The sequence below is a fragment of the Salmo trutta genome, chromosome 8, assembly GCF_901001165.1.
Source record: "Salmo trutta chromosome 8, fSalTru1.1, whole genome shotgun sequence".
NCBI lineage: Eukaryota > Metazoa > Chordata > Actinopteri > Salmoniformes > Salmonidae > Salmo > Salmo trutta.
The window spans coordinates 18,576,696-18,640,860 of NC_042964.1; the positions used below are offsets into that span (position 1 = coordinate 18,576,696).

The 64,165-nt window shown below is 43.0% G+C and overlaps 3 protein-coding genes and 1 long non-coding RNA gene across 6 annotated transcripts; 3 read left to right on the forward strand and 1 right to left on the reverse strand.

The window, feature by feature from the left end:
* The first annotated feature begins 2,073 nt into the window (after window positions 1–2,073).
* Window positions 2,074–16,408, forward strand: epoa (erythropoietin a). Of its 2 annotated transcripts, none has more exons than XM_029760267.1 (5): window positions 2,074–2,194; window positions 12,494–12,624; window positions 12,805–12,891; window positions 13,090–13,254; window positions 14,498–16,408. In XM_029760267.1, exons 1-5 carry the CDS (start codon window positions 2,179–2,181, stop codon window positions 14,651–14,653), a joined length of 555 nt encoding a protein of 184 aa, XP_029616127.1. In that variant the 5' UTR covers window positions 2,074–2,178; the 3' UTR covers window positions 14,654–16,408. The 2 variants fall into 2 exon arrangements, with proteins under 2 accessions (XP_029616127.1, XP_029616125.1); XM_029760265.1 differs by lacking the exon at window positions 2,074–2,194 and adding an exon at window positions 2,244–2,595.
* Window positions 16,409–16,953: 545 nt separating this feature from the next.
* On the reverse strand, window positions 16,954–19,040 carry LOC115198367 (ribonuclease P protein subunit p20). Of its 2 annotated transcripts, none has more exons than XM_029760269.1 (2): window positions 18,646–19,040; window positions 16,954–18,362 (listed from the first exon to the last, which is right to left on the reverse strand). In XM_029760269.1, exon 2 carries the CDS (start codon window positions 18,317–18,319, stop codon window positions 17,852–17,854), a length of 468 nt encoding a protein of 155 aa, XP_029616129.1. In that variant the 5' UTR covers window positions 18,320–18,362; window positions 18,646–19,040; the 3' UTR covers window positions 16,954–17,851. The 2 variants fall into 2 exon arrangements, with proteins under 2 accessions (XP_029616129.1, XP_029616128.1); XM_029760268.1 differs by having other exon boundaries at window positions 18,708–19,020.
* A 334-nt stretch (window positions 19,041–19,374) lies between these two features.
* LOC115198368 (GRB10-interacting GYF protein 1) lies at window positions 19,375–54,348 on the forward strand. The gene is made up of 25 exons (XM_029760270.1): window positions 19,375–19,593; window positions 26,850–27,396; window positions 28,909–28,972; window positions 30,437–30,566; window positions 37,061–37,156; window positions 37,249–37,366; window positions 37,822–37,933; window positions 38,220–38,428; window positions 38,516–38,730; window positions 38,867–38,951; window positions 39,114–39,353; window positions 39,529–39,704; window positions 39,928–40,087; window positions 40,550–40,716; window positions 41,546–41,655; window positions 42,390–42,490; window positions 42,624–42,697; window positions 46,658–46,795; window positions 47,062–47,259; window positions 47,589–47,782; window positions 48,103–48,269; window positions 49,657–49,820; window positions 51,502–51,549; window positions 51,748–51,892; window positions 52,184–54,348. Exons 3-25 carry the CDS (start codon window positions 28,938–28,940, stop codon window positions 52,249–52,251), a joined length of 3,150 nt encoding a protein of 1,049 aa, XP_029616130.1. The 5' UTR covers window positions 19,375–19,593; window positions 26,850–27,396; window positions 28,909–28,937; the 3' UTR covers window positions 52,252–54,348.
* A 140-nt stretch (window positions 54,349–54,488) lies between these two features.
* LOC115198369 (uncharacterized) lies at window positions 54,489–59,830 on the forward strand. Its single transcript, XR_003879218.1, has 2 exons — window positions 54,489–56,167; window positions 58,834–59,830. It is a non-coding gene; the product is annotated as an uncharacterized LOC115198369 (long non-coding RNA).
* Window positions 59,831–64,165: the final 4,335 nt, after the last annotated feature.

Consider the following 64,165-nt stretch of genomic DNA (forward strand, 5'->3'; position numbering starts at 1 on the left):
CTTTACTAAAACAAATACAGGGAAACCCCATACTCTAGACACATACATGTTCACGTGCATATTATACATACTGTACAAACTTACTGTAAGTGCACACACCCCCATACATGCACGCACGACCACAGTGACAATAATGCTCGGGCCCCACAGGCCAGCTAATAGCGAGGGGATCTCCAGAATAAGCTCAGTGTTCTGAGAAACATCCTCTGGGCAAATTCCACAAACTAGTCATTGAAATTAGTAATATTACTAAACAGAGCTACTAGCGCATATTACGTGTTTGATTGTAACACAAGGGAACTATATCAGCAGGAAACATTTCTAAGAATGCTGTCTGCAAACTAGCGGAGTGGACTCTCGGCCTCCCATTGAAACTTGATCAGATTCCTTGAAAGTGTCTCTGCGTCTTCCTGAGACATGGATTCTATTTCGGTGTTGGCATGGCATTCTATTTCGGTGTTGGCATTGTAGTTACACCGCTTGTAACTACAAGTAGGTACGGGCTACTGTTGCCTTTCAAGAGGCTTACTTGCCTGTATGTTATGTAACGTTATTATCATTGTATCACGTCTCACATTTTTAACCAGAATTAACTTTGTTCCCAAATGGTTCATACAGATGCTGAGTACCTGAACCTAGTTCATTTGGATGTGAGCCAAGTACTATACGTCAAAGTATGTCAACAATTATAGGTTTCCTTCTGAGCAACAACCTAAATGTCATTACAGAGTCTTAATAAAACTCCTTAAACGACAATAGCCTTATTAATCAGGGTTTTAGGAACAATTATGTATTGAATAACTGAAGTTCAAACTAGGAATAAACTATTTGGACCTCCTTATGTGACTGTCTGGGTATCAAATCAGGGTCATAGCCTATATGCAACTGAAAACAATGTTAGCCCACTGAGTTGAAGCCTTTAAGACAAGTCCACATGTCTTACGCAAGTTTATTTATCACGTGAATGTTGGTGAAATTATTAAATGGTGCGCGCAAATATTTTACAGTGCACACAATCCACTGGGCACAGACATCTGTTCAACCTATAGTTTTGATTTACATTTGGCTGATAGTCAATTAATGTGAATTTAACATGAAATCAACACAAAAAAATCCACAATTTAGGTGAAAGGTTGTGTAAAAAAAAAAGAAATTCCCTTATTAAATTGATGACTTTTTGCAAATCCAATCAGTATTCCACGTTAATTCAACGTCGTATTTGTGTTATTGAAATGACGTGAAAACAACGTGGATTTAAAAAAAAAATGTATGTAGTTGACGTTGACCATGTCCATGTTGATTGACTGAAGAGGGGTTCATCTATATCTGAGCGCAAAGACATGTGTTCCCTATTGTCACCTGATGCTGCTTCTGCTGTGAACGTGCAGGAAATACAGTGACCGACATCTTTGGACAGGAACCTCGGAGGGCTCCAGGAAAGCCTCCCCACCCCCGCCACGCGTGGCTGTGTCTCCCAGACATCAGGCTACAACCCGGGGAGACGACCGCTGCGTCAACAAAACTGGGTGGGGGCTGTCGGCGTCTAAACAAAGTTTAAAGATGTTGACACGAAAGGCCTCTGAGAAATTCCATCAACAGGCAAATAACGGAATTACTGACATAAAACTCTAGGACAAGACTATTACTTTTGTGACGCACTGGTCTGTGAGCGCACCATGGCACACCGGCACTTCTGGTACACTTGCATACCAGGATTACAAAGGATGTCACTGTGTCCAGTGAATCAAACGTTAGGAATATTTGATCCATTGTTTACAATGTGATTTCTGTAGAAATTGCAGTCAGCCAAGTGGAAAGCGTGTACAGGGGATTATTCATAGATAATGAGTGAATGGGAAGTCCCTCCTTACTTTTTTGAGACATGATTTAGGCTACATTTGGGGACTATTGTTTGAAAACATGGATATTATTTGGATGACAATCAAATAAAAAAATGGACCCATAACAGCGGAGGTCGTTCAGATAGTCATCACAGGACAATGCAACTTTATTTTCATTGTCATCAATAACAAAAATCTAACGGGTCAGTTGTAGAAACAACTACCGGATAAGTGCAAACAAATCCTGCGACAAATCCATAAAAGAGCTTCGGTTGCAATTAATGGTGTATATAGACGAAACAGCGAGGATCCTGTGAGGGACTATGCGGATTCCGATATGGAGTTACCACCCAGTGAGTAACTAGTAGTCCTAATGCTTTAGTTTTTTTCTCCTGGGGTTAAATATTTTCATGGTTTGGCAAAGGACGCCCTGAGTTGATGGTTTATTGCTCTTGTCTGTGTTGGTGCGTAAAGAGTGTGTGCGCATCCCTATCGGCTGTATCGTCTTATCACATTGCGGAGGGGAGGTAAATAAACGTTTTAGCAGGTTACCAAAATCAGCGATGCAAACTAAACTCTCCACATTCAGCGTCTGGAGAATGCGGACAAGTGCTCTCTGGGCATGGTTGGGATTAAATGGACGGATGTCATTTGCAATACCTGTTGTGGAGTGTGTAAACATATTTTATCATTTCGCGCGATGTGTTTAAACGATGCCGCACTGCTTTGCAAATGTTCCACAATTCAAGTAGAGGTAAGACCGTTATTTAATTACTTGGTATATTATAACCGAAATAAGATATTATATCCACATTTTCGGAATAATAATTAGCTATATAGCCCAAGTAATGTGGAAGTGTTTTGTGAGCGTTTCAATGTCCACATGATGTGAGCAGTGAGCTAGTGGAAGTTAATTACAGTAAAAGTAGTTTATTTTCACATAGAGGTTTTGACACAGCGAAGAGCTCAACTGAGCTAGCCTACATGCGTAAAGTCTCCGAATTATTATCCTAATGAGGCGAAGCATGGAGGAGATTTATCCCCGCGGTTCCAGCTCAGTGGAGAGAATTACGCACGGGTCTCCCTGAGCCACATACGTTTCAGTATTGGATTTGAAGCTGCATGCTGGTACAATTACCATGTTTCACTTGATTGGGGATCACTAAGAAAATAATTTGGAAAAAATGTCTAATTCCAATACATATTTAAATAACGAAGCATTTGATTATTACATTGTCTTAACCTTAGAGTATTATATGACTTCCAGCATTTAAGTAATAGCTTCTTCAATATACTGTAGAGTACCAGTCAAATATTGGGACACACCTACTCATTCCAGGGTTTTCATTTATTTTTACTATTTTCTACATTGTAGAATAATAGTGAAACACATCGAAACTATTAAATAACACAGAATCATGTAGTAACCAAAAAAGTGTTAAACAAATCCAATTATATTTTATATTTCAGATTCTTCAAAGTAGCCACCCTTTGCCTTGATGACAGTTTTGCACACTCTTGGCATTCTCTCAACCAGCTTCACCTGGAATACTTTTCCAACAGTCTTGAAGGAGTTCCCACATATTCTGAGCACTTGTTGGCTGCTTTTCCTTCACTCTGCGGTCCAACTCATCCCAAACCCTCTCAATTCGGTTGAGGTCGGGTGATTGTGGAGGCCAGGTCATCTGATGCAGCACTCCATCACTCTCCTTCTTGGTCAAATAGCCCTTACACAGTGTAGAAAATAGTTAAAATAAAAACTATTAAATGTGCCCAAACTTTTGACTGGTAATGTAAGTGACAAAAATAATATTGTCCAACCCATTGGGTATCTCACCGAACCTCATAGGCTATGCCATGTCTTGAAATATGCAGCTAGACAGATAAAAAGTACATTTTGTTGTAAATCTTGTAAAACTTCTGACAGCCAGCATTCTAACTCTGTCCATGACTTTTGGACTTTATAGCACTCTAAGGCATTCATTATTGAGCCATTGTCAGTTTTACACTTAAGACATGACTCTGCTAGTGTGCTGTAGAATTTGTGAAATATGTCAATTGTATGATACATTAGTTTCTACTGGATAAAATTTTTTGCTAACTGTAATTTTGCTCCAATAGTTTAGAAATAGATTTGAAGAGATTGTCAGTTGGATAGGTTCTCTGCAAGCTTTTGTAAATCTTACCAATCATATGAGTATCTGTTTCTGACTTCTGTCGTGGGAAATCATTGTGTTTCCTATTACCATATACTTTATGGTTTCTGTGCTTTTAGTTTTCCAGGCCAATTTATCTGTGAATTATGAAAAGCTATCCAAGGATTGTTCCATAGGGGTGTGCTTTTTAGGGAGTGATATTGGTTCTTGTAGAATCCATTTAACTTCTTTCCATGTTGTTATAGTGTTCTTAACAATGAGGTTGTTAATGTTCTTAGCTCCATCCTTTGAAAACAGACACGTGAACGTATTTTGGGGATGAGCATGGCATCTTCAATATGTACCCATTGTTCCTCTTTAGTGCATTTAACTATATGTTGCAAGTAAAAGCCTTGGGTAGCGAGTTGATACAATTCCAAGACTAGAAAGTTAAAACCACCCTCAGATTTCGGGGCATGTAAAACTTTCCTATTTATTCCATGAGTTTTATTTTCCCATATGAAGTATGTTATGGCCTAGTATACTTTTTTAAAGAATGTCTTCGGTGGAGTAATTGGTATTTCCGAAAATAAATATAAAATCTTTGGGAGCCACGCCATTACAAAGAGGTTTATTCTACCTGTAAGGTTTATGCTGCGATTCTTCCATTTAGATCTGCTTTCATGTTGTTGAGTAACAGGATTAGGCTATCTTTATAGATTTGTTGTTTGTTGTCACTTATCAAGCATCCTATTTCATATTTTTTGTGGTCCACTTAAGGGATTGCTGTAGCTCATGAGTTATTATTTTTCTTTTCCTATATCCTGAGATGTTTTAATATTTTTAACAAGGGGGCATTACGTTTTCAATATTAGTCACGTGTATCAGGAGATCGTCATGAATATAAACTAAAATAAGTATATAGTATAGTTTGTATTCATGTTTACCAATACTGATACCTGTTACGTTTGGGTCCTATCTAATTATTTTTCTGCATGCGGTTCAATTGCCAGTGCGAACAGGAGGGGGAGAGGGGACATCCCTGTCTCATGGCCCTTTCTAAAGCAATTTTATTAGATAATGTATTATTTCAGATGGAAAGTTGAATGCTTCCAAAGTTTTGAATAGAAAAGAGCCACTCAAGATGATCAAATTCATATGTGAGTACTTTTTTACCCTTCACCATACCATGAGTACCAACCAACTCAGTAGCCTTGTGGTTACAGTGTCCTCTCTGAGATTGGAAGGTTGAGCTGATGGATTGGGGGTAAGGCCCTGCCCTGCGATATACTGACGTCCTGTCCAGTGGGTGTGCTTGTACATCAAGATGCCTCACGCTAACAGGAGAGTGAGGCTCCTGTCCTATGTGCCGTTCTGGCTCTGACAAGGCTATTTACTTTAAATAAGGAAATGGATGTGTTTCCTGTTAGTTAACTGTAGCATGACTCTGCAATGTTGAGGCAGCGAGGAAGTCATGCTTCTAGTTAATGCTGATTAATGTTAGAATGCGATGACTTTACATTTCTCAAAGGATCATTTAGCAGAAAATTGATTTCCACAGAGGAAGTTCAGGATTCCACCCTTTGACTTTGCATTACATTGGGATTCCTCACAGGAAATTATGTCATATCAGTGTGACCTGCTTGCTGATTACTCAAAAATGTTCACATTCATTTAGAATTAAAAAAAAAGCATTTTAGTCATTTTGCAGATGCTCTTATCCAGAGCGACTTACAGTTAGTGCATTCATCTTAGTCTAAGAGAAAAGGCTGCCAGTGTAGTTTGTCGTTATACATCATTTCTCTGTCACTCTTCCCAATAGGATTGAAGTGCTGAGTTCACCTTGAGAATAAACCAAAGTCATGTAGAAGTCATTTGAATGATTAAACGTCAAGCGTTGATTGAATTTGGAATAAAAGTACTCTCATAAGAGGGCATCAGTGACAGCAAGGTGACCGTTGGGAGATTAATCTGCCACACTTTAAGTCTGGTGCTTGCCAAGCTGCATAATCAGTGCACAGTACAGAACTAGACCATAGAAAGGCAAAAAATAGAAGTAAAATCTTGGCATTTGGTGCTTTTGGCACTGGTCCTGTTACCTTTACATTTGTCCAACTTCCTGGACTCAGAGTCCCTGTGCTCAGCTCGTGGCTGGCAGACATGCAGCGTAGACTATTGGTCAGTATTGCAGAGTCACCCAGTGATGGAGTCTGAGAGTGAGTGAGTAAGTGAGTGCACACACTCTCCTTCACCTTCACACGTAGGCCATGGCAAAGGTCACTCTGTCAACTTGTTGTACAGAGTGATAGAAGGGTGTGGTATTTAGACATACCGCCCTAAGTTATGAGGTCAGTTATGCTGCTTTCACCCACAACCTCTCAGAATGGAATGAGGTGTAAGGTTATAGTGCAATTAATACATTACTTTGTCCTGTCATTACATTGTGTCACTACTCCCTAAGAACCTGGAAGGGGTTAAACATATGTGTATACTGCATAGGTTTATCTATGAACTTCCCACACAGAGACAACCCCGCACACACACACACACACACACACACACACACACACACACACACACACACACACACACACACACACACACACACACACACACACACACACACACACACACACACACACACACACACACTACTGCTGCTGGCTTAAATGCTTATCAGTCCAAAAACATGTTCACGTCCGCACATCAATAGAACAGGGGTCTTCAACCTTTTCTTGCCCAGGGACCCCCATCATATGTCAGCAAAAGTTTGTCATTATGTTGACCTACCCACATTTTAATTGGAAGAGGAAGTGGACTCAGAGCTGTGTAGCTATGTCACAATGGATCGCAGGACTATCGTCTCTGTGGCTTTGGACATTGGACTTAATAAAGGTTTAGTTTCTCATCTCCACAGGGCCAGTGTGAGGTTCCAGTTGGTGGTGAGGGGGTGGATGGAGTCAAATGGAGAGCCGATGCAGATAAGCCAGTGCTTATAGCTGGCACAGTGGGACAACACAGACAGACAATATAAAGAGGTTCTTTGAGAAGCCCCCAGGGTTGGTAGCCTACGAGGCGGACGTGGTCTGGTGCTGTACACCCAAACACATCCTATGTGTCAGGGTGAAGTATTCTATGTATCAGGGTGAAGTATCCTATGTGTCAGGGTGAAGTATCCTATGTGTCAGGGTGAAGTATCCTACGTGTCAGGGTGAAGTATCCTACGTGTCAGGGTGAAGTATCCAACGTGTCAGGGTGAAGTATCCTATGTGTCAGGGTGAAGTATCCTACGTGTCAGGGTGAAGTATCCTATGTGTCAGGGTGAAGTATCCTACGTATCAGGGTGAAGTATCCTATGTGTCAGGGTGAAGTATCCTACGTGTCAGGGTGAAGTATCCTACGTGTCAGGGTGAAGTATCCTACGTGTCAGGGTGAAGTATCCTACGTGTCAGTGTGAAGTATCCTACGTGTCAGGGTGAAGTATCCTACGTGTCAGGGTGAAGAATCCTACGTATCAGGGTGAAGTATCCTACGTGTCAGGGTGAAGTATCCTACGTGTCAGGGTGAAGTATCCAACGTGTCAGGGTGAAGTATCCTACGTGTCAGGGTGAAGTATCCTACGTGTCAGGGTGAAGTATCCAACGTGTCAGGGTGAAGTATCCTACGTGTCAGGGTGAAGTATCCTACGTGTCAGGGTGAAGTATCCTATGTGTCAGGGTGAAGTATCCTACGTATCAGGGTGAAGTATCCTACGTGTCAGGGTGAAGTATCCTACGTGTCAGGGTGAAGTATCCTACGTGTCAGGGTGAAGTATCCTACGTGTCAGGGTGAAGTATCCTACGTGTCAGGGTGAAGTATCCTATGTGTCAGGGTGAAGAATCCTATGTGTCAGGGTGAAGTATCCTATGTGTCAGGTTGCAAGAGGGGGTAAAAGGTTACCTCTGTGAATTCCTGTCTCTTAATTCAAAGGGGCTCCAGCCGTCCCACAGCCAAAATGGAGTAAATATGAATCAATAAAAAAACATCAATGGGCTACGCTGCACATCATCTGGTGGAGTGCAGGTCACTTATACTCATTCATTGTTCAAAACAGATATCTTGCTTGATAAGTCAACTCTCTATGTATAAACCGCCTAAACCCAAATAATTGGCTAAAATTGGGCTAAAAACCACAACAAAATCGTTCCTGGGAAACAGCTGTGGAGGCTTCCAGTGTCTGACCTGGCATGAGGCAGCCTTGGAGGGCTCTCTGTAATCTGTAGCATCTCACTGCATCACACAGTCAGGCTGCAGTGAAAGAGCTCATTCAGCGGGATGCCCAAATGACCTGCAGCAGAGTGGAACAACTCCATTGAACTGTCAGTGTAACCCATAGGGGTTACCACTATTAATATGGAACAGTTTGCACTAGGAGAAGTGCCCTGCAGACTGAATGTATGAAAAGGCCTGCTGAGCCCGTTTTTACCGGGCTGTCACTAGAAATACCACACGTCTCCCACACGCGTGACCCCATTATGCGTGAAGTTCAGTAATACATAGAACGCAGATTTCCACAAAAGCACTGTTATGTGCTGTGCACAGTAGCATGGTGCTGCCTGATTGACATGGACCCTCATGGAAGGCGAGCCACTCCGTGTGTGTCCAGGGCCACATCTCATGTTCTGGATGACGGATCCCAAACAGGAAAGACCCATTTGCGTTGCTTGCAAGTCAGGTGTACCAAGTAACTCCCAATTCAAAGCGTTATTCTTCTACAGTGTGAATGAAATAAACTGAACAGAACAGTAGTAGTTTGTCTGGAGAAGCAAGCTGTGGAGAGCATAGCCTCAGTACAGTGTTCAGTCTGTGGCGCAGCATTACGGACAGAGCAGGAAGGAACCGTTCAGATGTCAAAGGATTCCGTTGACTGAGGACTAACCTGTGTGACTGGTTCGTGTGTTCTTCATAGGTTCAGAGATTCAGAGGGGTTCGCATAGGGCTAGGGGATGGGCTGAAAATGTGGGGCAAGGAGATGGAGGAGGGGATGCCACAGACGATGGGAGACAGGGAAAATGACTTTACTTGGGATAAAGGGAAGTAGACAGAATTATGAGAGATGAATAGAGCCAGAGTGGGCTGGGTATAGAGAGGATGACACTCACATGCATAGGCTAGCATAGCTCCAAGTCAGTGGCATTTCTTTAATGATAATGTCGTTTAAACTGTAGCGGTGCATGGGTAAAATCACTGGGGAAGCCAAGACAGAAAAAAGCCATATTACAAGATACATGTTGTGATAATTACGTTGTTTGTTCTATAACCTGCTAGTTCATATGCCTTGCGACCGTGATATATAGGTCTAAAGGCCCGAGACAATACGAATACACAGTGGCAGAATAAATTCAACCACACCTTTGTTTCATCACAAAACTGGAGAGCACCCTCTGTTAGCCGAAGTCCACAGCGCATATTGCATGTAACAAACAGTTAAGATACATGACCTACAGCATGGTCAAGCAAGTTAATGTTTCCGACATTTCCGGACCACTAAACAACTATTGATTTAGAACCACGGAGAGTTACCGCAAGTCGCAAAGCAAACAGGAGCTGCTTTCACTATTCCGGCACCATTTCAACTTCAGAATTTCAACATCATCAAATCACCAATGCTTAGTCTAATACAGTGACAACTAAAATATATATATATATAAAAGATTTAGTCCAATCAACATAAGCTAAATATAATCTGGCTGTCCATGGTTCTGATGTGTGTTTGTGTGTGTGAGTGTGTGTGTGTGTGTGTGTGTGTGTGTGTGCGCGTTTGTGCAAGTAGAAAAAACATGTTGACTCACCCTACTTGCAGAGAAACGCCATCCTCCTCTCTTTAATGTTGACGAAATGGACTATTACTCTGTCATACAGTATACGCTTTTATTTTTTGTTGTCCTAGGCTACCTGGCTAAAATGCTTGCTCGCTAGCCTAACTTCCTTTCATGGGCAACATCAGCTTCTCCCATTCTTCTCTGCAGATCCTCTCAAGCTCTGTCAGGTTGGATGGGGTGCGTCGCTGCACAGCTATTTTCAGGTCTATCCAGAGATGTTCGATCGGGTTCAACTCCGGGCTCTGGCTGGTCCACTCAAGGACATTCAGAGACTTGTCCTGAAGCCACTCCTGCATTGTCTTGGCTTAGGGTCGTTGTCCTGTTGGAAGGTGAACCTTCGTCCCAGTCTGAGGTCCTGACCGCTCTGGAGCAGGTTTTCATCAAGGATCTCTCTGTACTATCTTCGTTCATCTTTCCCTCGATCCTGACTAGTCTCCCAGTCCCTGCCGCTGAAAACATCCCCACAGCATGATGCTTCCACCACATGCTTTACCCTTGGGATGGTACCTGGTTTCCTCCAGACGTGACGCTTGGCATTCAGGCCAAAGAGTTCAATCTTGGTTTCATCAGACCAGAGAATATTGTTTCTCATGGTCTAAGAGTCTTTAGGTGCCTTTTGGCAAACTCTAAGTGGGCTGTCATGTGCCTTTTACTGAAGAGTGGCTTTCGTCTGGCCACTCTACCATAAAGGCCTGATTGGTGGAGTGCTGCAGAGATGGTTGTCCTTCTGGAAGGTTCTCTCATCTCCACAGAGGAACTCTGGAGCTCTGTCAGAGTGACCATCGGGTTCTTGGTCACCTCCCTGACCAAGGCCCTTCTCCCCCGATTGCTCAGTTTGGCTGGATGGCCAGCTCTAGGAAGAGTCTTGGTGGTTTCAAACTTCTTCCATTTAAGAATGAAGGAGGCCACTTAGTTCTTGGGGACCGTCAATGATGCAGACATTTTTTGGTACCCTTCCCCCAATTTGTGCCTCGACACAATCCTATCTCAAAGCTCTATGGACAATTTCTTGAACCTCATGGCTTGGTTTTTGTTCTGACATGCACAGTCAACCAACTGTGGGACCTTATGTAGACAGGTGTGTGCCTTTCCAAATCATGTCCAATCAATTGAATTTACCACAGGTGGATTTCAATCAAGTTGTAGAAACATCTCAAGGATGATCAATGGAAACAGGATGCACCTGAGCTCAATTTCGAGTCTAATAGCAAAGTGTCTGAATATTATGGAAATAGGGTATGTCTGTTTTTTATTTTTTTAAACATTTGCAGAAATGTCTGAAACGTGTTTTCGCTTGGTCAGTATGGGGTGTTGTGTATAGATTGATGGGGGGGAAAAAATATTTAATACATTTTAGAATAAAGCTGTAATGTAACAAAATGTGGAAAAAGTCAAGAGGTCTGAATACTTTCTGATTGCACTGTACATCTAGCTACATATTGAACGTCCATCCTCTCAGTCCAGGGGCACAATGTTGAGACATTCCTCTTCATGAATTCATATTTATAATTGGATCAGAATCACCGTTATAATCATTGGCCAGTACGGAGAATTTAGAAAAACCACAAGTCCAAATCCCTGTCTCCTTCCATGGCTAATTTAGGAAATGGCCAATTTTAGCTAGCTAGCTAGCCACCGTTTTGCTCGCTTTGATGATTTCTCCGGTGAGATACGAATTGCGAATTGAAGGAAAATCATGAAAACACAGAGACAAAAGATAAATTATTTTACATGTTTTTGTATTTTTTTCTTGGTCCATTTTTTGGGGGAAGCCTGGCTTCCCTTAGCATTCATGAATACACGCCACTGAGTTTAAATGCCAAGTCACAGCCTCTCGAGTGGCACTGCGCTTGAGGCGTCAGTAGAGACCCGGATTTGATCCCAGGCTGTGTCACAGCCGGCCGTGACCGGGAGACCCATGAGGCGGCGCACAATTGGCTGAGCATCGTCCGGGTTGGGGGAGGGTTTGGCCAGCTGGGATTTCCTTGTCCCATCACGGTCTAGCGACTCCTTGTGGCAGGCCGGGCGCCTGCAAGCTGAATTCGGTCGCCAGCTAGACGGTGTTTCCTCCGACACACTGGTGCGGCTGGCTTCCGGGTTAAGCGAGCAGTGTTTCCAGAAGCAGTGTGGCTGGGCAAGGTTGTGTTTCAGAGGACGCATGGCTCTCGACCTTCGCCTCTCCAGAGTGCGTAGGGGAGTTGCAGCGACGGGACAAGACTGTAAACACCAATTGGATGTAACGAAAATGGGGAGAAAAATGGGTAAAAGTAAAAAATACAAATAAATAAAAAATGCCTAGCTACAGCTATTAATTATATACATAAAGAAAGAAAAAGTGTCATTCTTTGCACCAGCACAAGTAGTTGGAGCTTGTGTAAGGATACGACATCCCGAGTCCTGCTTGTGGCCAATACTTGTGCCAGTTCAGAATTGCATTTGACCCACCAAGTTTATACAGACCCATGCAGTCTATACCTAGTTAGTCGCCCAAGCTCAAATCCACCCTTAGCCCCTACCCCTTCGATAACGTTTGCCCTATTGTGTATGGGTGTTACGCTACATATTGTTTATAATTGGTTATGGGTGGTAATGGTACGGAGTGTTGAGAGTGTGTTTGCTGAAGCCCCTGTGTGTGTGTGTGTGTGTGTGTGTGTAGGACTCTTTACCTTTCTGCTGATGCTGTTGGAGTGGACCAAACCAGGGATATCTAGCCCCCTGCGTCCGATCTGTGACCTGCGGGTCCTAAAACACTTCATTGAAGAGGCCAGAGATGCTGAGGCAGCCATGGTGAGACACACACCACATCCACGTCTGATCTGGTCTCTTGATGGCCATGAGCTGGTGCTATTTACAGAGATAGTCAGAGTAATAGTCACATTTCATCTCACATTTCTCCATCTGTCTTCTAATCTATCCATGTTTCCTTGCCCTGTTTCTCTTCTCCATCCACCCCCCCCCCTCTCTCAGCTGGCATGTAAAGAAGGACGTGGTCTTCCAGAGCCTGTCACTGTTCCCCAAACCAAAGTAGACTTCAACGTCTGGGAGAGGAAAAATGTGAGTAACAACAGTCTCACCCTTTCGCTCTCTAAGAATCAATCTGCCTAAGAATGTGCTGTACCGTTATCAAACCAGCAATATATCCTGTCATCCCATTGTAGAGTCATTGAAAGAGAGAGTTTGGCCATTGAGGTTTCAACCTAAATCACATGGCTCCGGTCAGCTGGTGAACTATGTCTGTGTGTGATTCTGTAGGCACTGGAGCAAGCTCAGGAGGTTCAGTCTGGCCTGTGGCTGTTAAACCAGGCCATCGGCTCGCTACGAACCTCCGTCACCAACACAGCGCTGCACAGCCACATAGACAACAGCCTCAGAAACATCTTCAGCATCGGACAGGTGCTGCGCAGCCTCAACATCCAGGTGAGCTAGGTCACAGAGGTCAGGGTTCAAAGGGCAAAGGTCAACGGCAGAGTGAGGTTGTGGCATGAGGACAGAGTGATGAATATTGAGGTAAAATAACTGTCAGGCAAACAGGTGAACAGGTAATCAATCAGTGCTGTAATTCCCACCATTTCATTGTAGTTATTATTGAATGACATATGAAAGTTGCTATTGGAGACAAGAATAGGAATGTTCGCTATCTTAAGTTCACTTAGGGTCCTGTCCAGGCAGATGCATTCCTACAGACACGCAAGGTTTAACCTGAGTGACTCAGTTACTACTATTTCCTCACTGTAGAGCTTGCTAGTGGGGGGAAGGGGGGGGGGGGGGGGGACTGTATGGTTGTGTCATACAGACAGTAAAGAACTGTCATGTCTGAGAAATTCTAAGAAATCCCTCGCCAGTGGGGCTGGTTCTTAGATAGTAGCAGAAATTACAACAACCACAATCGCTTCCACCAGTGAGGTCACTGACAGGCAGGCGGAGTTCACTGGGTACACGCCGAGGCCATGCAAAGACAAACGGAGCTCCAGTCACTCCATCTGTACATACAGGCTCAAGGGCCACTGAGAGGTTTCTTAGTAGAGACATCAAACAAACATCGCCCAGGGCTTGTACCCTGGTGAAATAGACCTACTGCTGATATGCACTATCAGGGTTAGGTAGTAATGGCTTACATGTAACAGGGATTATGAAGTAACTATAAAAATGATGGTAATCAGACCCCTGCTTACTGAATCACCCAGATCTTCGTGTCAAATTACATTTTGGATTAGTCAACTCATCTCCAGCCTGTTCACTTCCCAAGTACTAGGACATGGGTATTCAACTCTTACCCTACAAGGTCCAGAGCCTGCTGTTTTTACATTTTAGTCATTTATCAGACGCTCTTATCCAGAGCGACTTACAGTAGGGAGTGCATACATTTCATAATTTTTTTCTCCATACTGGTCCCCCGTGGGAATCGAACCCACAACCGTGGCGTTGCTAACACCATACTCTATCAACTGAGCTACACGGGACTTCTACTTTTTCTGTTGTACCCGATAATGATTTACACCCACCTGGTATCCCAAGTCTGAATCAGTGCCTGATTAGAAGGGAACAATTTTAAAAAGCAGTGGAACTTGCTTCGAGGTCCAGAGTTGAGTTTGAGGGCACTAGGATAACATGAAGATTTCTCTTGGATCCTTCACATCGCTGTTTTTTTTCTTCCTGTCAGGAGTACACCCCTCCAGCAGGGGGAGTGGCTGGAGGTGAGGAGACATGGCGGGTGTCGTCTGCTTCAGAGCTCCTCCAGGTCCACGTTAACTTCCTGCGAGGCAAGGTGCAACTCTTGCTGTCCAACGCGCCCATCTGCCACCAGGGTAGCAGCTGATTGGGGCTCCCCGAGGCAGGGCTGAACTGATTGGAGCTCCCTCTGGCAGGGGGGCGGGCTCTTACGCTATTGACCCTGCTTGTTGCCAGGTAGAAGTCTAAAAGAGGAGAGTGTGTGGACCAGATCCTCACAGGAGAGAATGAAGCGATGTGGACAGAATGGTTCCTATTGGACCTTCAAAAGAACAAGAGCAGGCAGCACCTTGTGAATATTGACATGAGGGAGGAATGTGGTGAAGAAGTCACCAACGAATGTGGCCCATATAATGCACTGCTCTACGGCTCTTCAGTACTGTGTGTGTGTGTGTGTGTGTGTGTGTGTGTGTGTGTGTGTGTGTGTGTGTGTGTGTGTGTGTGTGTGTGTGTGTGTGTGTGTGTGCGTGTGTGAGCTTGCCTGTGTGTTTTAGCATGAGTGTGTGCCTGTGTGTTTTAGCATGGACTGTGAGTTCTCATTGCCAAGCACTGGACAATCCACGTGGATTGCACCCGATGACACCTTGTTGGAGTTGTTCTGCACTGTACCTGACTGACAGCATTGACAGCCTGTCAAAGTCCAGGAGGAGGAGGCCTAGCCTATACCACAAACTCTTCAAGCATCACCGTCCGCCTCATTCTTAACACACAACACTTTTCCAACTGCTGTTTGTTAGTGTCCTTACATGAATTTTATATTGCTTTTTGAATTACTTATAGTTCAACATTTAAGCTCGACTCACTGTCACGGCGAAAGTATTCTGAGGGATATACTGTAACTAGGAACTAGAGACCGCAGCTGGGCTCCAGCGGTTAATCATTATCACTATATAACGCCACTGAACCAAGTTGTAAAGATATTTGTATACGTCAATATCCAACTGTTCACTACTGTCTGTTACCCTTCATAGAATAAATGATCTGTGTGTTTGTATGTACTGTATGTATGTGCGAGAAAATATCTGTGTGAATGACAGTTTTATACAACTCTTATAAGCCTATTGAACGGACTAGAGGTGGGAGAGACAGAAGCGGAGGTTCTGTCAGGTTGAAGGAGGAAACGATTGAGAGGAAGAAAGGACTCTGACGCTATGCTCTGATTATCAGCGTGTCTGGCTTTATGCAGACCGGTGCTCAACTACGGCTTTGACGCAGATAGCAAGACTGCCAGGAAAATCTTGATTGGTTCTTATGATGAACATCCTGCATGCCTGTTTTGTCTCTCTTTCTCCTTCATTCAACCAGCAGCCAATCAACCCGAATCCTGGGAACCTTTTGGAGTCGCGGACGTTGTGGGTGCTTTCACTTTTGGGATTAGATTTGTTCTCCTGTGTTGTTTTGCTTCTCGTTTGAACGTCTTACAGTCACAGTGCAGTTGTTTGAACGGATGTTTGTACATGTTTTGTCCTGTTTGTTTCAGTTGTTTTGCCCCCTCTATCATAGTGCCATTTGGTATTTAAATAGAAAATATTATTATTTAATTTAAAAAAGGATGGATGAAAAAAAGGCAAGAGGAAGTTTGTTTGTCTGTGTGATAATTGCATCACTTTTGTTGTCCTGTCTCCTGTAGATATATCTGTGGTTTGGAAAGAAAGCCGTGGGTAACTTTATTTGGATAGTCCATCTGTAGATGCTCTACAGACTATCTACAGACTACAAATAACATTTTAACTAACTATCTCTTAACCCTAGCTCTAACCCTTAACTCTTATCCTAACCCTAAACTTAACCATTACCCATATTCTAAACCTAACCTAAGCAAGCAGTTGCTTATCAACATATAAACTGAGTGTAAAAAAAAAAGTAAAGAACACCTTCTTAATATGCAGGTAGCCTAGTGGTTAGCAGGTAGCCTTCCCTGTAGCTCAGTTGGTAGAGCATGGTATTTGCAATGCATGGTGTTTGCAATGCCAGGGTTGTGGGTTCGATTCCCACAGGGGGCCATGTATGAAATGTATGCATTCACTACTGTAAGTTGCTCTGGATAAGAGCGTCTGCGAAATGACTAAAATGTAAAGAAATGGTTAGAGCGTTGGACTAGTAACTGAAAGGTTGCCAGATCGAATCCCCGAGCTGACAAGGTAAAAATCTGTCGTCCTGCTCCTGAATAAGGCAGTTAACCCACTGTTCCTAGGCCACCATTGAAAATAAGAATTTGTTCTTAACTGACTTGCCTTGTTCATTAAAGGTAAAAAAATATATGAGTAGTAAGCAGTGCACGAAAGAAGCATTTGAATGCCACCTAGTGGCGAGTCACTGTTACTAACTGCAAAAATGATGGGATGATTGTCAGTTTCACACTTAATGTTTCATGAAAAAAAACATCTGTACTTTTCCTATTTTATTACACATGTACAATAAATACTTTATATACATTCAAATACTGAAGCTCAAAACATCAATTTGTATGACGTAAAAAAAACTAACATTTACTGACTTGACAGAGTTTGAATGTCGATGTGTGGCATTGGTAGGTAAATTGCATAATTGCACATGTAGTTGGTAAACTTAAATCTGACCAGCAAATTACAAAAAAATATTACTTAATTCCCATGGTCAACTAATATTCAGTGTTTACACTGAAAAAATCTACAATGTTTTATGTAAGCTTTAAATCCACATCCTTTTCAGAGCATGTATTCCCATGTGGAACAGGAGTATTGTAGCTTGCATGAGTTAGGCTGCGTTAACAAAAGGTAGCCCAACGCTGATATTCTTTTCCCACTAATTGGTCTTTAGACCAATCTGATCAGTTCTGAGAAGAGCTGATGTGAAAAGATCTGATGTGATTGGTCAAAAGACCCATTAGTGGAAAAAAATATCAGAATTGGGCTGCCTGTGTAAATGCAGCCTTAGTGTGGTCTGTCCCATTTCCTATGGGAGCTTTTTTCTTCTCCCCCCCAGGCAGTGAGGGATTGGAAATGATGGCATGAAACATCACATCTTGATACTAACAAATACACTGCTCTGACTGACATGCATAACAAAATGACAAAGCTGAGAAAGAGCTTCCAAAAGCTCTGAAATCAGCTCAGTTCATAGACACTTCTCATTATTCCCCACATCTGGATAACAGACCACCGCAGAGGGTTAGGATAGCCGGCGGGATTAACCAGGTGAGATACCCCCGGTATGACTAGCCTCCACCATTACTATATTACAGACACCATGACAATGGAGGTAGCTAGCCATATCCGAGCTAGGACTGATGGTGATGCGTCTCGGGTCACTGTGGGTCTGGGTAGAACACTTTGATATGAATAGCCGAATTATTCCGAGTGCGTGTCATGGGTTCCCCCGCCTCGTCCGGGTCCTCAGGCTCCAGATCGTCCACCAGCTCCACTGTAGACGTGTTGGCCGCCAGCTGTAGTGCCCCCTGGCTGCTGGCCTGGAGCTGCAGGGCGATGTTGATGGCCCTGTTGATGGCCAGGCCCAGACCATGGACGCAGATCTCCCTGTGGCCTCCTCCCTCCAGCAGCTTCTGGCAGCGGGCCAGCTGGGCCCGGAAGTCTGTCTTCATGTTGACGTACACGTCGTTGCGGCGCTTGGGCAGCTTCCTGGGGAGACGCTTGCGGAGGGTGTACTCCACAGGGTCCATCTCCACCCCTGTGCCGCTGCCGTCGGCTGGGGGCATGATGATGCCTGGGGTTGTCTGGGGGACGGAGGCAGAGATAGGGCTGTGTGGTTCTGTCATCACGATTGAGTCAGTCAGAAACAGGGAAGCGTGGAATGGAGCACTGCAGTAATAGGAGGCAAAAACAACAGGAAAGGAAATGTCAATGACAAGAACGGAAGATCAACACAATCATCTTTCAGACAGCAAATATAATGCTTAGCCAATATACTGAAGGTTCTGAAATACTCAAACACCAGGGAGGTCGACTGGTAGCTAGCTAACGTTATCTAGATTGGAACGTAATGTAATTTAACCGTCACACACTCTGTGCTAAAATGTGTCACTCCAAACAAATGTAGTTAACGTTATGACAAAATAAGAACGTGAAAGCAATCAGACTGTACCTCCAACCACGGTTTGCAACCAAATTATTCAAATTTTGTCTTTATCGTGCTGGGGAACTCACAACATGAGAGGTTTGTGAACTTCTGGAAACACAGAGGTGCCCCGGAAGTAATCAATACGAAAACGTCTTCCTCCATCAGTCAATATTATGAAAATACATATCAAATACAGTGCTGCGCCACCCTCTGATTACTGGATAAATAAAAACGTATGTTTGCAGTCTGACCAGAGCTACTTTTTTAAATATAATGGTTAAATTGAATAGCCGCGATAATAGTATATGGGGCGTATTCATTACGGAAACCGTTTACTGTGTAGAAACAAAACGGAAACAAAGCACAAACGGGACGAACTGATTTTGACCAATATAAACTGTCGTTTTGTCCGTTTGGGGTAAACGGGTTGCAACATACTCTGCATAATGATTACACCACTGTTGTTATAACGCCCACCCCCTGTAAACAACCCAAGTGAAGTGCAGTGTTGACGTATGTGGCTCGATTACGGACATACCACGACAACCCCTTGCGAGCACGCTGAAATGCATTACATTCAGCCTAACTGCAAATAATTATATTATTCTAAGTCATACATGCTGTGCAAGCGTGGGATGGTTGGTCTGAAAATAGCATAACGAGCTAACATTAGCGAACAACTCGTAACACAAGTCAATGTTACGTCACGTGGTGTGAGTAGGGCGGCCATCTTTCTCTGAAAACACAAACAACAAGAGTAAGGAGCAGACTTCTCGACTAGACATCAACACGCAGCGACCGTAGGAGAGCGGGTAAATAAATCAAACATATTGAACACGACTTAATGAGAGTATCAGTACCATTCTGTTGGAGGAGGATGTTTACAGAAAGAGAAAGGAAACCAATGCATATGAGTTAAAACCGAAGATTGTACACAACAAAACGTATAAAAAAAACGACATTAACTCAAAGGTAAGCTATGGTTCCTTGAGCATTTGGGAATGGTTGACACTGTCGTCTATAACGTTACATAGCTAGCAAATCACTTTAATCTGAGAGGGGCCCATACAAACGCGAGTCAGGTGCCTACATTCTCTAATGAAATGATTGGTGTTTCAGAAGATGGGGCTCTGAGCGAGCCGTAGAACGACGGTATTATTGGTTACCATTTGTGTTTTATTGGTTTGTTTTGCTCGGGTTGTGGAAGGCCATAGTAAGCAGCGGGGTAGAGTTGTAGGGGCGGCCGGTCGACAAGCGAAGGGAGTGGGTTGATTCACACTAGCGGACACTCCGCCCCCTTCGCCATATCTTGTGTCATTTGAACCTTGCATGTAAACCGAATGCCTTACACGGCCAGATACTCATTGTTAATGTTATGCCATCGAAATATGATTAGCTGGATAATTGTTCATTGATAAGCTACAATTTGAATACAATTCTTTAACATTTTAGCTAAAGCAATTGTCCCGTGCCTTTTTTCTGAGAGGTTTTTGATGCTCGAGTCTTGTCCGCGTTGCTTACTAACGTTACATGGCCCAATGGTGGCTGCTACTACATTCCAGACAATCAAGATGCTGTAGTAAATCAATGAATTGCCACAATAGTTTACGGAAAACTATGTATCAGTTATCTGGCATTAAAGACCGAAACAAGTACATAGTATGTATGACTTCATTTTGCTGAAAATAACACCTGAATCCTACTCTATATTATTAGCTAGCAGTAGTTCCTAAACCGAGCCATCATACACCGGTTGGCTATGGTTTTACTGTCATTGTAGCTTGCTAATATTCTATATACACACGACGAGGCGTGTGTGACGTGACCACGCCCCGAGTAGGGTACAGCCGTAGGGTACTTCCTTACTCCCATGTAATTAGCCAAACTTTGTGGCATCCTAAGCAAACTGACCTTTTTTGTTGTCGTTTCAATAAAGGTTTTCAGCAGCCTCACAAGTCGTTATCAACATACTTGCCTGTCGCAACAACAAATTATTTGCATTATATTTATTTTGCCAATCTAATTTGTTACCGGGCCTGCTTACACTGATTGTAAAGCTGACCCATCATACTTACGTCACTGTTTGTTTACCCCTAACTTTTTGCCGGTTAGCTGGCTGGCTAGCGAGAAGTTAATCTCGATCTAATTTGTTAGTATTAGATATGTTGCGTAACTACTTCCAGTCTTTGCCTGCTCTTGAATGGTCTAGGTATTTTTAAAAGTGGAGTGGACCACTGAGTGCTGAAGCACGTAGTGCATAAAGTCATCTGTCCTCTGTTGCAACACTCACTATCGAGTTCCAAACTGCGTCTGGGAGCAACGTCAGCACAACAACTGTTCCTCGTGAGCTTCATGAAATAGGTTTCCATGGCCGAGCAGTCACACAAGCAAGCCTAAGATCATCATGCGCAATGCCAAGTGTCAGCTGGAGGGGAGTGGTTAGAGTGTTGGGCCAGTAACCAAAAGGTTGCTGGATCAAATCCCGAGCTTACAAGGTAAAAATCTGTCATTCTGCCCCTGAACAAGGCAGTTAACCCACGGTTCCCTGGTAGGCCATCATTGGAAATAAGAATTTGTTCTTACCAGACTTACCTAGTTAAATAAAGGATACATTTAACAACAAAAAACAATGCTTGTAGCCATTGGACTCAGGAGCAGTGGAAACGTGTTCTCTAGAGTGATGAATCACGCTTCACCATCTGGCAGTCCAACAGACAAATCTGGCCAGGAGAACGTTACCTTGCTGAATTTATAGTACCAACTGTGAAGTTTGGCAGAGGAGGAATATGGTCTGGGGCTGTTTTTTGTGGTTTTGCCCCATTAGTTCCAGTGAAGGGAAATCTTAACCCTACAGCGTACAATGACATTCTAGACCATTCTGTTCTCCCAACTTTGTGGCAACAGTTTGGGGAAGGCCCTTTCTTGTTTCAGCATGATAATTGCCCCCATGCACAAAGCGAGGTCCATACAGAAAGGGTTTGTCAAGATTGCTGTGTAAGAACTTGACTGGCCTGCACAGAGCCCTGACCTCAACCCCATCAAACACCTTTGGGATGAATTGGAACTCTGACTGCGAGCCAGGCCTAATTGCCCAACATCTGTGCCCCAGCTCACTAATGCTCTTGTGGCTGAATGGAAGCAAGTCCTCGCAGTATTGTTCCAACTTCTAGTGGAAAGCCTTCCCAGAAGAGTGGAGACTGTTATAGTAGCAACGGGGGGCCAGAACATGCAGTGCATTTGGAAAGTATTCAGACCCCTTTTTTCACATTTTGTTTCGTTACAGCCTTATTCAAAAATTGATGAAGAAAATTGATTAAATAAACAATCTACACACATGTATAAATGTATTAAAATAAAATAAAAAGATGCCTTTTTTTACATAAGTATTCAGACCCTTTGCTATGAGACTCGAAATTGAGCTAACGTGCATTCTGTATCCATTGATCATCCTTGAGATGTTTCTTCAACTTGGAGTCCACCTATGGTCAATTCAATTGATTGGGGTTGAAAGAATTATCCGTAGAGCTCCGAGACAGGATTGTGTCGAGGCACAGATCTGGAGAAGTGTACCAAAAAATGTCTGCAACATTGAAGGTCCCCATGAACACCGTGGCCTCCATCATTCTTAAATGGAAGAAGTTTGGAGCCACCAAGACTCTTCCTAGAGCTGGTCGCCCGGCCAAACTGAGCAATCCGGGGAGTAGGGCCTTGGTCAGGGAGGTGACCAAGAACCTGATGATCACTCTGACAGAGCTCCAGAGTTCCTCTGTGGAGATGGGAGAACCTTCCAGAAGGACAACCATCTCTGCATCACTCCACCAATCAGGCCTTTATGGTAGAGTGGCCAGACGGAAGCCACTCCTCAGTGAATGGCACATGACAGCCCACTTGGAGTTTGCCAAAAGGCACCTAAAGACTCTCAGACAATGAGAAACAAGTTTCTCTGTTCTGATGAATCCAAGATTGAACTCTATGGCCTGAATGCCAAGCATCACATCTGGAGGAAACCAGGCACCATTCCTACGGTGAAGCATGGTGGTGGCAGCATCATGCTTTGGGGGTGTTTTTCAGCATCAGGGACTGGGAGGCCAGTCAGGATCGGGAGAAAGATGAACAGAGCAAAGTACAGAGAGTGCAAAGTACAGAGAGATCCTTGATGAAAACCTGCTCAGGACCTCAGACTGGGACTAAGGTTCACCTTCCAACAGGACAATGACCCTAAGCACACAGTAAGAGAACGCAGGAGTGGCTTCGGGACAAGTCTCAATGTCCTTGAGTGGCACAGCCAGATCCCGGACTTCAACCCGATCTAACATATTTTTTGTGTGTACTTTCCCCCCCAATTTCGTGATATCCAATTGGTAGTCTTGTCCCATCACTGCAACTCCCCTACGGACTCGGGAGAGGCGAAGGTCGAGAGCCATTCATCCTCTGAAACACGACCCTGCCAAGCTGCAATGCTTCTTGACACACTGTTCGCTTAACCCGGAGGCCAGGGGCACGAATGAGTCGGAGGAAACACTGTAGAACTGTTGACCTTGTCAGAGTACATGCGCCTGGCCCGCCACAGGTGTCGCTAGAGCGCGATGGGACAAGGACATCCCAGCCAGCCAAGGACATCCCGGCCAGCCAAACCCTCCCCTAACCCGGATGATGCTGGGCCAATTGTTCACCGCCTCGTGGGTCTTCCGTTCGCTGATGGCTGTGACACAACCTGACAGAGCTTGAGAGGATCTGCAGAGAAGAATGGGAGAAACTCCCCAAATACAGGTGTGCCAAGCTTGTAGCATCATACCCAAGAAGACTCGAGGCTGTAATCGCTGCCAAAAGTGCTTCAACAAAGTATTGAGTAAAAGGTCTGAATACTTATGTGATATTTAAATTTTTTATAAAAACAGTTTTTGCTTTGTCATTATGGGGTGTTGTGTGTAGATTGAGGGGAGGGGAAAAAAACTATTTGAATCCATTTTAGAATATGGCTGTAACGTAACTAAATTCAGAAAGTCAAGGAGTCTGAATACTTTCCCAATGAACTGTATGTGGTAGTAGAGTAGTGTCCTGAGGGCACACACTTAATGTGTTTTGAAAAGTGTTAAAAAATGTAGTGTCATATACAATTTCAAATATTACATAACTGACTTACTCTTCCTAGGGTCCAGCAACATTATCTGCTGCATTGGAAGAAGCTGATGGGAATCCTTGATAAATACAAACAATAAAAAATATTAAAATGAATATCTCAAAAGTACCCTTGTTGATTTAGTTAATTTTAACACATGGTTTGGCACAATATACTCTACAAGTACATCACATTTCTAGAGTGGGCTCTCTGCTAATTTTGAAGTTATGAGCAACACCAACACAGCGAGTGGGAATATGGATTCAAAGGGAACTCTGCTGATGATTGGCTTCATGTGCTTTCCTAAAGGACGGCTGTGATTGGTTAATGATGTATAATGGCGATATCTATGTATAAAATGGGTCATCTTCCCAGAGATCCCACTCAGGAAAGCTGACCTGGTTGAAGAGGTATATTGTTCCAAACAAAATATTAAAAAGGTTACTTTTGAGATGTTAATATTTTTAATGTTGAATAAATCAATGTGAACATTTTTTATTTCAGAATCTAGACATACTCTATATTTTAGAGCACACTAAAAATATTATAATGACAGCAAGCTGTTTGTATCATGGTGTCTTACTGGAGGCATGTGGGTCTAAAAAGGGCCTAAAATATTTTTGGGCTATCCTGGTGTGGAATTGCCTGTTTTCCATAATCATATTTCAACTTTAAGTAGGATTTTCTTTTTTGTCTGCTTCATTCTGCTTATTGTTAATGTTGTTTTGTATAGGTAGGGGCCTTTTTCTGTGTCAACACTTTTTATAGATGAATTATGTAGGGATGTAAGATTCACCGATATGAATCAGTTCCCGCTCAAGTGTTTTTTGTTTTATTCCGTAAATACCTTGTCTATTGTGACTGAGTTGATGCGTCCTCTCCTTCGGTTCAGTAGCCTATCCTATGGAACTTTTATGCATGTGACTGCGTATGACTCTCAGAATAACAACTGTGCGCACAGTGCGGAAGATGGGTCTACCTATCGTTGGCACGAGCAGCTCTATCTCTGTTCTAATAGGCTATTTGTACGTCTGCATGGCACCTTCAGCATTCAGATGCTTGTAAAATGGCGTTCACAATGTCAAATCATAGGTTTTATTAATTTGCTTGTCTCTCAACTAATTGTTACCAAATGTGCTGTAGAATTATTATAATATTTTTTTACCGGAGTTTTGTAGCCTACCGGAGTGGACGCAACTCGTATCCAGCTGCTGATTGGGGTTTTCAATCGTTCAGATTTAGATTGTTCAGGTTCATCATAAGAAATACTTTCGGTAGTTTTGCTTTAAACAGTCAGTATATTTGGTCATTTTAATTTTTTGGGAGAAAAAAAATTACCCCCCTTTTCTCCCCAATTTCGTGGTATCCAATTGGTAGTAGTTAGTCTTGTCTCATCGCAGCAACTCCCGTACGGACTCGGGAGAGGTGAAGGTCGAGAGCCATGCATCCTCCGAAACACAACCCAACCAAGCCGCACTGCTTCTTGACACAATGTACATCCAACCCGGAAGCCAGCCGCACCAATGTGTCGGAGGAAGCACCGTTCACCTAGCGACCTGGTCAGCGTGCACTGCGCCCGGCCCGCCACAGGAGTCGCTAGTGCGTGATGAGACAAGGATATCCCTGCCGGCCAAACCCTCCCTAACCCGGACAACGCTAGGCCAATTGTGCGCCGCCCCATGGGCCTCCCGGTCGCGGCCGGCTGCGACTGAGCCTGGGCTCGAACTCAGAATCTCTGGTGGCACAGCTAACACTGCGATGCAGTGGCTTAGACCACTGCGCCACCCGGGAGGCCGTATTTGGTCACTTTTACATGAACCGGGTCATTTCATAAAGGACTGCAATCTTTTTTTTTTGAGCCAGAGAAACTCAGTAAAAATACAAACGATTTTAACCATTTTCTTTTGAGACGGCCGTAAAATCCAAAGCTGCGTTATATTAATTGGCTAAATGCCATGCTCATTTCTAAAGATAAATATTGTCATAGTACTAGCTCACAACATTTTTATCTGCGAAAATGACAAGTTAATCAGTGGTTGATGGTGATTTCAGATAAAAAGTGGGGGGACAAAAAGCGTAAACTGCCCCCACACCTAATCTGATAGTGGGGTGGTAGCTGCTCTGTCTGCCCTATGGCTCAGGTCCCTACATACATGCACACTAACAACTTCTCTAAACTGAGTGGCAATTTATCTCAGACAGATCCAGCTTAAAGAGGCCCAGCTCCTGAGCTCTCATCAGCAGCAGACACTATTTTAAAATGGAAAATGTTAGTGCATCGAGCCGAATTGCATTAATTTATGCCTCCAATCAAACCGACTCTTACTGAATCGTTTCAAACTGAAACATATCGTTCCTGTGTCGTATCGGAGCCACTGTTTCTAAATGCATATCGACTCGTTCATGAAAGGAGACATGCACATCCCTGGAATGATTGAATTAGCTGCTAGTCCACCCATTCTTAGCTGTGCATCTCTAGAAGAGGAGAAGCCATAGAATTACAATCACCTGACCAGATTTCTATTGTCTGAGGGGCTTTTCAAATTCTATGGGAGCAGCAATGCAAGCTCATAGGTGTCTGTCTGTTTTTACTGCAAAGCCTGGGGATGTCATTCTGTTGCTTGGATATTGTTGTTGCCATGACGTTTGCAGGTGCCGTCTCCAACCAGGTGCATTGTTTTTGCAAAAGGGTGTCATCACTACTGTAGTAGTCACTGGGGGCTCACATTCTGTAAACGTGGGAAGTTGTTGACAAAGTTTTTATTTTATTTCTTTATTTATTAAATTATTGATGGTTATTATTGATGGCAAAGCTCTTGCGATGTAATTTGCATCAAATGGACATGAATAAACACAAACGTTCTCTGTGGAAGGCTACAGTAGCCATCTTATTCTACGGAAAAGAAATGTGAAAAAATGTTAAATGCTTAAACAAGTTGACTCTCTCTAAGCAGTCCAAACTGCATAAAAAAGTTGTCGTTCCAACACAAAAATTCAACTACATAGATTTGCCTGTCTGCCAAGCTGTGACTGGGTGTGTTTTGTTTCTCTGTCTGTTTCTCTCCACTTGCTATCGTTCACTCTCTTTCTCTTTTCTTGTTGTTTACAGCAGTTTGGAGGAGGACAAGGAAATAAAGGTGTCGTCACCTAGAGGGTCAGTCAAGCCACGTTTCAGTCGGAGAGAGAACGACAGGAGAGGAAAGAGGGAGGGAGGGAGTCGCGTCTGCTCCTGGCAGCTGTTCCAGCAGCCTGTTCTCTGTTTTCCCCTGCGTTTTGATTTAAATCCAGAATAATCTTCATTTTTTTCATGTCAAATGTGATATTACTGCTGTTGTCGTAATCATTATTGTTACTATCGAGTATTTTATTTTGTTTGTTTGATCAACTCGTTTTCGGATTATTCCAGTTTCTTGTTTTTATTTTTACGACTTTTTTCCGGCTGTGAGCAGAGGCTTCTTCCAAACTGTCCTCATATCCATACCAGTACTCTATCCCCTATACACACCTGAAACAGGCAGCTATTCTCTATCTCTGTGTGTATTGGGGAGCTCTGTTACCACAGCTGTGTAAGCACCACTCAGCCTTCTCACTCAGCCTTCTAAGCCAGTTCTAGCCTGGTCCAGCGAAGTCCAGCCTGGTCCACTCTTCTGGACAGGGTAAGAGAGAGGTGTGTGTGTGTGTGTGTGTGTGTGCGCGCGCGCATGGCATTTGTTAGTTGGTGTGTGTCAGGGTTTCCGTCAGGAAAATGTGGCACTGGACATTTTGACCGGCAGCATTTTAATTTACCAGACATTTGAGAACTTTACCGGACCCATATGCATTGGGTGCGTAACCTGATTAGGGCGTCCACCCACAGTGCTCAGAATGACAGTTAAGGGTAATTCAACAGAACATGCAAGTCGAGGATGCAATGATGTAGGGCTGTCCCCGACAACAAATAATCTTGGTCAACCGAAAGACCTCTGTTCGAATGTGTATTTTTCAATATATACACACCCTATGTGTGTTTTTAATCAAATCAGCTATACATGTGTTGAGCTTGTCTGACGCTTGAAGCTCACTGTTTGATGAAATGACACACAAATGACTTAAGAGGGAGCCAGAGATCAAGATAACCGGAAGAAAAAACGTAACCTGTCCCGACCATCCTCCTCCCGCTCCTACTGGCTTTCCCATATTCTGACGTTACTCTCCTGAAGTTCCCGGTAACAGGCTACACGAGGAGTCGGTAAACTTTCTCATGTGGAATGCCAATTTATCTTCCCATATATACGGTTCAGTTATGGTTTTCATTTTCGTGGAACAGTTCAATTTCATGTTATAATAAGATCTTTGTATCTCGATCATTGTCATGTGAAAATATCCATTTGAAATTTAGAAAGAGGGGAGATCTAGTATGCAACAACTAGCATGGGTTGCTTGTTTAGCAACAAAACCAAAGCGCAATCACAACAACATGCTGACTTCTGCCTCATGGAAGCGCGCACATCGTTTTAGTGATATTGTCAGCTAACCCATCTATGTGACTAGGATTGTGCATTTGGCTACTGGACAACGAAAGAAAGTTGTATAATAAAATAATTTCCTCCACAGATATGGTCTGATTTTGGCTAGGCTACTTTGAAGCAAGGTAAGACATGCTTCGTAAAATGTTCCGGTTTCAAACAATTAAGTATACCTTTTCAAAATGCATACTGCCTCCAGCTCATTGCAAAGTGGTGGGTGATGCACTGAAGCCGGCCTTCCGTTGGCTATGCATTCGCTGTTTGAGATGCTGTAGCAGCAGCTCTCGCGCTGCCTGACAGATTTTCAGTTCAAACGCTCTGAATCTGTATGCTGTACGCGTGTGATGAATAAATAAAATGCATAACGAAATATACTGTACACGCGGCAATTTTAATTCCACTGAATTATGCAAATGACCTTAGAGATTGATAAGCATGACCAGTCAGATGTATTTCCATCAATGAATAGGTTAAAAAGCTTTATTTCGCCATGTGATTTTTGAAATTTAGTTTCTATTCTTCCGGACAATTGGCCAACGGCAATTTCATTTATCGGCTTTTGACATTTTCTTTTTTATCGGCCAAAAGCCGGCGATTACCGGCTAACGGAAACCACGGTGTGTGTCACTCACAGATGAATCCTTTTCTTACTCCTGTTTCCAGATACTCAGCTCTGTAAAGACGTGAGGAATATGACTGCTGAGACACTTAACTTCGGCCCAGAATGGTAACTCGTCTTTTTCTTCTTGAACACTTCTGTCCATATACCTCTCTTCCTCTCTTGCTGCTCTGTTCTTACCACTTTCTATTCCGTACTGAACAGGCTTTAAAAAATCCATTCCTTCCCTTACCCTCTTGCTCCTCCTCTTCTCCTTCTATTCTGTCCATTTCCTCCTCCTCTCCTGGCTGCTGAGCCCTCAGTAAATGTTTGTGTGGAGATTCGTTTGAGGAGGGAGGCGTAGGCCTTGGTTTGGTAGCAGGCCAGTGGTTGGACACCTTTTTAATAGACTGTGACTACTGGTTGACTGCTATGCCGTGTGCATTTTGGTGCTCCACCAGGGACTGTGTCCACAGAGTCTCAAAGTAGACGTGCTGATCTAGGATCAGTTTTGTCTTTTAGATCATAACGAATAACATTGGACTATATGGAGTGGACAGATCCTAGGTCAGCATTCCTACTCTGAGACACTTTGTGGATATTGGCCCAGATCACGCCTCAGACCTCGCTTTCCGTGTTGCAACACGCACACGTCCATGCCCTCTTCCTTCCCTTTTTCTTCAAAAGTACCGTCTGTCGTAGTGGCTTTAGCCCTATTTGCACTGGTCTCGTATTACTATAGAACGTTGGTTATGTAATTATTACTCCAGCGTGTCCGTTTTTCCAGTGGACGATTCGGACTGCATTAGTTTGACCAAACTTCCCCGTAATGATTTATTTTCCTCATTTAAAAATGGACCGTTATGAAGGAAGCCTGGAGGCTCTTCTAGGCGTGAAGATATTTCAAATGTCTAGGGATAGCCTAATGTTGACCTTATGGCCTTCAGTTCAGAGAAAGTCTAAATAATAATGCGTGAACCATGAACTGTAACCTATGCGGACATTTAACTGACATTTTGGCAATTTATCAATTCATTGGCACAATATCGTCCACTTCATCTTTTTAAGAGAGAAGTACTGCACTAGGAAAGTTGATATGTAGCAAAACAGATCATTCATCTGTAGGCTATGTGCATAGCACTTTGTTTTAAGCATCAATTTGGTCCCATGTTCTTACCCCAACTGGGTGCAGCATCTGTTAAACTCTGTAATATCCCTCAAAACACAGGGATGACGATTCGCATGGGATAAGTATTATCAGAGGACCTGGGAGTTTGCTGAAAAACACTAGGTTTTTAGGGCTGGGATAACAACCTTCCTGCCAAGTCAAAATTATTGCCATGACAGATTCGGACAAGAGAAAAATTATGGATGTGGTGATTTATGCTTGTGCACATAATTGCATTACCTGAGCTCCCCCAGTAAAACTTATCCCGTCCGAATAGGGCTTTTGTCAAATGTGTGTACAATAGTGCTATTGCTTGCGTCACGACATGTCTTGGTATTTAGTCCATTTCATCGTGTGTGTGTGTGTGTGTGTTGACTTTGTTCTCCTCCCTCCTGTGCCCCTTATCCTCCTCCCTCCTCCCCCAGGCTCCGTGCACTATCCAGTGGGGGGAGTGTGACGTCCCCCCCTCCTTCCCCCGCCATGCCAAAGTACAAGCTGGCCGAGTATCGCTACGGCCGAGAGGAGATGTTAGCACTTTATATCAAAGAGAACAAGGTGAGGAGGAGGAAGCCACACGGTGCTCAGTCTTATAAAATGGGTGGTTGCAATGACCAAGATGAAGTCTCATCGCTAGTACTACTGATGCTGCTACTACTGCTATTACACCACTACTACTACTGATGCTGCTACTACTACTATTACACCACTACTACTACTACTGATGCTGCTGCTACTACTACTATTACACCAATACTACAACTGATGCTACTACTACACTACTACTGATGCTGCTACTACTACTGCTATTACACCACTACTACTACTACTGATGCTGCTACTACTGATGCTGCTACTACTACTATTACACCAATACTACTACTGATGCTGCTACTACTACTATTACACCAATACTACTACTGATGCTACTACTACTACACCACTACTACTACTGATGCTACTACTACTACTACACCACTACTACTACTGATGCTGCTACTACTACTACTGATGCTGCTACTACTGCTATTACACCACTACTACTGATGCTGCTACTACTGCTATTACACCACTACTACTGATGCTGCTACTACTGCTATTACACCACTACTACTGATGCTGCTACTACTACTACTATTACACCACTACTACTACAGATGCTGCTGCTACTACTACTACTATTACACCACTACTACTACTGATGCTACTACTACTATTACACCACTACTACTACTACTATTACACCACTACTACTACTGATGCTGCTGCTACTACTGCTATTACACCACTACTACTACTACTGATGCTGCTACTACTATTACACCATTACTACTACTGATGCTGCTACTACTACTATTACACCGCTACTACTGATGCTGCTACTACTACTACTATTACACCGCTACTACTGATGCTGCTACTACTACTACTATTACACCGCTACTACTACTGATGCTACTACTACTATTACACCGCTACTACTACTACTACTGATGCTACTACTACTATTACACCGCCACTACTACTGATGCTGCTACTACTACTACTACTATTACACTACTACTACTACTACTACTACTACTACTACTACTACTACTACTACTACTACTACTACTGATGATGCTGCTGCTGCTGCTGCTGCTGCTGCTGCTGCTACTACTACTATTACACCACTACTACTACTGATGATGCTGCTACTACTACTATTACACTACTACTACTGATGCTGCTGCTACTACTATTACACCACTACTCCCACTGATGCTGCTACTACTGCTATTACACCACTACTACTGATGCTGCTACTACTGCTATTACACCACTATTACTGATGCTGCTACTACTGCTATTACACCACTACTACTGATGCTGCTACTACTACTGCTATTACACCACTACTACTGATGCTGCTACTACTGCTATTACACCACTACTACTGATGCTGCTACTACTACTGCTATTACACCACTACTACTGATGCTGCTACTACTGCTATTACACCACTACTACTGATGCTGCTACTACTGCTATTACACCACTACTACTGATGCTGCTACTATTACACCACTACTACTGATGCTGCTATTACACTACTACTACTACTACTACTACTACTACTACTACTACTACTACTGATATTGCTATTACACCACTACTACTACTGATGCTGCTATTACACCACTACTACTACTACTACTACTGATGCTGCTGCTACTACTACTATTACACCACTACTACTACTACTGATGCTACTACTATTACACTACTACTACTGATGCTACTACTATTACACCACTACTACTGATGCTGCTACTACTACTATTACACCACTACTACTACTGATGCTGCTACTACTACTATTACACCACTACTGCTACTACTGCTGCTACTACTACACCACTACTACAACTGATGCTGCTACTACTACACCACTACTACAACTGATGCTGCTACTACTACACCACTACTACAACTGATGCTACTACTACACCACTACTACCACTGATGCTACTACTATACCACACACACACACACACTTCCACTTCAACTAATACACTACTGCTGTTGCTACTACTACTATTACTACTACTACTACTACTACTACTACTACTACTACTACTACCGTAATTTCCGGACTATTAAGCGCACCTGAATATAAGCCACACGTCTATAAGCCGCAGGTGCCTACCGGTACATTGAAACAAATGAACTTTACACAGGCTTTAACGAAACACGGCTTGTAACAAAAATAAATAGGCTTTAACGAAACACGGCTTGTAACAAAGAATTAGCAGTAAGCTTTAGTTGTCTTTTTGCACTGAGTCAATTCCTCACGCTGCTGTTTCCAACGTCTTATCATCGACTCATTAAGACCAAGCTCCCGTGAAGCAGCTCTATTTCCTTTTCCAACAGCCAGATCAATGGCCTTCAACTTGAAAGCTGCATCATGTGCATTTCTCCGTGTCTTTGCCATGATGAGGGTGACAAAATGACTACCGTAATCAGAATGATGGGAAGTTTGAGAGCGCTCGATTTAATCTAAACAGTAAACAAAAGTTGTTTGACCTTAACCCGTTCGGCAATTTCATTGGTCTAATGAAAGCTTCATGCCGCCAAAAAACTGAGCACTACTACTATTACTACACCGCTACTACGACTATTACACCGCTACTACGACTATTACACCGCTACTACGACTATTACACCGCTACTACGACTATTACACCGCTACTACGACTATTACACCGCTACTATTACACCACCATTACTATTCTACTACTACTACTACTACTATTACACCACCATTACTATTCTACTACTACTACTACTACTATTACACTACCACTACTACTATTACCACTGCTACTACTATTACACCGCTACTACTACACTACCACGACTATTACCGCTGCTACTACTACTACTGTTACACCACTACTACTACACCACTAATACAACTCCTTTTTTCACTGCTACGACTATTACACCGCTACTATGACTATTACACTGCTACTACGACTATTACACCACCACTACTACTACTACTATTACACCTACACTACTACTACTACTACTACTACTACTACTACTACTACTACTACTACTACTACTACTACTATTACACCTCTACTATTACCACTACCACGACTATTACCGCTGCTGCTGCTGTTGCTACTACTACTACTACTACTGTTACACCACTACTACTACACCACTAACACTACCACTCATTTTTTCACTGCTACTACTACGACTATTACACCGCTACTACTACGACTATTACACTGCTACTACTACGACTATTACACCGCCACTACTATTACACCGCCACTACTACTATTACACCGCCACTACTACTATTACACCGCCACTACTACTATTACACCACCTACTACTACTACTATTACTCCACCACCACCACTACTACTACACCACCACTACTACTATTACACCACCACTACTACTATTACACCACCACCACTACTACTACTACTATTACACCACCACCACCACTACTACTACACTACCACTACTACTATTACCACTGCTACTACTATTACACCGCTACTACTACACTACCACGACTATTACCACTACCACGACTATTACCACTACCGCTGCTGCTGCTGCTGCTGCTACTACTACTACTACTGTTACACCACTACTACTACTACTACACCACTAACACTACTACTACCACTCATTTTTTCACTGCTACTACTACGACTATTACACTGCTACTACTACGACTATTACACCGCTACTACTACGACTATTACACTGCTACTACTACGTCTATTACACCGCTACTACTACGACTATTACACCGCTACTACTATTACACCGCTACTACTACGACTATTATACCACTACTACGACTATTACACCGCCACTACTATTACACCGCTATTACTACGACTATTACACCGCCACTACCGCTGTTACACCACTACTATTACACCACCACTATTCCACCACCACTATTACCGCTGCTACTACTACTACTATTACCACTCCTTTTTTCACTGCTACTACTACGACTATTACACCACTACTATTACACCACCACTATTACACTACTGCTATTACACTACTGCTATTACACTACTACTACACCACCACCACCACCACTACTATTACACTATTACCACTACTATTACACTATTACCACTACTATTACACTATTACCACTACTACTACTACACCACTAATACTACTACTACTACTACTACTACTACTACTACGACTATTTCACCGCTACTACTACGACTATTTCACCGCTACTACTATTACACCACCACTACTATTATTACACCGCTACTACTACGACTATTACACCGCCACTACTATTACCACCGCTACTACTATTACACTATTACCACTACTACTACTACTACTACTACTACTACTACTACTACTACTACTACTACTACTACACCACTAATACTACTACTACAACTCCTTTTTTTCACTGCTACTACTACTACGACTATTACACCACCACTACTGCTATTACACTACTACTATTACACCACCACCACTACTACTACTATTACACCACTACCACCACTATTACACCACCACCACCACCACTACTACTACTACTATTACACTATTACCACCACTACCACTACTCCTTTTTTTCACTGCTACTACTACTACGACTATTACACTGCTACTACGACTATTACACTACTACTATTACACCACCACCACTACTATTACACCACCACTACTACTACTATTACACCACCACTACTACTACTATTACACCACCACTACTACTACTATTACACCACCATTACACCACCACCACTACTATTACACTATTACCACCGCTACTACTTCTACTACTACTACTACACCACTAATACTACTACTACTACCACTCCTTTTTTTCACTGCTACTACGACTATTACACTGCTACTACTACTATTACACTGCTACTATTACACCACCACTACTACTATTACACCGCCACTACTACTATTACACCACCACTACTACTATTACACTGCTACTACTATGACACTGCTACTATTACACTACTACTCTACTACTATTACACCGCCACCACTACTACTATTACACCGCCACTACTACTACTATTACACCGCCACTACTACTACTATTACACCGCCACCACTACTACTATTACACCGCCACTACTACTACTATTACACCGCCACTACTACTACTATTACACCGCCACTACTACTACTATTACACCGCCACTACTACTATTACGCTGCTACTACTACTACTATTACGCCAATTACGCCGCTACTATTACGCCACTACTACTATTACACCACTACTGCTATTACATCACTATTACGCCACTACTACTACTACTACTACTACTACTACTATTACGCCAATTACGCCGCTACTATTACGCCACTACTACTACTACTATTACATCACTACTACTATTACACCGCCACTACTACTATTACACCGCCACTACTACTATTACACCGCCACTACTACTACTATTACACCGCCACTACTACTACTATTACACCGCCGCTACTACTATTACACCGCCGCTACTACTATTACACCGCCACCACTACTACTACTATTACACCGCCACTACTACACTACTACTATTACACTGCTACTACTATTACACCACCACTACTGCTACTACTACTACTACTGCTATTACGCTACTACTACTGCTATTACGCTACTACTACTGCTTTTACGCTACTGCTATTACGCTACTACTACTGCTATTACGCCACCACTACTGCTATTACACCACCACCACTACTATTACACCACTACTGCTATTACATCACTACTGCTTCTACTACTACTACTACTACTACTAGTACTACTACTACTACTACTAGTACTACTACTACTACTACTATTACACCACTACTACTATTACATCACTACTGCTACTACTACACCACTACTGCTATTACATCACTACTACTATTACACCACTACTACTGCTATTACATCACTACTGCTATTATTACTACTACTACTACTACTACTACTATTACTATTACTACTACTACTATTAAACCACTACTGCTACTTCTACTGCTACTACTATTACACCACTACTACTGCTATTACATCACTACTGCTATTATTACTACTACTACTACTACTACTACTACTACTACTACTATTAAACCACTACTGCTACTTCTACTGCTACTACTATTACACCACTACTACTGCTATTACATCACTACTGCTATTATTACTACTACTACTACTACTACTACTACTACTACTACTACTACTACTATTAAACCACTACTGCTACTTCTACTGCTACTACTATTACATCACTACTACTATTACACTGCTACTACTACTTCACCGCTACCACTTAGTCCAGGAGTAGTCTAAATCTGGGTCTGTGCAACATTCCCCATTTGTGAAAACTGGCCTGTTGCTACTTGCCAGTGTGAGAGTCTAGGCTACAATTGTACAGTTGAGTGTTGGATCATTCCAATCCCATAGGAAGTAGTGTTTGTTTACATTGTGTTGTTTTGTTCTTTGTTGTTGTGTCCAGGCCCCAGAGGACATGCAGGATAAGGAGTTTGCTGCTATTCTGCAAGATGAGCCCATGCAGCCGCTGGCACTGGAGCCTCTCACTGAGGAGGAGCAGGTCGGTCTCTCACACACACACACACACACACACACACACACTTGTTCCCACCCAACTGGCATTCTGTACATTCCTCCGTTCTCTTCTACCAGAGGAACTTCTCCATGTCTGTGAACAGCGTGGCAGTGATGAGGCTCATGGGTAAAGGAGGTGGAGTCGCCCCTGCGGGCATGGCCCGAGGCAGAGGCACTACACGAGGAGGAGGCCGAGGTGAGAAGAAACGCACGTGTTGTTGCCCTCAAGACACTGATCTAAGATAACCATTTGTGGGGGAAAAACAAATAGTAACTTTAGGATTTAGGGAGGGTCAGCTGATCCCAGATCTGTGCCTATGGGTGAATTCTAACCAAATGAAAGGCGCGCTGAGCTCAAGCCATAACAACACAAAAGGTAAACAGTTTATTTAAGCCAGGCTTGCTTTTATGTGTTTAGCTTTTGTGATCTCATCTGACGTCTGTGATTGCTCTTGGCCCTGTCTAAATAGTCCCTGTCTTACTGCCTTGCTTATGTGCTCACCTTGTTAAACTCACAGTACTTATGTACTCCCTTTGCTTGCACAGCGTTGTTTGCATATGAATCAAGTGTGTCCGGTCTGCTACAGTGAAGGAAACGGCAGTTTGTTTTGAGTGTGGTTTTGAGCGTGTCTCTGTGTGTTCTTGTTCCAGGGCGAGGCCGAGGAGAGGGTGGAGGATTCTACCAAAGAAGTATTGAGGAGGGAGAGGTGGGCTTTGGCCGCGGAGCCAGAGAGATCTATCGCAGCCAGAGCTGGGATGACAGGTAAACACTCACTGCCTCTGTTACTACCCTGTCTCTCTCTACTGTTTCACTCGTTCCCCATTTGCCTTGAAATCTGAAATGATTAGTCATTTTAGGATGTGAATGAGAAGCTTACTGGTTACTAAGTAACTGGAGGAGCGATTTTTAGATTTAATTGAAATTGTTGAAGGTGCCCTTAATCCAAGAGACTCATCTTTCAGAAATGACCTTCCCGGCTCAGGTAAAGGTAAGGTTTAAAATGTAAGAGTAACTTCTATTTTCCAAGTTTTCCCCTCTCCTCCTCCAGGGGCGAGAGGCGTTTTGAGAAGCCTGCGCGTGCCAGGGAGGGGGTACGTGTTGGATTAGAGGAGGTGACGGGTGTCCCTGTGCCGGGGGTGCCGAGGAAGGACTACACACGGTCTGACAGTGAGAACTGGCGTACCCTCAGAGAGGAGCAAGAGGAGGGGGCCGACCCAGGAGGCAGCTGGAGACTGGCCGGAGCACGTAGATTAGATGGTAGCGCGCACACACACACACACTATTCTGGAGACGTACACACAGCACAGAGTGATGTCACCTTATCTCTCTCTTTCCCTTCATCAGACGGAGGTCCAAGGTCTGCAGGCTGGCGGGAGCACGACGGTCCAGTTGAGGGGCGTCGCAGGAAGTTTGAGTTTGACTTCGGCGGAGGTCGCAGGCGGGCCGGGAGCGAAGGGTTAGAGGACGACAGAGACGGACTGCCTGAGTGGTGCACTGATGAAGAGGACGGAGAAATGGGCACCTTCGACGCATCCGGAGCTTTCCTTCCCCTATCCAAGGTAGGGTGTTAGTGTGCATGCGTGCAAGGAGGTTGTCTACAAATATGCCTGTCTTTCTGTGTCTAGTTATTCTGTGAATTCAGTTGGTGGGTGACAGTAATGCATTTTCAGCTAATTGTGTCGTTCTCTGTCAAAGGATGAGGAGTTTGACTTCCAGGGTATAGAGGAGGAGGAAGAGAGCCTGTCTGGCATGGAGAGGATCATGAATGGAGGACAGAGAGGTGAGGGAGCTGCACTCTTTCTTACCTTAAGTTACTTTTTAATTGATATCTTTATCTCAAAGGTTTGTGTTTTTCAACTCAATCTCTCCTAATTAAAAATAATTTAAAAAACAACGTTCTATTTTCTGTCCTTTTTTTCCCCTCACCCTCTCCTCTCTCTAGTTGACGTCAAGGAATCAGCCAGTGACGGGGAGGTGAAGAACAGAACCAGTCCCCCCTCCTCCTCTCCCCCTGCCCCTCCAGCTCTGGGCCTCAACCCCCCCATGCCCCAGCTCTCCCTCACAGTGGCTGAGCTGGAGGCCTCTCAGATGGCCGACAGTCACCCTCTTCCTGCTCCTCTCCCTGCTCCTGCTCCTCTCGCTGTTCCTGTCCCTGCCAAGGCCAGCAAGATGCCAAGTGAAGGTACTAGTGTTCTGTGTTACTCTTTCTCTCTTTTAATGAAGTTTTAAATGATTTGAATTTCACAGACCTGTGAAAAAGAAACACCATTTATAGATAGAAATGGTTTGAACTCTGGCCATGTTCTCTCTGTGTTTTAACTTCCACTCCTCCCCACTGACTTATTCCTCTGTTGTAGTAGTAGTTCCTGAAGGATCACCAGCAGAGGGCTCCACCACCCAGCAGAGCCCCAGCACCTCCTCCAGTCTGCCTTCACCCCCTCCCTCCGCCTCCTCCTCCTCTGCTGCTACCCACCTCCCCCCGCCACCAGGGGGTGACACCGAGGACGACGAGGGCATGAAGCACCTACAACAGGTACGAACACTACTAGTCTGGGGGCGGGTTTCCTGGACAAATATGAAACCCTGGACTAAAAAGCACCTTCAATCGAGAATCTCCTTTTTGGTTTGGTCCGAAACAACACTCCAGTCTCAGTATGTAGTTATATTACAGAGGAAACATTGGTAAAAGTACAGCCCAGATAAGTGATGTAGTGTTTTTATGACCCCCCCGGCTGTCTGTCTTCCTCTGTGTGCAGGAGGCAGAGAAGATGGTGGCGTCCCTGCAGGACACGTCTCTAGAGGAGGAGTGTTTTACCCAGATGCTACAGGAGAGCAGAAACACAGCCTCTGCCCTGCCCCTCTCCCACGACGCTGCCATGAAGTGGTTCTACAAGGACCCCCAGGCAGAGATCCAGGGTATGCACACAGTCGCAACATACATACACACTTGCACATAGGCCAAATGTGGGGAGACGCACACAATCACATGTACACATACAAAACCATACACACCAATGGAGGCTGCTGAGGGCAGAACGGCTCACAATAATGGCTGGAACTGCGCGAATGGAATGGTATCAAACGCATGGAAACAAAATGTTTGTTGTATTTGATACCATTCCACTTATTCCGCTCCAGCCATTACCACGAGCCCATCCTCCCCAATTAAGATGCCACCAACCTCCTGTGACACACGAACACACACACACACACAGGAAATTGCAGATACCCTAGGCAACAACTTGCACCTCTCACCTGTCTGCCATCTCTTCTCACCCTCTTTCCCCTCATAACATCCTCCCTCTCGCCCTCTTTTCTCCTATACCTTAATTTTTGTGTCACTACTCTCCCCCCCCCCCCCCCCCCCCCCCCCCATAGGTCCGTTCACCACTCTGGAGATGTACGAGTGGTTCCAGGCGGGCTACTTCTCCATGTCTCTGCTGGTGAAGAGGGGCTGCGACGAGGGCTTCCAGCCGCTGGGCGACGTCATCAAGATGTGGGGGCGCGTGCCTTTCGCCCCCGGGCCCTCCCCACCGCCCCTGCTGGTGAGACCTCCACCACCGCGCCCTCAGCCGCTGCCACCCCGGGGACCTGCTGTGAGTGAGGCAGCTGGGGATAGGGTGGGGAGGTGGGAGGATGGTATGTGGAGTTTGCTGGAGGGGAAAACAAAAGTAGTAGTATTATTCTGTGTTGCTGTTGTTGATGGCGTGGGGGTGTGTGGAATGTAGAGGAGTCCAGATTTATTGTATTGTATGCCGCGTGGTTTTTGTTCTGCGACTACTGTCGAGAGTAGTGCTCAATGCTTAGTGTCTACTTATTTATAGTGTAGTAATCTATTGTTGTATTTGTACAATAGAAGTTGTAATCAAATCAAATGTATTCATAAAGCCCTTTTTTACATCAGCAGATGTCACAAAGTGCTTATACAGATACCCAGGCTAAAACCCCAAACAGCAAGCAAAGCAGCAGGTAGGACAAGGTAGAACGTCCGGTAAACAGGTCAGGGTTCCATAGCCGCAGGCAGAACAGTTGAAACTGGAGCAGCAGCACCACCGAGGTTGACTGTGGGCAGCCAGGAGTCATCAGGCCAGGTAGTCCTGAGGCATGATCCTAGGGCTCAGGTCCTCTGGGAGGGAGAGAGAATTAGAGGGAGCATACTTAAATTCACACAGGACACCAGCTATAACAGACTGACACTAGCCCCCCCGGCACATAGACTACTGCAGCATAGATACTGGAGGCTGAGAATTTTGGGGTTTGCTCTTGCTGTGTTTTATGAGATTTGTGTGTGTGGACATTTAGCTGTGCATGTAGCCTGTCTGTATCTCCTGTGTGTGTGACTGTTCCTGTATTTATCCTATGCGTTCCTCTCAGGGTAACATGGATCAGGACCGCCTGAAGAAGCAGCAGCAACAGGACTTGGCAGCAGCAGCTCTCTATCAGCAGCTCCAGCAGCAGCAGCAGCTATTCCAGCTCATCAACAGGTACCTCATAGGAAAAAATGACACATTAAGTTTTGTGGAAAATGGAATCGGAACTAAGCAAAGTGGAGCCACTTATCAAATAAAGGTGTAACAAAATGAAAAGGCTATATCAAAAGAATAATCTTGAGGCTGATATCAGGGGTTGGAACTACATTTATTTACCAGTCGTTTCATTCTGAATTAGGCCCACAGATTATACCTACGGAGGAGCGGCTTCTATGAATTAACTTTGAATGTGTTTGAACTTCAGAGAGTTGGCTAACAAGTCTGTGTGCAGCGCACCACCAGAATTTAAATAACACGTCTTTTTGTAGTTAATAAATCCAATGTAAAACATAACTGGCATTGAAAAGTTTAATCCATTCTTCTCTAATAAAACATTTCTCCGTTATTTCCGAGTCACACTTGTAACGTCAGTAGGCTACTAGACTATGCTTTGAAAGGGGAGGGACAAGTTGCCTACGCACACACACTAGCAACGCTTTTTGTGGGACTGAAAAAAAAAAAAAAAAGGCCCAGAACCTAAAATACATTATTAATCTGTTCCCATTCTTTTAAAATAATGTTTCTGTTCTGGAACAGTATAGATCACTTTCGTTCCCGGTTCTGATTCTGTTCCTCAAAAAATGTCAGTCTTTTCCAGTTTCCGGTTCTGTTCCGGTTCCAACCCCTGCCTGGTAAGCATTTCCCTTGCAGTTTCCATGTTTTACAAGTCTCTCGCTTTTTTGTCCTAGGTGTGGAGAACAGGGTATGATGCCTTCAGTGAACAGGTCGATGTCAGTGCCAGATACAGGGTCCATGTGGGACATGCATACCTCAGCTTCACAGCAATCAGGTACACAGACGCATACGTATACATTCATCAATCAATGTCAGCGCTTGTGGATTTTTTGCTCACTGCCACAGTATAGAGTGAGATGACTTTCCAACACTCTCTTATCCCCCCCCTCTCTCTTCTGTCCATACAGGCGGTGAAGCCAGTTTATGGGACTTAACAATGAATTCTTCAACTCAGGGTCCAACACTCGAACAGCTTCAGAAGGTGAGTGCTGGCGCCCTCTGGCTGTGGGAACCTAGTAACACACCGTTGTAGATTCCCACATGTATTTATGTGACTGACCGCCTAGATTCGGTCTTATGTAGCAAAATATGAAATTGTGTTTTTTATATTGGATAAAAGAGACAGCTAGAAAATGGTACATCATACACTGCAGTTGAGGAACAATGGGAATGTAATTCTGCTTTGAAAGTTGATAAATTTGTAACCACATTTTTGAGAGAATGTTCCTTGAATATTTTGGTACACCTACTGAAGAGCTCTTTGTCTACACTCATTCAGCGTTGTTCACACCCTCTAAAGCCTTAGCCCCACCCATCTCTTTAAGGATTCTCATGTGAGGCCATGTGCTAAACAGAGTGAGTAGTGTAGTTAACAGCCAAAGATATCAAGACTAAAAGTGGTTAAAGAAGTAGCCTACAATAAGAAAAAACTCTTGGTAAAAATGTACTATCTAATCGTTGGCCTATATCCTAATCTGACTTTGGTGCAAGTCATGTTTTTCACATTACCGTCTCTGGTAAACACACACTATATCAAATCTAAGTTTGTCACATGTACAGGATACAGAAGGTGTAAACGGTACAGTGAAATGGTTACTTACATAGTAGCAATATCAAAAACAGTGTCCAGATAAAAAACTATTTGTATAAATATTTTATAATTATTACATGACGCCATCCGACACTCTTGTCTAAATTGATGGGTCATGTGAAAGAAATGCTATAACCAACCCCAAACAACATCTAGCTAAGTGGATGGGTCACTTGTCATGTTCATAAAATACAATAGATGGCTGTAATCACACCTGGCTAACTGGATGAGTAATCTAATCATCTGTCGGAGTGGAGTCTTTTTTTGTTTAGACACGTAGCTAGCTAAACAATGAACCGGCATAATCCCAACTCATAGTACTACCAATACAAACATTGTCATAGTATGAATCTGCAGGTAGCTAAAGCTAACCAACTAGGTTCAATGCTAGCAAGCTAACATTAGGCTATAAGGCTATAACTAGCAATGCAGATGGATTTCTGATTCAAATAATATTACTACACAGATCATACATGTAACGTTAGCTAGCGAGCCAGCAAGCTAACGTTCACTAGCTAGCTAACAGTATACTTTTAACTTGCAGCTAGACTCTTACCCGTGTACATGGATGAACGCTTCACGGTGGACTGGAACCATTTAACTCGGTTTTGTTTGGCCAGCGTTGTGTCAAATCACTCCGGTTCACACTGACCGTGGCGTGTGCAGAAAGTAGCCCATCACTTTTTCCCACTGATCTGTATATAGCGCCTGCTAAGTTCAGGGGCATTAATGTTGTTGAGAAAAGTAGCATAACTGTTATAGTTCTTGATGGCTAACGTTATATCTTTCAAAAATGCTGCAGTAGAAAGGAGTATCAACACATACTGAGCAGCTCACGTTATAGACAGAAGCATGCTACATGGAAGACCAATCGAAACTCATCTCCCGGAATGTCCAGCCCATCCATTATCTCAGCCAATCATGGCTAGCGGGAAGGTTCTTGTCTTTCCGCGGCTAAACTAACTAAGCTTGTAATTAAACAATTGTATTTTGTATTTACAGATGGAATTCAAGTTTGTTATGAGGACACATGAAAGTTCACATGTTCAAAAAGGCATTTCTGCCAAAAAACACATTTTTATTTAAAAAATTAAAACGTTCAAATGCCTCTCCTGTGAAGTAGTGGCATACGCCTAGCTTCCTGAAACGGGTCACATACAGTACTAGTCAAAAGTTTGGACACACCTACTCATTCAAGTGTTTTTCTTTCTTTTTACTATTTTCTACATTGTAGAATAATAGTGACGACATTAAAACTATGAAATAACACATATGGAATCATGTAACCAAAAAAGTGTTCAACAAATCAAAATACATTTTATATTTGAGATTCTTCAAAGTAGCCACTATTTGCCTTGACAGCTTTGCACACTCTTGGCATTCTCTCAACCAGCTTCATGAGGTAGCCACCTTTACCTGTCATCAACGTAAAGGGTGGCTACTTTGAAGAATCTCAAATATAAAATATATTTTGAGTTGTTTAACACTTTTTTTGTTTCTACAATGTAGAAAATAGTAAAAATAAAGAAAAACCCTTGAATGAGTCGGTGTGTCCAAACTTTTGACTGGTACTGTATATCAAACTGAGGATATCTTGGAACCAAGAGCCTTTCAGTCTCTGAATTCAGCTGGCATGTCTACACTGGATTTGGAAAGTATTAAGACCCCATCCCTTTTTCCACATGTTGTTATGTTACAGCCTTTAATTCTAAAATGGAATAAATCAAATAAATTCCTCAGCAATTTACACACAATACCCCATAATGACAAATTGAAAACAGGTTTTTCGAAATTGTAGTAAATTTAGTTACAAATAAATAACAGAAATACCTTAAGTTTTCAAACCCTTTGCTAGAGACTCAAAATTGAGATTAGGTATGTCCTGTTTTCATTAATCATCCTTGATGTTTCTACAACTTCATTGGAGTCCACCTGTGGTAAATTCAATTGATTGGACATGATTTGGAAAGGCACACATTTGTCTATAGAAGGTCCCACAGTTGACAGTGCATGTCAGAGCAAAAACCAAACTATGAGGTCAAAGGAATTGTCCGTAGAGCTCTGATACAGGATTGTATCACGGCACAGATCTGGGGTAGGGTACCAAAAAATGTCTGCAGAATTGGAGGTCCCCAAGAACACTGGCCTCCATCCTTAAATGGAAGAAGTTTGGAACCACCAAGACTCTTCCTAGAGCTGGCCGCCCGGCCAAACTAAGCAGTCGGGGGAGAAGGTTCTTGGTCAGGGAGGTGACCAAGAACCCGATGGTCACTCTGACAGAGATCCTCTGTGGAGATGGGAGAACCTTCCAGAAGGACAACCATCTCTACAGCACTCCACCAATCAGGCCTTTATGTTAGAGTGGCCAAACGGAAGCCACTCCTCAGGACAAAGCACATGACAGCCCGCTTGGAGTTTGCCAATAGGCATCTAAAGGACGCTGACCATGAGAAACAAGATTCTCTGGTCTGATGAAACCAAGATTGAACTCTTTAGCCTGAATGCCAAGTGTCACGTCTGGACGAAACCTGGCACCATCCTTACGATGAAGCATGGTGGTGGCAGTATCATGCTGTGGGGATGTTTTTCAACCGCAGGGACTGGGAGACTAGTCAGGATTGAGGGAAGGATGACCGGAGCAAAGTACAGAAAGATCCTTGATGAAAACCTGATCCAGAGCGCTCAGGACCTCAGACTGGGATGAAGGTTCACCTTCCAACAGGACAACAACCCTAAGCACACAGCCAAGACAACGCAGGAGTGGCTTCGGGACAAGTCTCTGAATGTCCTTGAGTGGCCCAGCCAGAGCCCGGACTTGAACCCGATCTAACATCTCTGGAGAGGTCTGAAAATAGCTGTGCAGCAACACTCCTCATCTGACCTGACAGAGCTTGAGAGGATCTGCAGAGAAGAATGGGAGAATTTCCCAAATACAGGTGTGCCAAGGTTGCAGCGTTATACCCAAGAAGACTCGAGGTGTAATCACTGCCAAAGGTGCTTCAACGAAGTACTGAGTAAATGGTCTGAATACTTATGTAAATGTGATATTTCAGTTTATTTGTAATTATTAAAACCTGTTTTTACTTTGTCATTATAGGGTATCATGTGTGGATTGATGAGGGGGGGGGGAACTATTTCATCCATTTTAGAATAAGGCTGTAACGTAACAATGTGGAAAAGTCAAGGGGTCTGAATACTTTCGATTGCACTGTATATCCTGGCCCTTTTCTCAAATCTTTTTAGATTAGGGGTATTTTTCCCATGGAAAAACCTAACAAGCAAAAATGTGTTAAGTCAATACAGTCTGAGCTGTCGTCCACATTGACCCCTGACCTCTGACCCCTATGGCAGCTCCAGCAGGAGAGGAGGGAGGCTGAACTCAGGACGAAGCGCGAAGAGGAGGAGCAGCGCAAGAGGAGAGAGGAGAAAAGGAGGCAGCAGGAGGAGCAGAAGAGGAGGGAGGAGGAGGAGATCTTCAGACGCAAACAGGTGAGTACAACGATATAGCTGATGAAATAGGAAGATTTTACCTGTACTGTTTCAGAGGGAATAATTTGACATGTTTTTTTATTTACATTTTAGTTTTCTTGATAGTGTGTGTTCAGTTATTTGCACTGTTGGCTAGTTCAGTAACTGTCTGGTTGTGTGTGTGTGTGTGGGGGGGGGGGTATAATGCATGTCTATGTATCTTTGGATTTCCCTCCTATCTTGTACATAAAGTACCCTCACGCTGTGTGCATGTTTCTCCCCTCCAGTGTCGCCAGCAGCAGGAGCTAATCATGAAGCTCCTCCAGCAGGCCCCTCAGCAGGGCTCAGGCTCCGGGGTGGGGTCTGGCTGGGGCACTGGGGGCCTCAACAAGCCAGGGGCCAAGGGCCTCAGTCTGCTGGACATGCAGGAAGCTGAGAGGCTTCTCAAACAGCAGCAGAGAGCCCAGCAGCAACAAAGGGAACGCGTGAGTAGTTACTAACACACAGATAAGACTGCAAAGTAGTATAATAACATATACACACATGTACAGTGTTCTTCAGAGTTTCTGGGATTCACTCGGCTTGAGAAAGACTACTCGAATAGGAAGCGATAGACTGTGCAAGCACAAACATGTCATCCAAAGAATGGGAAGAAAGAGAGTGCTGACACTCTCACATACAGCACTCACAAAGAGAGGCTGTGGAAATGCTTGTAGGCACGGTACAATGCATTGTATGACATTGGATGCTTTCTGTTGGTTCCCTGTCCACTCTGGTCTAATATTGTTGTTCCATCTCCACTCTCTCTCCTCAGCATCAAGGCATGTCCATGGGTCAGTGGGGGGACGGAGGTGTGGTCCCAGGGGGCCTGTGGGGAGGCGGAGGGGGGATGGAGGGTAAGGCTGGGGGCGGAGGGGCCATGGGTCTGTGGGAGGAGGCAGTGAAGAACCAGTCCAGAGGTGGCAGCATGCAGGGTCTGAAGAACAGCCGCAGCAGCCCCTCACTCAGGTAGATGTGAACAACACCTGTCAGTGGAGCTCTCGCTATACATGCTCCGGAAGCCTTGATCTCACTCTCCGTCTCTCCCTCTTTCTCTCTCCCTGTCTGTCCTATTTGCTCCCTTGTCGTCCCTCCTACCCCCGAACTTTCTCCAACTCGATCTATATTCAAACGCTCACTGAGTTTTTGTGTGCGCTTCAATGTCTCTCCTTGAGTGCCGTGTGTATTTAAATACCCCCTCTCTCTGTCCTTGTGAGCAGTAAATGGTTTATGTGACTGTCGGTATGTTTGCGTGTGTATTTAACCCACACCCCTCTCCCTCCCTGTAGTGAGCAGTATATGTTAAGTCGTAGGAAGCAGCGTACGGATGAGGAGGACAAGCTGCTGAAGCTGCTGCAGGGCATCAAGACGCCTCAGGACGGGTTCACCACCTGGTGTGAACAGATGCTGCACGCCCTCAACACCCAAGCCAACAACACCTCCTCCCCACTGGACGGTAAGAACGGTGACCTCCTTCTGTTACTCCCCCCACCACCACCTACACTGGACGTTAAGAGACAGTTTCCTCCCTCCGTCACTCCCTTCACCTCCTAACACCAAAGCCTACAACTCCTCCTCCCAACTGGACGATAAAACACACCTTCTGTAACTCCACTTAGCTCTTCCTATGCTTTCACAACTTCTCCTCTCCTCTGGACGATAAAACACACCTTCTGTAACTCCACTTAGCTCTTCCTATGCTTTCACAACTTCTCCTCTCCTCTGGACTTGAACTCTCCCACCGTTCCACTCCTTTTCCCCTGAGACCGTCACCTCCTAACCCGAACTGTCGTCCTCTTCGCTGGATGGAAACACTCGCAACCCTGCTGTCTATGCTTTAACCACTCCTCTCCCTCACTCTCTAAATCCCCCGAACTCTTATCTACATGACTTTCGCCTTTTGTCCATAATACATTTTGGGAACACTTTACTTGACACCCAGTGTCATAACGCGTTATGACAGTCATAACCATGTCAAAACAGCTGTCATAACCTGTTATAACACTGCCATGGCACATATATTTAGACCTGTAGTTATTTTATGGCTGGTTATGACACCTACATAAATGTCATTACCTACCACGCTAGTTATTTTATGGCTGGTTATGACCCCTACATAAATGTCATTACCTACCACGCTAGTTATTTTATGGCTGGTTATGACACCGACTTAAGTGTCAATACCTACCAAACCTACCATCACACCATAACCTCCGTGTCAACAGTATGTTTGTTTATATATAAAAAATAAATACAAATTGACCATATTAAATGATCATTGTAATTGTGCAAACGTTGATGTCAGACATGCACCCACCCCAGTGCTCTGTTGCTGATGACTGGGATGAATTCAGGAGCAGGACAAGACTCCCTTTAACTGATGACTGATATAAGGGCCTGTCCGTGATAGGCCTATCTGAGTTATATGGTCATGATGCTTCTTGACAGTGTCATAAAGTGTATTTTCTTAGTCCAAGTAAACGGACACAGGATGGTCATAATGCTTCTTGACAGTGTCGTAAAGCTGTGTTTTCTACAAGTCATTTAAAATATGATGAGAAAAAAAACATGACGAAATAATTCATTACTACAACAACAACAAATTTAGAATGAATGTGGGTTTTGACACTATGAAGGTGTCATAACCAGCCATAAAATAACGCAATATGTCACAAAAGGTACACCTATATGGGTCATGAGTGTTGTGACCATATTATGACAGGTTATGACAGGTTATGTCATATTGTGACATGGTTAAGACTGTGTCGTGAAGTGTTACCTACTTTTTTTTCTCTCTCTGTCTCTCATATCTGTTCTAATCTGTATCAATCGTGTGTCTATAGTGTCCACAATTGTGGCGTACCTGAAGGAGGTGGAGTCTCCCTACGAGGTGTTGGACTTTATCTGCTCCTACCTGGGAGACACCATGGAAGCCAAAGAGTTCGCCAAGCAGTTCCTGGAGCGCCGTGCCAAACAGAAGCAGAACCAGAAGAGGCAGCAGGAGCAGGTGCGTGTTCTCTGTCTGTCTGTCTGCCTGTCTGTCTGCCTCCGATGGAGTGTTATGATGATGGAAGTGTGTCCGTGGTTTAAGTATGTTAGTGCGTGTGATGACTTTTTCAAAGCCGATACCGATTTATTGGAGGACCAAAGAAAACCGATGCCGATAAATCGGACTATTTAAAAAAAAAAAATAATAATAATAATTGTTATATATATTTGTAATAATGACAATTACAACAATACTGAATGAACACTTATTTTAACTTAATATAATACATAAATAAAATTTAGTCGCAAATAAATAATGAAACATGTTCAATTTGGTTTAAATAATGCAAAACAAAGTGTTGGAGAAGAAAGTAAAAGTGCAATATGTGCCATGTAAAAAAGCTAACGTTTAAGTTCCTTGCTCAGAACATGAGAACATATGAAAGCTGGTGGTTCCTTTTAACATGAGTCTTCAATATTCCCAGGTAAGAAGTTTTAGGTTGTAGTTATTATAGGAATTATGGCGCGTCAAATATTTCTCTCTATACCATTTGTATTTCATATACCTTTGACTATTGTATGTTTTTATAGGCACTATAGTATTGCCAGCCTAATCTCGGGAGTTGAAGTCATAAACGGCGCTGTGCTTCAAGCGTTGCTAAGAGCTGCTGGCAAACGCAGGAAAGTGCTGTTTGAATGAATGCTTACGAGCCTGCTGCTGCCTACCATCGCTCAGTCAGACTGCTCTATCAAATATCAAATCATATATTTAATTATAATATAATAAACACACAGAAATACGACCCTTTGATCCTTAATATGGCCAGACCCGGAAACTTATCATTTTTTCTTTCAGTGAAATACGGAACCGTTCCATATTTTATCTAACGGGTGGCATCCCTAAGTCTAAATATTCCTGTTACATTGTACAACCTTCAATGTTATGTCATAATTATGTACAATTCTGGCAAATTAATTACTGTCTTTGTTAGGAAGAAATAGTCTTCACAGTTCGCAACGAGCCAGGCGGCCCAAACTGCTGCATATACTCTGACTCTGCTTGCACTGAACGCAAGAGAAGTGACACAATTTCCCTAGTTAATATTGCCTGCTAACATGAATTTATTTTAACTAAATATGCAGGTTTAAAAAAATATACTTCTGTGTATTGATTTTATGAAAGGCATTGATGTTTATGGTTAGATATGATTGTGCTTTTTTCGCAAATGTGCTTTTGTTAAATCATCACCCGTTTGGTGAAGTTGAACTAAGCTGCGATTTGATGATAAATTAACAGGCACCGCTTTGATTATATGCAATGCAAGACAAGCTAGTTAACTACACATGGTTGATGATATTACTAGGTTAACTAGTGATTATGTGAAGATTGATTTTTTATAAGATTAGTTTAATGCTAGCTAACAACTTACCTTGGCTCCTTGCAGGCACAAGGTCATTTTGATGCTGCACTCACGTAACAGGTGGTCAGCCTGCCACGCAGTCTCCTCGTGGATTGCAATGTAACCGTCCATAATCGCTATCCAAAAAGGCTGACTACCGATTGTTATGAAAAGTTGAAATCGGCCATGCCGATTTAAATCGATCGACCTCTAGTGATGACGTCTGTATGTGCCCTGCCCTGTCTCAGTGCATAGCATATTGTATTAGTTTTGATCTCCTACCGTCCTGTCTCCACTTAGCTATCAAAGGAAGTAGCAGGGCTGACCATGAACAACTTCCCTCTGCAGGTAAGACCTTTCTCTCTGCTACGACTGGGCACAGTGGATACAAATCTAAAACATGTCCTTGATTCCTCACGTCCTCTCACCTCTTTCTCAAAACGTATTGGAGACGAGGTGGGAACAAGGAGAGAGGATGTAAGGAATCAAGGAAAGACTCCCAGTGTGTCTTTCCTCTCTGTACCTCATTGGATTCCTCTTATCCAGGACTCCATGCGGGGCGTGAACCCCAGCGCACTGCAGTCTATGTTCCAGGCAGCCCACATGGCTAAGGGAGGGATGTACGACCCCCAGGGGGGCATGAAGAAGAAGAAACAGCCCGTGATGCTGCAGTCTGACCCCAGCATCCTAGGTAAGACACGTCCTCCTCAACTCATTCACACTTATGACTTATTGCACACTTGTTACAAACGTATCACTTCACAATGTATCACCGGAGTATGATCTGTGACCACCCAGCTCTGGAGAACTCTGCAAACCTCCCTAGTGGATGTTCTCTTTGGCTACTCATAGATCTTGGTCATAACTGATTGAGTTGCTCGATGCCTTCTCTAAATTGCTCTCCTCCCGTATCCACCTGTGCCTCCTCCTTTTCTCTTTCTCTCCCCCATTTCTTTCTTTCGTTCTCCCCCCTCCTCTCCAGGCTACTCGTTCCACAACGCGGGCGAGCGCCTGAGCCTAAATGAGATGGAGATGGTGGAGGATTACTGATCCAGATCTGATCAGCAGCGGCAATAGCTACTACCTGAGGCCTTCTGTCTACTAATCAGACAAACCTGATGACGAATGTGCACTGCTAGGGGATGATGGGAGGGGGGGGGAGCTCGTATGGGGACAGGAAGGAGAGGATTGTTTCACTGCCCCCCCCCCCAAAAAAAAGAGCAGGGCTCCTCTCCTTAAATCGTTCACTTGAGTAGGGAGCAGGATGGGTAGATGAGGTGAAAGGGGGAGTGATGGGTATCCCTTGGCACTTGTAAGACTAAGCACCTTAAACTGAACTAATGCACTTTATCATTAAGTTTGAATCGTTTTTTTTATGAATACAGAATCGGGGTGTGTGTGTGTGTGTGTGTGTGTGTGTGTGTGTGTGTGTGTGTGTGTGTGTGTGTGTGTTGAATCTACACGCAATGCCGTATGTATACACGTGAAAATCTGAACTGGAAGGGTGAGGTGTATGGTTGGTGGGATAGGCTCACTGGGAGGGGGAACTCAAAGTTAGAGGGGACCTTTATTTTGAAACCTTATCAGAAAAACCAATCCTTTCTTTAAAGACAAACACTGTTGTTTTTTTTTGGTTTTTTTAAGACAATACATTTATATAAAAAGTAAAGCTATTACAAAAAAATGGATACAAAGAAAACTTGAAGATTTGCACTTGTGTTAAAAAAGAAAGATAAAAGAAAAAAAAAACGAGGTTAGGTATAGAGATTAATATTGTGTGTGTGTGTGAGGGCCACTGTGTATCAGAAACATACTAGTCTGCACAATGTATATATTTTTTCCCATTGCTTACCAAGATGTATGTCATTTTCTTCAAATTAGATGATTTTTTTCTTTTTCTTTCATGAGTAGAACGTCTGTCCTCTTGTACAGAGGGACTTTCTTTGTATACTTGTGGGTGAGACCGAGAGAGAGGGCAATCCCACAACACATCCTTTCTCTCACCAGCTCGTCATCCCCAGATAGACGTAGTAGAAATGCATACATTTGTAGAGGAGGATTATGGCTTTATGTTGTTGACCACCACTTGTTAATTAAAAAAAAATAATGGGTGATTTTGGAGTATGGGCTATACCCCTCCCCTGCTATCGTCTCTCAGCCACGATCTTTGAGCCTCTGTGAGGTTTCAAACAGACAGTGGTAAGGATCTTTATTGTGTGTGTGTGTGTGTGTGTGTGTGTACGCCTGTTTCTTTACTAATCATAGGAAAGAAGTGATCCCTACAGGTACTCATCTCTGTGTGTGTGTATATGCATGCACATTTTTGCCTTAGAACTCTGAAAGAGGGAATGTTCAATGGCCATTGAGACATTAACTACTTTGAGTGTACTGTTATGTTATGTTAAAGGAGAATTTAACTATTTTTAGGGACCTAATCTTTATTTTTGATGTAAATGGCATGTTATAGAAAGGGTCCAGACGGCATATTTTTTGTTGTTGTTGGGCAATTTCATTTGGTTTTGAGAAACTTACCCAGAAGCGATCGACTTCCTGAGCCTCATTCTGGAGTTCCAGGGCATCCAAAAACATGAAAAACATGAGAGCTTTGCTGTTTGTAAAAGGGTGTTTTTGGAGCCTTTTTCATGTTTTCTGGGTGCCCCGGAACTCCAGGCTCGAGAGGTCAATCCCTGCCGGGGTACATTTTTCAAAACCAAGTGAAATTGCAAAAAGAAGGGTCTGTAAACCTTGTATAACATGCCATTTACATCCAAAATAAAGATGAGGTTCTTAATGAAATTCTCTTAAGCGCTCTGCACAGTCATTGTGCATGTCAGTCATGTATCCTAATATTTCTAGTATAGCCTGGGGATGATGATGATTCTTCTTCTTTGGAAGGTTAGTCCGGTTTAGCTTTCCTGGGACGTGATCACGTTGCCTTGTCGGCTTTCTTTAACTTGTGTGTGAAAGGTATTGAGTTTCAGATTCTGCTCAAAACAATTGGCATCAAACTGTCTGTGTACAGGATGGTGCACAACATGTTAGCATATTCGTGTTACTTATTGTTGTTGCTATTGATAATGATGCTGGTGATGTTTCTTTTTTTAATGAATATAAATGATCATTTATATATGAATATATATATACAAAGAAAAAAAAGATTTGGACTAAGATTATGATGAGCACTTGGGGCTGCTTTTTTTTTCTTCTTCTTTGTTTTTGTTTCATTACCGCCATGTGAAGTGCGTTTTGTTATTTCTTAAGAAAACATTGAATGTATTCCCCCCCCCCCCCCCCCCCCAAAATGACAAAACGTGATGATACCGGATATAATTTCAACAACAAAAAAACTCGGATTGAAGAGGTCTTTCCCCTTTTCTTTTTTACTCAGAGGAAGAACTCGGGATGGCTACAGTTGATCCCACTGCCTCTGCAATCCTGTTCTTACAAAAACAATATTACTATGAGAAATAAAATAGACTATTTTCTATTCCTTACTGGATTTTTGGTTGTTTACAAAACAGATTTCTGTGGGTGCAGGTTTTTTTTGTGTAGGGGTGGGGTTTTGCGAGTGTGCTTCTGCAATATGGACATTCATTGGCGTACATTGTTTTTGGCGGGAGGAGGAGTGACATCACAGTGTGACGGACAAGATCCTTGCCCTTTGACCCTTTAGTGGGCACGGCTCTTTGGAACTGACTGATCCTCAAGGAGCGCAGGAGAAAGAAATCAACAACAAAGTTGGTCTGTTTTTTTGGTTTTGGGGGAGTTCATTATTAGTGTGTCTTCTGGTTCCATTTAGTTACTTTTTTGTTGTTGATCTGCCTATCTTAACTAGACTAGGACTGAAAGGAGTATAAAGCTTAATCAAAAAGCAGAGCACAGCAGAGGTGTTTTTGGTACTTCGACCATGCATAAAGGAAACAACAATATCATCGCTTTAATAGGAGAAAAAATGCCCTGGAGTGAAATTGTGGAGTTTCATTATTTTTTTTTTATCCACCAACGTAAAAGAGACAGATGGACAAACCTTTGAGGGGTGGATGAGAATAGAGGACATTTGAAGATTTTGTAAAACTGTACATACATGATGTTGACCTCAAATCTACCATTGCATTTGATTGGACTGTGTCGGCAGCATTTCTTACTTTTTATCATTATACTTTTTTTTAAGGGGGCTCAGGGTGTGCAGTGGGAGTGTATTAACCCTGCAATGAGGGGAAATTAAAGGGTACCAGTACTGATCCCTGGGGGACACCCCTCAACACTCACACCCTGCCCAGACACTCACTATGCACTTTCAAACTGTGAGGTTCCATTACATTTGGGACGGGAGCACAGAAATATTATAGTACAAAGGGAGGGTTGGAAAATGTAACTTTTTGAGTTTTTAGTTAATAACGTCTCACTGAAAACAAGAGATTCAAACCGAAATGAAAGACTTAGGAACGCACCTTCCTCTTCCTGTACATAACCATATTTTTGTATTACCTTTTTTAGAAAATCACTTGGACAAAACTACAAGGCTTGATATAAAAACAAACAGATGAAAGAAATTCATGACAGATTTACAGAGTGAATGTTCCTCAAGGAAACATGTTGTTTTTTTTGTTTTTGTTTTTCAATACTGAGGTAAATTAACTACCTGGAAGTTCCCTTGACTTTGCCAGTGGCCCTGTCTATCATCAGGGATGGCGAAAGAAAGGACTTAACATGGATGGAGCTGCGGACTGCAGGGACTCCCAAGACTGATTGGTGAACGTCTGTCATCAAAATGGACTCCTCTACAGAGCCCAGCACAGGGTGTTTGAACAACAGGCACCAACCAATGGAGAAGGCTGGGGAGAGACGAAACATACAGATGGATGTACCGGGAGACCTTCTGCCCAGATGCCCCCCGCCTTCTGCTACCTAGCCACTGCCTGGAGATCAACTACAAGGTGACTGCAAGAAGAGAACCATCATATAGGTAAGGGTCTATTTATACAACGGGTGGGTCTAATACCGAATGCTGATTTGGTTAAAACCGCATTCCAGCCGGTGTCTATTCCACAAGTTATCACCGGCTAAATCTATGATGTTAAAATGCCTTTTTACTCTGTTCCATCTGACTGTGCAATCCACTGTCTCATCAGCCCAGCCAAGCAATTTATAAACTTGATCTCCACTATAAAAATCATCTCCCATTTCTTTTAAACTAGCATTTGGTTTTCAACAGCAGAGATTTGTATAAACATTGCTGTCTGTCTCTCTGACATTTGCAACATTGTTTCAATATTCAAATTTGATCTCCAGCTGTCCCATAGTAATGAATGTGTCGGGATGAGACGGACAGCTTTTCTCAGCCAGTCAATCATGAATCAGCTGGCATAATTTGGATAAATATAAAGACATGTCAAAGGAAAACAGGTAAAACGAAACGAAATGCAGCTAGTTTGCGGTCTTTTCAGCTTCAGTTTGAAGTGATTGTGTTAGCTGTGTTGTTGGCTCTGAACTAAAGTGTCCTGACGAGGGAGCATATTTTCTATACCAGGCGAAATCGCTCATCATTAGCTCATTTGTTATAGATATATCCAAATGTCACTAGAAAACAGCTACTTTGCTGTTACTCTGGCTGCACTGTTTGATGTGCCTGAAAAATTAGCTGTAGTAGGCTGGCTAGCAAGCAAGGGATAAGAACATACGACTGGTTCGTGTCTCTGGCAATTGAATTGATAGAACGAATGACCAGCCAGCTTGGGTAGCAAACTTAGATCTGTGTCGGGACTGTATCTCGTGGAAGGATGAACTAGTATGAATACATTTATCAAAATAACGTTTTTCATAAACAGAGTACCAGTCAGAAGTTTGGACACCTACTCCTTTGACTTTTTTCTACTTTGTAGAATAGTGAAGACAACAAAACTATGAAATTACACATATGGAAACATGTACCGGTAGTAACCAAAAAAGTGTTAAACAAATCAGTATATATTTAATATTTGAGATTTTTCAAAGTAGCCACCCTTTGCCTTGATGACAGCTTTGCACACTCTTGGCATTCTCTCAACCAGCTTCATGAGGTAGTCACCTGGAATGCATTTCAATTGACAGGTGTGCCTTGTTTAAAAGTACATTTGTGGAATTTCTTTCCTTAATGCGTTTCAGCCAATCAGTTGTGTTGTGACAAGGTAGGGGTGGTATACAGAAGATAGCCCTATTTGGTAAAAGACCAAGTCCATATTATGGCAAGAACAGCTCAAATAAGCAAAGCGAGATGACAGTCCATCATTACTTTAAGACATGAAGGTCAGTCAATCCAGAAAATGTAAAGAACTTTGAAAGTTTCTTCAAGTGCAGTTGCAAAAACCATCAAGCGCTACTATGAAACTGGCTCTCATGAGGACCAACACAGGAAAAGAAGACCCATAGTTACCGCTGATGCAGAGGAAAAGTTCATTAGTTACCAGCCTCAGAAATAGGCAATTAACTGCTCCTCAGATTTCAGCCCAAATAAATGCTTCACAGAATTCAAGTAACAGACACATCTCAAAATCAACTGTTCAGAGGAGACTGCGTGAATCAGGCCTTCATGGTCAAATTGCTGCAAAGAAACCACCACTAAAGGACACCAATAATAAGAAGAGACTTGCTTAGGCCAAGAAACACGAGCAATGGACATTAGACCAGTGGAAATCTGTCCTTTGGTCTGATGAGTCCAAATTTGAGACCACTGTGTCTATGTGAGACGCAGAGTAGGTGAACGGATGATCTCCGCATGTGTGGTTCCCACCGTGAAGCATGGAGGTGGTGGTGTGATGGTGCTTTGCTGGTGGCGATGTCAGTGATTTATTTAGCATTCAAGGCACACTTAACCAGCATGGCTACTGCAGCGATATGCCATCCCATCTGGTTTGTGCTTAGTGGGACTATAATTTGTTTTTCAACAGAATAATGACCCAAAACATACCTTCAGGTTGTGTAAGGACTATTTGACCAAGGAGAGTGATGGTGCTGCATCAGATGACCTGGCCTCCACAATCACCTGACCTAACCCAATTGAGATGGTTTGGGATGAGTTGGACCGCAGAGTGAAGGAAAAGCAGCCAACAAGTGCTCAGCATATGTGGGGACTCCTTCAAGACTGTTGGAAAAGCATTCCAGGTAACTACCTCATGAAGCTGGTTGAGAGAATGCCAAGAGTGTACAAAGCTGTCAAGACAAAGGGTGGCTACTTTTGAAGAACACTTTGTTTGGTTATTACATGATTCCATATGTGTTATTTCATAGTTTGTCTTCTATTATTCTACGATGTAGAAAATAGTCCAAAAATAAAGAATGAGTAGGTGTCCAAACTTTTGATTGGTACTGTATGTCAATCAGTATTTGAATATGTTGGTAACCCGTTGTATAAAAGTGCCCTCAAAGCCGGCGTTTGGAGGATATAGTAGCAGTTTGCCGGCCCTCAACGCACACCCGTGCCAATATATCCTCCAAACATCGGCTTCTCTGGCATTATCACTTAACTATTTCATGTTTATACTTTTTCTTCCTTAGTGAATCTATGGACTGTGTAATGTTGGTAGCTATGTTGTTCTTATCGCAGTTCGGTTTCCAGTATTGTCTAATGGAGATATTCTTTCTCTCTTTCCACAGGATTCTCACTGTTCCTAGCTGCCCTCTGTTGGAAAGGAGATGGAGCCCCCTGGTGGTTAAAGTGCCAAGCAGAAACCACAGCAGCCGAAGAAGCAGAGGAACTTGAACAGTGGACTACACACAAACTTAGAGCTTTACTCGTGTGTATAGTACATGTAGCTGGATTCTGGTAAAAGAATTGCAAGCACACATTCTCAAAAAGACTTGCTCTTTTCTAGAACCACATTCACACACATAACTAAAAGAGCCTGCCATTACACCAGCGTTTCCCAAACTCGGTCCTGGGGACCCCAAGGGGTGCACTACACAGCTGATTGAAATACTAATCATCAAGCGCTGGTTATTTGAATCAGTTGTGTAGTGCCAGGGCATAAAGAAAAACGTCCACCCCTTGGGGTCCCCAGGACTGAGTTTGGGAAACGCTGCATTAGACATTCATGCAAGCATGCACACACACACACACACACACACACACACACACACACAAGCGGAAAGGCTCAATACTACACACTTGAGTTCAAACTGCTATGTAAATAACGTGAATTAATTTTTCTTCGTCTAATTGTTTTTCTTTTCTCTCTGTTCAACATGCCTTAACTGTACAGATCTGCCTTGTATGGCAAACTCTAAATATTCAATAAACAGTAAGAGAACATAAGGACTATAGCATTTGAAGGGGAGGGGGAGGTCAATGTTCTACTTACTGGACAGGACTGTCTTATTGGCTAACAATACTGTTGTATGTTACGTTATTTCTGTCCAGCATATATCGCACGTTAGCATGAAAGTAGAACTGTAGAAAACCCCTTACGATGATGATGATGATGGTGGTTTGCCTTTTTTCAAAGCAAGAGTGTTTCTTTTCAGATATCCAGTTTTAAATGCCTATACATGTAGTTGGTGCAGGGTGAGGAATGAGAAGTCTGAAGCATTGTGTGGAGCTGAGCTGACTTGGAAGGGTATGTTAAAGGCCTAGTGCACAACAACAACAAAAAAACGTTTTTTATATATATATATATAGTATATTTCCACACTGAGGTTTGAATAATACTGTGAAAATGATAATGCCCTTTTTAGTTTAAGAGCGATTTGAAAAGACTGCCTATTTTGGTGAGATGGCGTTTTGGCCCGCATGGTGACATAGACCAATAAGAGTTCCAAACCTCTCTGCCAATAACAGCTAGTTTAGTTTTTCCCTCCCCACTCAGACCACTCCCAGACCTTCCAAGCAAAATTCTTGCTTGATAAATTGGTCTTTGCTAAGAAGCTGTTGTTTCTTTTTGACCATTTGAAATAAATCAAATCACAGTAAGGTAATTAAACTGTTTCCCAGAAATTATTTGATATTGAGATAAAAATGTCTGCATTAGACTTTTTAAATCTGTCCTCTCTCTCTCACACACACACACACACACAGCCCCACTACATATTACTATTTACCCCTTCACTAGTAATGTTTTGACACAATGATTCACATTGAGACTTGATTTGAAAGATGTTCAACTGTTTTATCTTGGTGCTTACCACACCTTAAAATGTAGGATATATTTATTCTTGGCGTTCTCGGAGTAGCCTAAATTGTCCCTAAACATTTGACTACTGACCATTTGTAATGACTTATGTCCCTGTATATTAGAAGCGTCTACAGTAGCTAATGTTATTGAATGGCTGTATACAACAAGGTTTACTCAACAGATTGAGTGGCTATGATACTTGTTACTATATGCATGCCATTATGCAGTTGATAATGGATTTGTCTCTCTTCTACTGAAGGTGCTTGGAACAGTTCTGAAACTTGTTAGTTTGGTTTTCTATGGAGAAACCCAATACTTCCCCTGTCAGTTAGGTTGAATGGATTAATTATTTCTGGTTGGTCCGACAAACAAGTATTAACTTCCGTTGTAGGATATGACTGTGGTTCAGGTTTTTCCCTATGTTAGCTTTGGCTTTCTCCCCAGCTAGCACATTTGGTTCCTTGGAAGTTGTGGGAACGTAGTGTTTTTTTGTTTCACATTGGTTGTGGGAAGAAGCCATACCTTTCCTGACTGGTACATTTTTTTTTTTTAAGTTCTGAGAACAGCAGTGAGAACTTTGCCTGTTCTGGGAATGTTTATCTTTAGGTTGCAGGGAGGTTCTTAAAACATTTTACTCTGGTTCCTTTGAAGTTTCCCTCTGAGGTTTTATTAACACTGAGAATGGAAATTCGGAGGTTTTTGGAATAACTTCCTTAACTTTCAATAAGAAACTGAATGTTTCAAGAACACTGCTAGCTTATTTGGGGTTAACTTTTTAAACTCCAAGCACAGATCAGACACATTCATGCAAACATTAAAAAAAAATGTGACACTGCATCTGTGAGATTCGAACCTATAATCTTCTGGAATTAGTCTACTGCGCTATCAGGATGGAGCTAGTGTGCCATGTTTTTTTAACACATACAAATCTGTTCATTTTAGTCTATTCAAACAGACCCCATTTCAAAGGAAACAAGCACTCCTCAAGATCAGGTGTGGCCAGCGCACCCGAACACACTTAAGAGTGTTTTGGTGATGCTGAGAACAGAATGTATATGTTCTGAAATAACGTTCTCTGAACGTTAGTTTTTATAGGAAGTTTTAAACGTTCTCGGAACAATGAGAACATGACTTTAAATAGAACCACGAGGAAACGTTATGCTGAAGTACTGAAATTCCCACACAAGAACGTTGTTTAACGTTCTCTGAACTATGAGAACATTCCCAATGTCAAACCAGTTGGAGAATGTTCCTAAAACATTACCAAAACTGAACTTAAATGTAACCATGTTTGAACTTGTAGGAAACATCCTGTTAAGTAATGAAATACCAAGATTTTTTGATTTTTTTTTTTTGTCAAGTTACTTAAAAGTGCTGAGAATGTTCCAAAACCAAGCAACTACCCTGCGCCATTCCCAGATAGTTGTGGGAAGGTCATATGCAAAATCAACACGTCCACACTCTCACCAAACTCTAATAAACATATGGTTCTCAGAAAGTTATGTTTTAGCTGGGTTGGTTTTGAATACACACTCTTTTCAGTCAGTTTGGATCAGTTGATGTATTGGTTAGTGCAGATTTGGGGAATATCTAAAATGTCACTGAAGTACTTTGTGAATACTGAGAGAGCAGGGTATTGTCATTTTGAATTCCATCGATCAGATAAGGATGCCAGTGGCATGCTGGTTTGCAGTGAGCTGTGTTTTTAAATGTAGCCATCAACTATTCTCTGAATTATTATAGTCTGTTGAATCTGGTGGTTATCATATGTTTAGTCTGTCAAGTCTCTAGCTGTTGACATTTTTCAGATTTTCTGTTAATCCTTGAAGATGAAAAGTTATTGATGTTTTGGCATTATGATGCCCCTGGGGGAGATTGCCATACCTTTGATATGATCAATTGACCGTTTTATCAAATTCTATATTTTCCCTTTTTTTCACCCAGTCAGCTCAATTCCATCACTTAAACTTTTTGAATGAGTTTAACAAATGCATTCAGAAAAAGAACAACCTAAAGAATTGTAAATAGTTTGGGTTTTGTTTGTTTGAAGAGAACCAAAAGTGATTAAATAAAATGGATTTAATGATGGGTATGACTATGAATGTTCTGTTTTTCCCTATTCTTACCATCAATTGTGTCATTCCTTTTACTCAGACAAACGTATGAAATGGAACATACATAAGCAATATTTGTAAGCATCAATATGATGGTCGGACTATTTAAAAAAAAATCCACATTAGGCAACACACCTTGAAAGGCAGTGAATCACAATGGTCACTCGGAGAATGAGTGGCCAAGAGGCAGTTTCAGCATGGACAGCGCCATTGAGGGGTTCCATTTTAATGTAGTCAACTGGGTGGAACTTCCAACTTCACTGTCTGATCCCTCTTGATGACCCTGTTGGAATCATGTCCAACCGGGTCAGCAGGAGGGATCAGCAAATTGTGAAGAAAATTCACTACTTCAAAATGGAGATTGCCTCTGCGCTCAGACGCCATAATGGGAACGCTTTCTCTATCATTCTCTGTGGTCACCACAAAACCGCTCAAACACACCCCTAAGCATGCACCTTATGTGGAACACAAGAAACAAATTTGCCTCAAGGGGAGAATCTCAATTCGTTTTGTTCGCCACCTCTCCACTTTGAAATAGGTCAGAAGTAATGGAGGAGCGGAGGCGAGTAGAGGAAACAAGCTGAATCTCAAATCACCCCCTTCTCCTTAGCCCTCCATTTGCGTGTTCACTCTCACCTCCGCCATTTGCACAAGTGTCCCAAAGCTGAGGAACTGAAAATGATCATCTAGATTGATCCAAGGTCACTTAGGGTCTTAACTTACTGTTGAGTTAGAATAGTAGAATACACAAGGTGTAAGTTTGAAATTTGGTTGTGCATCAGCAGTCCTCTTGTTCTGTCAGTTACTGACAGTCACTCAATTAGCCATGTCAGCAAAAAAAAATGTTTTATTGGTAAGTTAGTCTAGTTATGTAAACTTACAGTAATCATAGTCGAATACCGACCAGACATGCAGTGCCCAGGGGCCATCACCTCCAGCAGGCCCCCATTGATTTTGTTAGGTCACTCAGATAAAATGACATGGCATAAGCCATGTCAGAATTGCTGGAAATTAGCTTTAAAACTGCAAAAATGTATCTCTGCCCATGGAAAAATGTAGAATTGCATAAAATGTGTTGCAACAACACAAAATCTCCATGGCAAAATGTAGACCTACAGCAAACTTGCTTTAAAAGCTGCAATACACCCCATGGGGAAAAAAATGTAGAATTGCAGGAAATTAACTTTAAAACGTACATTTCTCTCCACCATCAAGAGGGTAAACAATTTTGCCTGCTTGGCCCCCCCCCAACCAAATCTTGCTTAGGGCCTCCAAAAGGATAGAGTCAGCCCTGGGTGTAGCAGTTAATTAGAGCCTCTGATAGCCATTTCGAATCAAGCAGGCTCCAGAGTGAAGTGCTATCCCAACACGCACTAAGATATGTTTGGAGTTTGCTGCCTAATTATAGGAAATGTGTGTTTTGTTTGTGTTGGATTTCATTGCTTGACTCAAAACATATGAAATACCTCCCAAATGATACGTTTAACTGTTAGAGTATTTCTAGTAAATTGTTCATTTGAATTTCATGTGCATTTTATTATTAAAATATGGAACATGAATCGCATCATTCAAGTCACTAGTGTGTCCCGAAGTCGATGGGTTTATTGATCCCCCTGCCACTCGATGGAAGTCATCCTCGGAGTTTCGTCAGCAACACGTGACAACGGAGGGCCCTCTGTACGAGTAGGTAGGGGCAAGGGGCTG

Coding starts and splice junctions, on each gene's coding strand:
- epoa (XM_029760265.1), top strand. CDS start 2,574: ATGTTCCACAATTCAAGTAGAG. Junction 2,596..12,493: donor GTTCCACAATTCAAGTAGAG/GTAAGACCGTTA, acceptor GTGTGTGTGTAG/GACTCTTTACCTTTCTGCTG. Junction 12,892..13,089: donor ACGTCTGGGAGAGGAAAAAT/GTGAGTAACAAC, acceptor GTGATTCTGTAG/GCACTGGAGCAAGCTCAGGA.
- LOC115198368 (XM_029760270.1), top strand. CDS start 28,938: ATGACTGCTGAGACACTTAACTTCGGCCCAGAATG. Junction 37,934..38,219: donor AGCCAGAGCTGGGATGACAG/GTAAACACTCAC, acceptor CTCCTCCTCCAG/GGGCGAGAGGCGTTTTGAGA. Junction 38,731..38,866: donor CTTTCCTTCCCCTATCCAAG/GTAGGGTGTTAG, acceptor TCTCTGTCAAAG/GATGAGGAGTTTGACTTCCA.